Raw genomic sequence first — 72089 nt, 5'->3', positions numbered from 1 at the left:
AAGAGAAATAGTTTCACAAGTTGTCATCTCTCCCTGTATTTGTGTTAAACTTTAAATTTAAGATTAGATTATCTCTTACATATATTTTTTTTAAAGATAAGTGTAGGAAAATGTTTGCTGTGCCAGTTAAAACCATGTCTACAATGTAAAAGTGAGTGCATCTCTGGATTCGAATAGTTACATAAAAACACAAGAGAAACAATGGAGAAGGAATGGCATTCCTGGAATGCAGTCCAGATGTATATGGGCTGGGTAAGGCTAGATAAAGTTTTAGAATAAACTCTGCAGTAATAATCACTTAAGACAAAAGGTCTCTAAAGCTCTAATTGCTGATGTAATCCTCAGGTCTTAAGGCGAGACATCTGAAATTTGGATCAGAAATGAGTGCTATGTGATTTTGCTGACAGGTAGTGAAAAAAAAATTGTGGTTACTGAATAGGGAAGTATGAAAATGAATATTCCCCAAATTTTGCATTAGGGGTGAGAAGCTGCTAGAAAGGAAGCAAAGTTCCCACTGGGCTCCTTGGGGACCAGGATTGCCCCAGATTTACATTTAACATCTGTTTGATGAAGGCAGACTGATGTAGGATCCAGTAGCAAGGAGAGAAATGAGAATAAAGGCACAAAGCAAAGCAAAACTATGGCACTAGACTTTGCCATTCACTACAGTGCCTTTTTCTTTACCTATATGATAAAACGCACAACCGAGGTAGTTTTCCCCTCACAACCCATTGCTTGCAGAGGAGAGGTAGAAAGACAGCGAAAACATTCAGTGTGCCCGCTCTGATTCTTGGGGTACTTTCATTCTGGATCTGTTTTTTGCTGACTCTGCAGCAGCACAACAGCTCCACAGGATGGGTGTTAAAGGCGGGTGGATAAACTTGAAAATCCAAAGCACCACCATTGACTGAAACAGTGGCATGTAGTAAGGCAGGGCTTTCACACTGGACACCAGAACGTGCACCTACCCACTCAACAGTCCCACGGTCATTGCCGTTTGTAAGCCATTAGCCTGAAGGGTCTCTAGTTCTATTGCAATAAAAAACCACTATTCTACAATGTTGTGAACTCAGGTAAAATCAGGCCTAATGTACAACCTCCTCATGCCTCCGGAAGCCCCAGCTACACCATATCCTATTGTCAATATTTCCTCCCCCCATAACATCCCACTGAATATCAGATGGAGAGATCTGCTGGATATTTGGCTCCTACCTACTGCTGGAAAGCCAGAAAGGAACTAGAGCTAGCAACAGAAATCTTACTCAGAGTCATGTAAAGAGAACACTTCCTTACAGGAATATTAGCATTCGCTACAGCCTTGATGAGATGTTATAGTAATTGGAGCTCTTTGGAGAAAAAAAAAAGTGCATTGTACATATTTATGCAGACAAAAATTTATACACCAAACAATGAGAACGTTAGGTGTTACAGGAAGGACAAACTCACTCATGTGAGTGCCCATATGCACTTCTTCAACTTGGATTTTTCTAGCTTGAAGCTTTCTGACACTTGCTAGCTTATCTTCATTAGGAAATATCTCTTCTTCTAAATACAACCAAGTTGAAAAAGAAGAAAAACATTGCAGTTTTTACTAGAAACACTCAAGCCCTTACGTGTTGTGTTTTTCTTTTAAGATGAGGTGAAACTCTAAAGCTTCTGAAAGGAAGTTAGTTTAACCTCAGCATCAGAAAGCTTTGTTTGCAATTTAACGTGCTGGTATTAGCTGAATTGCAAGAGCACTGGAGCTCCTACAGCCTAATGACTCAAAAGAGACTGAGGATGCCAGACTCCTGAAAGCCTCTGTTCTCCATCTCAGCTGTGTTATTTCAAAGTCATCCAAGACTGCTGTAGAGCCAGGAAAGGACCCCAAATCTCCCACATCACCTTTGTCTCGCTACCAGATGAAATATTACACCTGATGCTGTAACACTCGCTGGTCCTAATGAAAGCGTGAGTCTGCAGCAGGCAAAAAACCTGAAGATTTGCCCCTCATGTGACACTGTCCATGTTTTCTCCTAGTGGGGTACACGGCTACTCATTGTTTATTTTTGCATCTTACCAGAATTTGGATTAATAGCATCCCGGCCATGCAAAGGCCAGCAGCTGCACAGATTGTTTATGGTTTTTGGTTTTTTAATTGATGTTTTCAGACAGCAAGTGGACACGTATTCATTTCCAGTGCATGTTAACCCTAGATTTAAATCCATGTGTCTAGAAGGCAAAGATGGAAATGCTTTTCCAGAGCCCGCACATTAATAACCTTGCTATACCGCTCACAGGAGTGATTATTTATTAATTTTCAATCCAACCCTTTAGCAATGAATACGAAATTGACTGGTGTGGATGTAGCACTGATTTGCTAGTGCTTCAACAGTTTGCTAGATAATCCAGAGAGGTTTTCTTTTTCCCTAGAAGTAACGACCTTTCATACTACTTTTACACATGTTTCTCTTTACTGTACATAATTTTCAATTCTTCATCCACACAGAAATGTGTCAGACAAGCCCATGCTGTTGGGAGATGTTGGGTACATCATGGAGGTATCTTACTAATTGAATTTCTGGGCATGAATGTAGAAGCTACACATTACACTAAGTGTCCCTTTAATATCTTCATTGGAAAGCTCTGCAACAGCTCTTTACCCTGCTCGGACAAAATATATAACTTAACAATTTACTGCTAACGGGTATGCTTGACATCCCCCTCCACTTAACCCCGAATCACAGGAACCACAGTCTAAGGTAAGAGGGCAATTCAGTCCCGGTCCTCAACCAGTCTTAATAGCTCCTTTTTGCAGCAAGCGCTGCCAAATGTGGTCAAGCACATACCTGGGCGGTGGTTTAGAAGTGCAGTTGGCTGTCTGCAAAGCACTAAGTTGGGCTCACTGGATTTTTTAAATTTTTCAAATGCTGCAGAAAGGACTCAGGGGACAAGGGAAAAAAAATAAGAGGAAGGGGGAGAAAGTTAAAAGGTGTCTGTGGAAGAAACTTCAGGACCTGGGTGTATCCTATTCAATATGTTTGAATATCCTATTCAATATCCTATTCAATAAGTTTGATGGTGAGATGTTGTCACACTCACACCCATGTACCTTGACTGAGGAAGAGCCCTGGGATTTGGCCCTGTTAGATTATATTTCCAGGAAAGATTTTAGAGCAAGCATTAAACTAGAAATGTCAGGAAATGTAGCATCTGGTGCAGGACTAGGGAGTATTTTAAAGAAATGGAATGTCAAAATAAATGTCTTTGTGTCTCTATCTTCCTTAAGCAGAAACTACTGAGAAGCTCTGCCTTACCAGCTCTCACGGCGCAAGTTACTGCTCAGTAAATTTATAAGTTTGCTGCTTTTGCTGTCTTTATACACTATCAGTCCAACTCCAGCTGATTCTGGACTGAGATTAGATACAGCCCTGCTTTCCATCTGTGCTGATAAAATGAGAGAAAATGAAATCATTTCTCCAAGCCTGTAAATCCGTTTCGCTTGCTGTTTATCAAGAGTTGGCCAGGGCAATGATGGAGGCAAAATCCCCAAGGTCACTCCAGCACACACTGTGCCTCCTTCTCCTGAAGGAATTCTCTTGCTGTCTCCTGAATTAGCTCATGTGGAAACAGAAAGAGAGGAAAAGACAAAAAAAAGAAAAAAAAAAAATCATGTCAAACTGCTTTATGTTCCCTTCTGAAAAAAACATGCATGTTCAAACAGGCTCTGCAAAAGTATTTGCCTTGCTCACTCTGAACAATGGGGAAGAAGCTCCTGTGTGCAGGGAGAAACATCTCTCGCATTTGGATGGCAGGCTTCTCTTCTAAACCAGGAGGAATCCAGGGGGGATTAAGACCTGCAGGATTTTGTAGGGGTTCATACTTAATGCTTACAAGCAAACTACACCTCCTAATGAGAACTACTACGCAAGACATGGACCCACTAGACTATATGTCCTGTTACACAACCATGGAAGTTATTGTAACATTTCTGCAAAGCAGATCACCTCCCAGGTATCCTGTCTTCCATGGAAATTCGATAATCCAGGATACTGAGATGCAATTATCCAAATCTCTACTGATACAGTCTCCCAACAGACTCCCATCTATTTAAAATTCTGTTTCGTATTCCATGAGATTTGTTTTCAGCTCCTAGTGACAACAGACTTTCTTGTGAAGTCTATCTGGGTCAAGTTTTCAATCTGTTTTTATGAACAAAATTTACTTGGGAACATTTTGATGTGATGAATGTGAACTTAAGTATCTATCAATAAAAGTCAATTCATTCTTCACTATCAATATGGATTCAGTTTTGCTTGCAAGTCTCACTAAAAGCTGAATCATAGTGAATCTTGAAGATACATGTACAGAAAAAAAAAGCAAGTTTGCAGAAACCTGGCACCAAAACGCTTAAATCTTCAGAGTTTGTGAATTCAGAGAGGCAAAGCCAGAGCTGGAGTTTTGTAATCTCTCAAGCCAACCAATAGAGGAGATAAGCACTGAAGACAGCACAGAGAAATGCGGAAGAGAAATGGAGGTGCCCAGGTCATCAGCTTTGAAAACCAAGCTATATAATACGATGGATTTTGATTGCTTCCCTGGTCACATGTCTTTGTTAAATCAGATGCCTGCAGGGTCAGGAATGCTGTCAATAAATAGGTCGGAAAGCGTGAACTTCTACTGTAAGAGCCTGCAGGGTTTGCTGGCTGACCAGCACCAATGCTGAGTAAGCAAAATGCTGCAGACGATGTGTTTTGCTGTCTTGATCCCCAGAATAGCTGTGGCAGCAGCAGCTCTCCCGGCTTGTCAGAGCTCTGCGGTGTTTGCTTGCTCCCAGCCACAGCGCTGCCGCCCCGGAGGAAGCGCACACATTTCCTAACTTGGCTCCTCAAGAAAACTCATACCTGTGGCTTGGCCAGCAGAAGAGGACCATGAGGGAGATAGCCAGTATCTAGAGAAATCATCTCTGCTTGATGTTCTCTGCATGTTGACATAAAAGGTTTTAACAGCGTAAGGACAATAATAAGGATAATAGGACAGCTCCCTCTATGTGTGGTTGAGGGCTATTCTGGAGAAACGCAAAGTGATCCGTGTGCGGGCAGATAAACTGCAGCTGCACGCTCTGCAGACACCATCACAGATGGAGGTTAGCAACCTACTGGTGCCTCTTTCAGTTCTGCAAGGAGAAGAAGAAAAAAAAAAACAAACCTGTAAACTGGAGGAATCACTGTGAAAAAGGAGAAAATAAACACCGAGGATGGAAAGATAATTATAAAAGTATGTTGCACTCATTCACAGCAGTGAAGTTTTCTCATCTGTTAAAAAACACAAAGTAAATGTTCACTTCAGAAAACCACATGGGAAACACCAACAAAGGCTGCTATAACACCGTGTCCTTCCTTTATTTGCAGTAGCATAAAGACCTTTTATCAGACTTTCTAATCTTGCTTAGCATTTAACAGGACACTGTGCTGGGATATCCACTCTGCTATTTACTATTTAATTAATTTGACAGAAGGCCAAAAATACTGAAGGCAAAACAGTGTATCAATATTTACTGTACCGATTCACTGGCATTAAAATACTGTAAAAACATAACTGCACAGACACTGTTTGTCTTGGCCAATAAAATATTTTGAAGGTTCATGTTCAAAATGTAGGTTTGGAGTAAAATTATCACTGAAAGGTATTGATCAAGCTGTTATATTCCTAGCTTTCTCTGATATATTTTGAACAACTTCATTAACTGTGGGATATTAATGATCAAGACAAGGTTAGAAAAACAAAGGCTGACATTGATGACTAAATAAATATTGCCATTAACACAGTAGAATTTGGAATTTCTATTGGCCAAAGCTGGACATTTTACTAGAAGTATGAAGGGAAAGGTGGAAATGCAGCACTGATTTTTAATATGTCAGAATCTTACCAAATTGTTTCCGTGCAATCCCTTCTTTTCTCTAGATGAACAGAAAATACTAGACCTGATGAGTGAAAGACCACATCGGAGTCTTGCAAAAGGCAAGTGATGCATCCAAATGATAGGGAGTTTGTGAAGAAACTGTGTTGAGAATCTGCATGCTAAATGCTTTTGCTTTACAAGCCACTGAAAAACTCCTCCTTTAATCCAGGTTTGTATCAGGAGCACATCAGTCTGGGTTTCATTGATAAGCAAGTATTACCAATTAACTGCCCAACAGGAGCTCTGTATTGACAGCCTGTCCCCAGACTGAAGAGCGTCAGTATAAAAAATAGCTCCATGGTGAGGGGTACTTTAAGGAAACTGTGAGATCCAAGAAAAAGAGATTGGCTTAGGAATGACCCTTACAGAAAAGATTCTTAGAATAATCCAGCAAGAAAGTCCTTAGCTAAAGTTTTTATGTACAGAAGTGGCCATGATCCTTCTCTAGTATGGTGTAAGTCCGTTCAGTTTCTCTTCAGTATGACTGAAGGCATGATAAGTCCATCTGCACACCACAGCGTCTCTCTCTCTCTCTTCCTTTTCTGTACACTGACTGGTCTACAGCGACATGGGCAGCCCCAGTGCTTGAGCAGAGGAGCCTCCAGCGTAAGTGGAAAGATGTCCTTCATCAGGATGGCCAAAGCTCAGGGAGGCTTGCAAGAAAAATTGACTTAACTCAAGATGGAGGAGGGTCACTGGTGAGTGCTAGGAGAAATGTCCACAAGCTTGAGAAACAAATGTGTGAAGGAGGAGATGATCAGCACACAGGGTATATAATTACTAATCCACCTTTCTTAATCAGACAAGTATCAGGACTACATCTCAGACATATGTTTTCTTTAAAAAAAAAAATAAGAAAGAGATATGGTGTCTCTAAAAAAGAGATACTGCTATTGCCCATATCAGAGGTGAGCCATTAGACGTTGGTCCACATGTCTGTGATGGCCTAATTTTGACAGTCAGCCTCTGCTTTTGTGGCAAGTGCACATCAATGTTTTCCTTGGTTCACGTCTATAAATTTAGGCAGTTAAGCAGGACCTAAATCAGGTCAAGAGAACTACAGTTCCCCACTGCCCTGGCTGGAAACCAGGATCTCCAGACAGGCAGCTGTAGAGAGCAGGGGAGAGAGCTTGTTTAGCACATTCCTGAAGGGCACTGACTATCTACAGCCATTTTCAAGTGGTTCTCCTCAAGTCGACCCAAGAATGTGCTGATGGGCTGTACAGGTAGGGCTGACCTCGCTGAGAGGGTGCAGGACCTTCAGTACACTGCAGGGAATTTAACATGACCCTGCAGTCCCTTGGAGAGCTGTAGAGAGAAATGTCTGCAGACCAGTGCACCCTTGCACTTCGTTATTAGCTTAGCCCGCTTCTACTCCCTGTCAAGAATAAATCTTGTGCAATCACATAAAATAAAAGGAGAAGAGAGGGATGCTGGAGTGCCATCAAGAAGCCAGCACTCACACCAGGTGGGGAGGTTGTGCTTTTAGTCTTCCAGAGCCTCTGGCCTGAGCTGGAGCAACAGGTCGCTCCTTGGATGGATCACTGAGGCTGAGAGAGGAAATTAGCTGGTTGAGAAACTGCTTTTCATAGAAGATCCAACATCCTCCAGGATGGAGCACTTGGAAAAACTTTGCATGAATTAGCAAGCAAATGTGAGGCTGGAACAAGTAAAGAGGGACAAAACTTGTCAGTTTGTCATTCATGCAATAATCCTTTCAAATGTGAAATTTACGGAAATTGTGAATTTTGGCTTTGTTTTTGGAAGGGAAGAAGGAAGAGGAATATTTTACTTTATTTCTGCTGTATTTGTATTTTTCCAAACTGGAGAAGCAACTCTTTTATTTATGATTATTTTTTATCTTTAACAATATTTTCTGAATGTCGTATGGCAATTTCAGGATCCTCTATGAGTGCCACACTGACATACAGCATCTGAAGAGCCCAGTAGGCTATTTGCTTCACTAATGGGGAGAATACATAAATTCAATGCTCATTACATATTCAGAACAGCCACCAATGCCAGTTTTAATTCTTCATGGATTTGAAACCTGTCTGGAATACAAATCAAATCATAACTCTATCTTTTGTGAAATGGTCTACATTTTTTGCCATCAACCTCCAACTTGTTCCAATCCTGGGTGTCTTACAAAAAATTTCATTCCAAAAAGTCCATTAGAATCTCAAGATCTAGTGTTATGAAAGGATAAAGAACTGCTCAAATTACCAAAAAAAAAAGCTCTATATAGAGTAGTCTGCCTTTTGATTCCTTGAGAAGGGAAAACTAAATTCACCCCAATTACATATACATATGTTACTACAAAAAAACCACTGAAATATTCGTGACAGCTTGGTCTAGATGCCAGTCATCTTATAGCCCTATGAGGAAAATGCAAATAGTTAAGAGTGTAAGTTATTGCATTTATGGTGACAGAATAGGAACCCAAATCAAGAACTGGAGCTCTACAGAGCATAAGAAATGGCACCTTGATTGTCACCCAACAAAGCATCTTTGTTTGAGGGTTAGTGATCTCACTGGTTGGGCTCAGAAACGAGTCCAAGTTTTCAGATTTAAAACTGACACAGAAAAGCACATAGTTTCTGATCTGCGAAGTCAGACAGAGAAGCTGTTATCTGAAATAGTGCACAGCGTCTGAGTAATCTGCCAGACTTAACACATCCTGCCTCAGGAGTCCAGGTGGGAAACTTTACTATAAGAAACAAAGTGAAATGTAAAAAATACCTGCTAATAGTTCAACTAGTGCGTCATCAACACTCCACAAATAAAACTGTTAAACTACATGTATCTCCACCGGTGTAACTGCTATGCCAGCTGGAAAGAGTCTGTTGGGATAGGTTTAGGGACATAGGACTTCCATCACCTGTCCTAATTAGAGCCAGACCAAAAGAGGGAACAATTTTTCTTCATTAAATAAAACAAGAAGCTAGAGTGGGTCAGGGAAGAAACCGTGAGCCCCTGCTGGGTGCAATATACTTACATGAAGACCATATCACACAGGAGGAGCAACCAACATCCAGGCACTGGCCTGGAACAGATAAGCAAGCAATTCAGGGAGAAAAACACATCCCATCTCCCCAGGAGGACATTGCTCCAAGATCAGAAGGATCCAAGTTGTCTCCTCTTTAGACACTCCAAAGCTTTTCTGGCAGATTCTCCCTCCTGTCAGCTGTGCCAGGCTCAACCACTTATCACAAGCTGGAGGGGGATGTTTCCCCACATTTATATTTGACAGGAGAATTTCCAGCTCAAAATGATGGAGTTGTTGCAGAGGCAGCGCAACATCCTCCCAGATGGCCTCATAAAAGAGAGAGAGCATGATCTTGTCTCGCTAACTCAGAATTGCCGAGTCGGCAGAGCTAAAGATCAGGTTTTGAAAATAAAAGGTTGCATTGCATCAAGTGCTGCACTCCTCGGGACAATAGACAGCCTTAATCCAACACCATGCAAATCAACAAGTTTTTCCAATTATGTGAACAGCAGCAAGATCAAAGTTTGAGGACACCATCTAAAGCCAGGGAAGATAATAGGAATCTTTCTAATCACTGGGACGGGCTTTACATCAGTCACTAAATGACTAAGACATGGATCTACACCTGGAAAGAAGAAATCTTAAAAGGAATAAAAGCGTGGTGTTGCTGGCAGATGATTTTACACTAGTTTAATTTTCAGATTTCCTAGGTGCATGAGCAGTGAGGTCTTCTGCAAAGATTTTGAAAGCAATCAACAGAGTCAGGTGAAGTTTTGGCTTTCACAGACACCTCTTTGCAAAGGTTTATTGATACCAAAGCCAGCTCAAGTCTGCTCCCATCAACTGGTAGCAGAACCTGATGCTAAACCACACAGAGTTTGCTGGGAGGACAAATATTGGTGGCCTGCCATGCAACAGACAGACAGAAGCTGAGCTCCTGTCAGAGTGAGTGTTGACCACGGGGAACTGGCACATGTCATCTTTTGAGGCCAGTTGAAAAGGATGGAGAAATGCAAATAACCTAAGTGCCGCTTTCCAGCCAGCTGCAGTTCCGACAAACCAGGTATCTCTCGCTGCTGCATCAGCTCTTGTGAGAGGCCAATGCCGAGCCGGCCTTTGCGCTACACAATTGTATAAATCTTTGCTGTTTAGTGACAAGGCTGTGTGAATTTTTGCCCAAATAGAAAACAAAAAAAAAAAACAAAAAAAAACAAACCCGGAAAAACCCCATCCAGACAACACCTCTTTCCTCTCTCATTGCTTCCCTTTGCCACTGAAAAGCATGACCCACTGGGAGATGATAAGGGTTCAGCTTCCCCTCCATTAAAAATTGACAGTTGGAAATCAAATCCAGATGAATCTAATAGAAAAATAAGACCCTTCTTTTAACTGATGCTGATTACCCATTGGAACCTCTTAGCTTGGGCTCAGTATGTAGCAGTAGACTTGTAATACACATTCCTCTGGCTACTATCTGAGTTGGGAAGGGTCTAGGAAAAGGTTTGAAAAAAAAATTTATTGATGATGGATCCAGATTCACAGAAATGTGTTTTCAGAAGTGAAGCTGGTCTTCCAGCCACGGCTGGATTTCAACCTTCAGCTGTTTCACACAGCCTTTATGGCAAAAGGCTTGATCTGTGAAGTTCAGCCTAATTTCCTCTTGGACAAAGACACTCTGAAGTCACAGCTCATATCCCTGTGGCTGACATTTCATCTTGTAGAGGGGCATTTCAAACCACAAGGATGCTAATATCATATGTTGCTAGAGATATCTGTATTTCCCACTAACTGAAAAAAGATTTATAACTTGGTTTTGTGTTTTTATATTCTGGTGAGTTTATTGGGAACTTAATTAATTGAAATATCCTATATCAGCCATAAGCTACTTACTGAACTGATGCCTATTGTCAAAGGAAGATTTTTTCTCAACTGTACTTCATGCACAGAAGTTGCTTCTTGCCCTTGCATAGGAACCTCCCTACACTGAGGCAGATGCAACATGAGTAATAGGCTCATCATGACTAATAAGTTCACCCCAGTTACAGCACATCAGTCAAATCAAGTATTGCTTTTCACCAGACATGACACATCATGATGTGTAAGGCTGGGAATTTTGAAAGATAATGTTAGTGATAGACTGCACCCTGATGCAACATCTCAAAATGCAATTTTAACTGTCTCTGGGGTAACCATGGGGAATTTCTGCTGGGAAGCCTTGGGCCAGGATCTCTGCTAACTCCTCTGAGTGAGCATCAGGTGTTCGTAAGGGTATTGATCTGCAGTGTCCATGTCATCTTGTTACACAGGGGATGTTTTTAGAAGGTCAGTCAGACAGGTTGGTTTCCAAGATTATTGGGATTAAAGTTTGAGATGGAATCATGCCTTAGGTAAAATGCTTACAAAGATCAAACCTTTGAACAGCTTTTAAATAGGATTAAGAGGTGAATAAAACAGGAAAGAGCAAAAGTAAGCACAAAGCAAGAGGGTCAGTCATCATGGCTCTGAGGCAGGGGCTCCTCAGTGGCTGTTTCAGCAAGGATGGCCAGTGAACACTGAGAAATAAGGGTACCGGTCTGATGTCATGAGAGGTGGGTGCGTCTAACTGAAGTTTACAGCAAGACTTGTACCACTGCTTTAGAAAGAAGGTTTGGAAGAAATTGGAATTTTTTAAAAAAAACAAGAATCTATTAGTTATGAAAACAAGAACCAGTAAATTTCTGCCATAGCCATGACCCCATTCCCTCACTTCTCTCACCCCCCACCCCAAAACTTGTCATTCCAGGTTAAAAAAAATCCAAAACTTTTCCTTTAAACTTCATTGCCCAAGCAGTGGTCTCGTCCTTGAGTTTCAACACAGAGTCCTGCAAAGGAGCTGTAAAGTAAGAATCTGAAGCTTTATCATGAGAGCATTGATGTCTCTTAGATAACTTCAAGACTCCCAAGTTCCACGTGAAAACCTCATCTCTTTGGCATTTCTAGATACTAAAGCCCAAACCGTAGCATTTTGACTGGCACTGGTAGGCAGTCACTGGTTTGCTGTTAATCACTACCTAGAGGTGTCCATGAATATCACTGTAGCTTGTGGTATTCATGAAATGTGCAGAGTGAGAAATACGTAGGCTGAAGGGAACATTTTCTTCTGACCTTTGCAAATTTAAATGGTGATGTGGTGGTCGCACTGTCGGTCAATGTGGTTTAGGGATCCTTTCTTCATTATTTCTGCTGTAAGGCTAACTGGTGTAGAAGTTAATGGCAAGAAACTCTCCTAAGCTGCAGTTAAGTGTGACATAATGAGGACATCAATTAACTTAGGGCAAGAGTTTATGATTAACCATGAAAATCGGTAGCATTCAGCGGTGCATAACAGCAGAGGGAAGACAGTCTTCCAGAGCATTATTTCACTAAAAGGTCATAACCTTGCAGCAATTTCTTAAGTGTCCTGACCGAAAAAAAAAATGTAAATTTTCAGTAAAGCTTTTATTTTAGGTGTTACTGCCCTCATAATATCAGAATAGGCCATTACCTTTTCATGTATGTATATATCACTGTGTAGATGTGACTCTGCCTTCTAAACCCCAACTGAAGCGGCAGAAGAGATGTTACATATTATAAACCGCGACTGCTAGCTGATATTACTGCATAGTCTGGAGAAAAATATGCATTCCATTCTGATATTTACCAAGAGGAGTAGAAAAATTATCTGCTGATTCACGTATTTATAAACCATCTCACGATCTTAGAAAGGGGGTCAGGGAGAAATCTTGATAGGAAAAAGACATTTATGGATAGCTATGTTTCACCCTGGATAAGAATTTGCAAGATGGTGAGGTAGCAGAAAAGGCAGTTCTATTGAGAGCTGTTTTCCTTCAGCAGAGACCTTGCGGGCATGAGGCAGAGAAAAATCAGGCTGCTTCTGTGTAGCTCTGATCTGGCCTCGCCTGGCCACAAATGATAAAGACTAGCAGACCATCAGTATACAGCCCAGTCAGTATTCTGGGTAACTAATGCTGAGAAGGATAGTGACAGGCTGGAGGGTGTTCAAGGGAGAGCAGTAAGAGTATTACAAGGTGAGAGGAATTGAATTATACGGAGAGATTATAAGAAAAATGAAATATTGCTCTAAGCCAGGTCTGTGCCTAGAGCAAAGCTTTACACGTATAGAGCTGCACTGATTTATATTAGCAAAGGTTTTATCTTCCAATACCCTTATTCACTTTGCACAGAACATTTTGGTCCTTGGGTGGTTATAAGGGAGTCAAAGGGAGTTTATTTAAGGCCTAAAATTAAGGAATGTTGTTTTTCTACCAAAAGGTTCAGTGCCCTGAGTAAGAGCTGTTCATGCTAAAGGCTGAGCAAGGGATCCCACTTGGACCAGATTTGTACGATACAAGTGTCAACCCAGCAGCAGAAACATAGCTAAACCCCTCGATAATGTCAAAAGCAAGAAAATCCATAGCAGAATAGGAGAGAATATCAAAGTGCGAGGGAAAATGAGGTCTGCAGCACTCGCAGTTACAGATATTCATAGTTCCCCCCTCCAACCCTTAGCAGATTGTTTGTTACGGAGCTAAGAGGTCAATAGACTGCGTATAACAATAGCTTATCTCTAGAGCCTCTCTAATCTACTGCGGAGCTTCTGATCAAATAATGCTCACACTTACAGAGTCTAATAACCATTTCAGAGCTCATTTCTAAAACTCCACGGAACATTTTACAAATGGAAGTGTACCATAACTTTGCATTGCAGAAGGCATCTCAGTTGCTCTGAAAAAAAGTCCACCATGAAGGAAACAAGTGTAGCTCAACATCTAAATAAACCAGACAAGCAGTAACAGCCAGAAAAATGCATGAAATTCCACTTGCAGCAGCTGCCAGAAAAATAAACTAAATAAAAGCAGGCTTACTTCACCCATTAAATCCATCAACCCCTAGGAGATCCATTAACAAACCTACTCTCAACACCCCAAGGGTCCCACTCCCCAGGATGCTATGCGCTGTGGCCAGAACTGCCCTACCCAGCAAACGGTAACATGCAGAGGTGTCTCCCTTTGCTTGTTCTGTGGGAATCAAGTCTTTCCACAATTAACATATTTTTTTTTCCTCCCTGTGCTCTGGCCAAACGTCATCTACACTGCATCTTTTCCGCACACTTCATCAGAGGCTGTGCCACCCCTCCCTCTGCGCTCACACCCAGACCTCGCGAGCAGGGAGCTTGAGCACAAGGTGTCAGACCTGGCGAGGGAGCAGTGCTGGCAGCCTGCTCTGCTCCGTTTGGCTCACAGGAGAGAAAGTCTCCGTCAGTTTGTAGCCCTTTTACAGGAATCCTTCGGGCTACAGTCCCCCAGGAGACATGAACATTAGAAGTACCTGCGAAATGAGTCCCACGCTGTCTGGTGGGACTGGTGTAGTACTTGCTGTGAACATAATTTTCCACAACTCTGGGACATTTTGGGGTAGGATAACCCATAATGAGCTGATGCTGACACACAAGGTGCCAGACACTGTTGCACCCAGGTGAAGTCCCTGTTCTTTGCTATTCTGAAGGACAATGTCATGTGGGACCACTTCAGCACAATGTAACACCACTGCCTATTGAGCTTCCTCAAGCCTATGCCAGGTAGTAATCTCCAGTTCATAGAGAATACCCTCTCTTTGTGCCCATGGTCTCCTGTTGTCATCTAAAAAGGCATTGCAGAACATGGGGGACATGATTGAGAATGCCTCTTAAAGTTTTTCATTATGTTCTGTTTAAGAATTGTTGATTCCTGGTTGCTATCATATTTTCACTAGGTATCTAGAGATATATACATAAATCAACGCAATGTTTCCCATGGTACAGGCAAATCAAACCAGCAATTATTTTCTCATTTCATTTTTAACCACTAAACTCCTGTTTTTTCTGTAGATAATGATGAATATGGTTCTGACACCAGAGGTCCACACGCTCCTGCTATACTCATTCAGCACAGAGCACAAATAAGTTACTTGTTAATATATGAACTGTCATGTAAGAAGCCACAATTATGCATGATTCACCCCTACAAGCTATGTAAATCTGTGGTGCGTATATATGATAACAAACGAGTGTTACTTGATGGGAAAACACAGGTGCCAAGAACTCTCTGTACTGCGGATGTCAGATACGGCATCAGTGTTAACACCTCCACTAACCCTTACCTTCAGGTAGACGCATTTCCAAAGGCTTATCAAGCATCCTCTATCACTCCAGTCTGTCAAAGCGCTGGCAGCAAGCCAGACCAGATCCCGACCATGCAGCATTGTTTAGAGGGAAGGTACGAGAGCAGAGAAAGCACGTGCCTCCTTCCATAGACCAAAATACGTGCTGCATCCAGCCTCCCTGTTTTCAGTTTTATATGGTCAAAATTTGGACCTATGCCTATTTTTGCTGTATCAGTTATAACTGATCAGTTATATATATCAGTGGTAACAAACCATAAGGAGTTGCGTCGTTCGCTCACAGAGCAGCAGGCTCATGAGTCCCGCTGGAGATGGCCATCGGCAGGGAAGGTTGGAAACAGAGCACGTAATGAGACATCACAACAAATGTATTGCCTGATGGAGCTGTTTGTAAAGCTTTGGGTTGCTATTTCACCCATGGAGGGCATCTGCATGGACATCAGGTAAAGGTACACACTGGGGAATGATTACCTTTTCTTAACAGTTTTGTCCTCTAAGCAAACATCAGGCCATTAACTCGCTCTGTCTGTAATCCCAAAAACTTTCATTTTAGTGCATTTAAGCGTGACTGCGCCCTCTGTGTGACACAAGGAAAGTAGGGTTTTATCACATGCAGACCTTTGTCAAGGAGCATCATTACAAACACAAAAAGCAGAAGCACGACACAGAAAAGTTTTCTGTCATGCACTCTCACCTCCCATTTCAGCTCCCCTCCTGACACACAATTTAGTCTGATTTGTACAAAACTATTTAATTCATAAAATCTTCCAGCATAACTAATAGATCATTATACCTGTTAGCATTTTCTTTCCTCTTGTTCACCTTCAGCAGAAATTCTCATCAGACTAACCTTGGCCACTGATTCTGTCCTTGGCTAAGCAACCTGGGGTGGAGGAGTTGTTTCTCCTCTCCTCTTCCATTCCGACCACAAGTGCCAGGTCCTCAAGCATATTTTCAGCATCAGCTCTGCAGCCCTGAGAGAAGCTAACAGGTCAATGCCTTGAGCAGCTCCCTTCCCACGTGTGCTCAGCCTGCTTTCCATGTCACGATGCCAGTGAAAAACTGCGTAGGTGACCCTGGATTATGGACAGAGCAAGAATGCAAAATTATACTCTTCACTCCAGAGAATAAATACAGAAACCCATCAGTTGTAGGGCACATCCTGACCACTTCAAGGTAAAATTAAATGTTACAGTGAAGAACTTCATATCAGCACAGTTTTTAACATTTTACATCCCTGATGAAGCAGCTATTAAAAAGAGTATATTGTATTATTTGGTTCTGACTTATTAATGTTATAAATTATAGTGTAGACCACCCTGTAATCAAGTGCTTGTGAACCCTGTGTGTAACACCTTGACAGTGAGCAAGTTGGTAGGTAACAGAAGCAGTTTCCTTCTGTAGATAAAAATGTAGACGCTTGAAACACAAGCCAGCATAGTCCAAGGGTCAGAGTGAAAAAACCTGCTTTTGCTCACAGGTTTTGAATTCTTCTTCATGCCATTGTGTTAGTTATGGTATTGGATAACATCTTTGGTGTTTTCTTAGCCCCCAGTGGACAGTAACACACAAACCCCAGCTCCACACACAATTGGAATAATCTGTGCGTTTTGGAAACAAAGGGCTCCATTGAATTCCCGTTAGCATGTGTAAATAGGAACGGGCAGGGTGCTGCTTCGGACAGGGGACACATTTTGATATGTGTCCTTGATTCTCACCCACATAAAGAAAAAAAAAGACCACTTCATTTCTCCTGCTGCTTACTACAATACTTCATGTTGTAAAGGCTGAAAAAAAATCACTGATTTCTTTCCTTTGAAACAAACAGAGTGCTTCTAATTCGTCCTCCCAGTAGGGGAAGAAACTGGTGGGCAGCACGCACGAAACACTGATTAGGCTGAGAGTGCAAAGATATAGCAAGAAACTGGATATAATCATGCTAGCCACATCATGTTTATTGTGAGGTGCTATTCACAGAGCTTCTTATCTTCTGAAAACTTTAATTGTCTGGAAACGACTTAGAAGTTAGAGTGTGTCCAGGTGATACCCTGACAGGTCAGGTGTGTCTCTCAGGTATTTCTGTATTGTCGGTAACCGTAATAAGCAGACACCACAGCGTGCCGTAACTCAGTTTGATCTTTTCTCTCTCCCTCTCACCCTGCACGACCAGCTGTGCAGGGCTGCTGAAGCAGGTTTCCCTCTGACTGCTCCTGGTGCACTTCCTTGGCACTCGATTTACAGATGAATGATGAGTATATATGGCCACATTCACACAAAGGGAAAGTAGATCTTTTGCTTTCTTTCTGCTGTACAAGTTTAGCAGGGCAATCGCTTGTCAACCACACTCCACTGCTGTTCATGTCCCTGAGGTGCAGTTTCGATACAGGGAAACACAATGTACTGTGCTCTGTACCCTGGGGAATAGCATGTGCACCAAGAAGCTATCTCTTCATCTCTGTATTCTTAGTGCCTCCACTTGCAGTTTCAGAGTTGCTCACAAATTCTTTAAGATGTTTCTCCCTGCAGAACATGCTTAGTTATTAACAGCATCTCAGATTTACAGATTTGCAACTAAGACTCAAAAAAGAATGGTGTTTCAAAGACCCCTAGGTTTCTACACTGCATTATCTAGTTTACTTTTGAAAACACTGAAGATGCAGATCTCAACAACTTGCCCAAGGTCAAACTAGGAGTCAGTGGGAGAGCAGAGACCTGAACTGCAGCTTCTGAAAAATCTTGAAGAGAGGACTGTCGATCCTTCCGTAATATGTGCATGAGATGCCTAATCAAGCAGGCTGAGGAACCCCAAATACTCCAGGCTGCAGAAACCAGAGCACTGAGGCCAAGGTAAACCCTTCTCAAGGTGGTTTCAGTGAGTCCCTCAAGTGGCTAGCCCTCATATGCTGTACATTTGCTCTTCCACAAGATGTCCCTTAAATGATGTCTAGCTGAAGTAGTCTTTTTCAACTGGTTTAGGAACAGTCATAACAAGACAGTTGCGCTTGGCGTGCTGCTCCCACTCATGCCCGTGGTGAATGTGCATGGGGAGAGCTCTTGTTCTGCAAGCAGCAAGCGGGCATGAGGTGACAGTTATCTCCTGGAGACAGAAAAAAATACTAGGAAGACCAATGACCACAACTGTTATTGCCATGACCTGGTTATGAATCACAACCAGCTTCTCCTAAAAGCAGCAGCGCTCAAACAGGGAAACCTGCTATCCATCCCCTGAAGAAGGCAGTGAGGAACATCCATTTCAGAGCCTGTGGTCCACAGGGATTGTGGAGCCAGCAGCAGAGAGCAGTATGGCATCATCTCCAAAAGACAAACAGCTGTCGGAGACACAGCTAGCAACTAAGCCAAGTGGGCCAGACAAGAAGAGATCCAAAAGATGTCCAGGGTCCTGACCTCCTTTCTGAACTGGTGAGGACGTTTTCCTTTTTGTTTTTCGTGGTAGGATGGGCACATGGTAGAAAATTCTTTGGGGTTATTGCCTCTTCCTTGCCTGTTTTTCCTCTCAAGCCCGGATTACTGTTTTTGTTTGGAGGGCTTGCTAACAAGCTGAGGTTTTCATCTTAGTAGGTCTTCTAATAGTACAGGACATTCCCCTGGATTTGTGATTTCAATGCAGAGTTTTCTTTAGGGAGTGAGGAATTTTTTTATTAGAACCAGCCAGCCTACAGAACTGAACTGTGCCTAAAAATAGAAGGCAGTGCTTTTTTTTAGCTGTTAAAAATAGAGATGTATAGAAATGGTCATGTATAAGCTGCTTTTTACAAGAAGGCAGAGGTGCTCTGAATGGAAACATTTGCTATCTGCCATCTAGTTGAGAAATGTAACATTTCACAGCGCCATGAGCTGCTGCTTATGAAGAACAGAGAATAGAGTAACCCTGGATGGTCTGAAATACACGTATTTCCAAGGAAAGAAGAAGACATTTGGTCTTGGGAAGCATAAACATATACAGGTCTTCAAAGACGGGGAGGTGCAATGGGGTGAACGAAGCAGGATCATCCCATGTGGATACTGAGCTCATCTAATTCTCCTGCTGGTGGAACCTGTCTCAGCCCTTGCTCTGAGCACTGTGGAAAATTTGATTCCTTTCAGTTTTGCTGAAAAGAATTACCAAGCCCCCTCTTTTCCCCTACAGAATCCCTCCATGCCCAACCACACCACTCAGTCTGAGCACTGAGCAGCAAATGCAGGTCTTTGTAGGGAGAAATGCTCCCAGAGATTCTTTCAAAAGCAAACAAAACTTGCATCCATTTGGAAAGCTGCATCCTCTGCTAAGCCTCATCTTTGAGGGTGATCCAGTGGGGTGAGGAACATATAGAGACAGATGGATTTTGTCTGCTGTGCTCTTCTTATTCCATGTTCCTCACAGTTAATTTGTGGTCATATTAATCTGCCATATTATAGCTGAGATGTTCAAAGCTGTTAAAGTGATTTGGATAAAAAGTTACCAATAACTGGAACTGGAATTTGGCATCCAGATCTGTTAAAAGGGAAAAAAAGCTCAGCCTTAGAGGTCTATATGTCATTTGAAATCTGCTGCATTCATAGTTCTGTTCAGTTTTAATAGGTTATTTCAAATGCAAAGACCCCTGCACCCTTATTTTAAAAGGATATTTGCACTAACTGCCCCATAAAGACTCAAGGTAGATTTCACATGGCATGGCCCAGACAGTAAGAAACACTGTAATATGCTACCCTAACACATCTAAATGAGTAACTGCTTATTTGTCTTTTTTTTTCTCTCTGAGCATTATAAATGGTTCACCAAGTTCTTAAGATACATTAACCATCACCTCCCCAGCCTCCCACCACCGCATAAATCCCACCCTGGAGAACCAGCTGTGTCTCGAAAATCTTAGGTCAAGCGTTCACGACATTTTACGAGATGTCGGTACCATGTGTGTCAAATTCAGTCCTCGATTACCTCCAGTTTAGAGACACTCATATTTCCACCAAAGGATCTGACACTCCTTGATTTAATGGCTGGGGCAGTTAAGTTTTTATTGCTGTATAGATGTCCTTTCAGCTACAGCTATGTGAAGCAGCCACAACTCAGTTCAATCCTCTCTAATACCAGGAAAAGAAAGTGGCCAACAGCCGCTTAATGTCAGTGGTCTTGTGGAGCTCAGCGTGCTGCTTGACCTCCTGGTCCATGAGGACTAAGATGCAGAATAAGAGCTCCCTTCCAAGAGAAAGTAAAAAAGGAGCTTAAAAAAACACCATGGGATTTAGAAAACAGGGCATGTCTTCTGTCTGCTTTGATTCTCTCTCCCTTGCAAGACTATTCCTTGTAGAGATAAAAGGAGATACAGATGCACAAACAAAAAAAAAATGGACCTGGATCGAAGATATACCCAACAGAGGCAGCAGTTTTTTATATGTTTATCAATTATGCAGAGGAAAGATTTTGACTAGGACCTCTGATGTGCAGGTCAGCACAGGTTTCAGGAGTTGGACTGAACGGCTGTGGATGGATTTGCTCAAGCAGGAGGTCCCATCCTTTGGGTTCCTACTCCCTTAACTACTTGTAATTTGTTTTACTAGCCATGCTAAAACGCATGTCTGAACAAGTGCCAGTGCTGCCTATGCTATGCGGAGCTAGGGTCTTCTTGCTGTTCTGAAGTGCAATGTAAACTCTTGCTGATTTCCAGAGAAATTTAGCTCTTACACTGTTTATGCATAGATGCACCTTATATTTATAACCTCATACATGTTCCAAAAACAAAGCTGAGGCTATGTTTTGTTTTACACACCATAGGTAGATTTGACAGTGAATCATTACATGAATTATGTTCCTTTTGAAATGGCAGTGGTGCTCTGAAATAAAATAAATAATAAGCAATACTAAAGAATAAATTTGTGAAGAAAAGTGTGTATTTCCATCATGGGCCGTAGCTCCAAATTGAATACTTCTCTCTTAACTCTGAAACTATAAGCTGAAAGGCTTTACCTGGAGTTTATGGCCACTGAATTAGCAGCAGCTCCTGAGTAGAAAGAGAACGAAGTGCTATAAGAGAAGCCATGGGTAGATGGGAACTCTGTTACTTAGTCCTCTGATATAAAGTGTTTGCCCCTGAAAACTTAGAAGCTGGAGAAGCTTCCCCCAGTCCCCTAAATGGTGCCTTTGTCTCTACCACATGCGTAATCGATGGTAAGCAAACCATTCATGCCAAACTCAAAGCTGCTTCATGCACAACGACCACATTAGAGGAGTTGCAGGCCATGGAAAGACCAGAACTGATTTAGGCATCAATTATGGACGAGAAACTTCTTCAGTATAAATAAACTTGCTGGTTCACCACTGTACATAGAAACCTCTAAATAAAATAATTGATTATTCAGAGGCAGAATTCTTGCAGTTTGTCTCAAGGACATATTTTCTGTTTAAGTACATACACACACACGTACGACCATGAACACACACTTGGTGAAACCCCCAAATCTCAACCAAACAGAAACCATACCTTAATGTATTGATAGACTCTTATTTCTTTAAAGTCTCTCATCCAAATAAGCAGTTTATCCGGGTTCCCTCTGAAGCCCCCTACCATATCTGCAACCTTGGATGCCCAACTAAATTGCACAATCCCTTCAGGAATTTTCATGAAGGGCAAAACCGGAATTCTCCGTTGAATGTAAATATTTTGCTTATTTGTTCAGCTTCCGGACACATATACACATACAGAGATACACGCACGAGTGTATAAATATACAGCTTTGAAGGTGACCTATTTTCCAGCTGCAAAATACTGTTGCTATCAGAGGTTTTTGCCAGCTAGGAAAGGATACGAACCAGAGAGGTGCAGAGCAAACTGCAGTGTCTGCATTATTTAGAGGCTCAGCATGCCAGGTTCACAGGTGTTCAAACTACCCAGGAACCACTTGGCCCACTGTTACGGAAAATATGATTTTAGAGATTGAAATCAGCCAGCAAGAAAAGGTGTTTAACCAACTAGCTACTGCAGGACAAAGTAAAAGTAAAGGTTTTCTTTATATTTCTTTTTATTATTTTTTATTATTTTTCCCCCCAGGCACCTGCAATACTGTTTGCCTGACATCCTTGGGAACTGCTGGCAGTGGAGGAATTTATTAGCGAGAAAATTCCCAAAGTATCTGTAGGAAATATTATTCACAGTTACAACATTTCAGAGAGAAAATTACTTGGAGGAGGGAAAGGGACTAAAATTCAGGTTCTACGGATGAACTGACTCTCTGAAAGAGAGAAAAGGAGAAAACAGGCAGGGGATCTTGTTCCTTTCCAACGTCCTGCCTGAAAACTGTGGATCAAATTGGCAGAGTAGCAGCATCTGCCCAAAGCGTGGTTTCCACCAGATCTCCACTCTGGATCGGGTCTAGGGGGAGAGCAGGGTTCTTCAGCAGAGACTGAAGCCCTCAGCAGGATCACACCCACAACTGGTTGGCCAGGGAACATGCGAGTACCAAGGTGCATTTCTTCTCTAAACATCTGAGACCTGCCTGACTTGCCTGGGAGGTACCAGGGCCATGCAAGGCCAGTGCGCTCTGTCTTCCTTGCCACTTTCCAGCAGATAAAAATAAAGCAACTGGCTCTCCTGAGCTAGAAGTCACAGCAAAGAAGAAGTCACCATGCAAAGCTGTGCTCAGCTACCTCTTTCTGCCCTTACCAGCCTATTATTATCATCCAGAGAGAGAAATATAATCGTAAATATATTTCTGAATATGCAGAGGCATCTAAAAAAATCTCTTTTCTCTCTCTGTTCCTTCAGTTCCAACTCACTGCTAAATATTCCCCCAGAAGTATAGGATAGAAGTGTATAAAATTGCCTCACTGACTCTGAAATCAAAATCCAATTTCTAAAGGAAATTAGGACCTGACTGCCAAAAAAATGTAGGTACCTGAAGATGCAGTTAAGAATATTCCTAAGCATTCAGACATGATCAAGTCCTGTAATCCATTGATTTAAAGAGACTTCATGCTCCTGAATCACCTTTGAGAACTGGAAGGCTGCGTTACTTAGACACTGCAAAATATGGCCGTATATTTCTGCCCACATTTCCTACTTTGCAGAAATCAAATTATTTTCTTTCCTCTAAATATATATTTATAAATACACATGCACACACTGTAGTTCTGCACTAATTGGTATTTGCAATGTAAGCACTGGCCTTTCCTTCCTTTTCGTCAATGAAAGTAAACACGGTCAAAGCCTGCCAGTATTTAATGATGAAAATGCACTGTGTCTCTACAGCCTTAATGTCATTGGAATGAACTTGAAGATAGGTTTACAACAAAAATAATTTTAAAATTATTTCAAAACAAATTCAGGGAAAAAAAATACATATTTTTCTTTTCTTTCCTTAGCATTTTTATCCAATCTAAGGAAAAAAAAATGTATAAACAAAGATGTTTTAAAATGACATAGTCAGGGGCAAAATAAATGCATAGAGATTTTATCCAGCACTTCTAAGGATCTTGGAAGTGCTACAGCTACACTGTAGTTTCTTTGTTAAGGCTCTGTATACATTTATACAAAAGAAAGATGAAAGGGGGGAGAGAGTGGTTGATATGGGTTGTGAGAAGTTGGTGGAATTGGATGGCAAGGGGTCAGGTTACAGACAATGTAAGCTAAAATGCATCAAAGGGTACGAAGCAAAGGACTAGATCAAAGTCTAAGAAGCCAAGTACAAGAATAAAAGAGTGATAATTGTAGGCAGCAAGAGAAAGCACTGGAACAGAAATGTGATAATGGTATGACCTCATGACTCAGTCGTCTTTTTTTTTTTTCTCCAAGTCACCAGTTTCCTCGCACTGGGTGCACAGGCTGGAGAGGGCAGGAGTGCATGCGGCAATACGGGGCTGTGAGAGGGAGAAGAGAGAAGAATTCTGGGGTTGATGACCTTCCTGGGCTGCAGGGGAAAAAAATGTGTTTCATTCATAAGTTTTCCATAGGATCACGGGGCTGTCCTCATAGGCGCTGCTGTGAAATGGGGAGCGTAAAGCTGGAGAGGGTACCAGGGAGGCTGGAAATTTGAAGGTCAGATCCTGCTCTCCTGCAGCTCAGCAGAACAAGCCAGACACCAGTAGGAGAGGGCCAATTTTAAACTCACAATTAAGTATTTTACATAAATTATTGCACACTGATGCCTCTCTGTTTTGTGGCTGAGAAAGGTGTCATCATGGCTGGGAAAGGTGTCATCATTCACAGAGCTCCTAAATTATACTTATCTTCAGCTGTAGATTTGTTCTGAGGAAGACATTTGCATTAGATAACACGTTTTGATAGGAATTGCGTGCATTTTATTGCCAAGAGGAAACTTCCCCTTCATATCTAACGAGGTCCCTCAGGCCTCACTGTTGCATAACATGGAGTGCAAGTCCCTACACACCCAGAACAGTCTAGCAGACCAGAGGATCTCTCAGCCTGGCTTGCCGGACTGATGATGTGGAGTCTTCTCATCTCTCACCATGCCCCAGTAGGAATCGATGGCATCACTTCAGCCGACAGCATCAAGGCCAAGGTTTGTTCCATGATCCCTGGAAGGACACATTTCCCCATTCACGAAGGTTTTAGTTTAGGACTGGGTAATGGCCATCATCATCTGTCATGACCAGCCCATACTGACATATTTCCTGGTGTCTTTGAAGGCTGAGGCCAAGGCTGCACAGGGTAAAAACTCCTTTTGTGAACTTATCACTGCACTTTGCTCCATGCTTGATCTATGGGAGTGGGTAACAAATAAGGACAGTCATCACAGGCAAGTCTCCTTCTACTGACCACAGGGCTGAATTGGTGCCAAGACTCTACCCTGCTCCAGCAACTTTGGAAAAAGCAAACAATTGACACCAGAGAACAGCAGCTTCTCTGTTGCCTCCTTCAGCAATGCAGACACCTATTTCTATTTTATCTGGAAGGGACCATTGTCTTGCCTCCCTCCAGCCGTTTTTCTTGCAGGCTGACTTCACTTCTCCAGTAAAGCCTCAAGACATCTGTCTTCTCTTAAGTGGATGAGGAAATCAAAGTAAACTGCTTATTGGTCTCTCAGAGCTCCATTTGCTGCATGAGACATGTATACCATTTATCTCTTCACTCATTCCTTTCAATGCAGCCCACTCAGAGTCATTTGGCAATGTATTTGTTTATTTTTCTGACTTAGTGGTTGAGCTCAATCTCAGGACAATGTTATGGGATAGAGGAATCTGTCAGAGGGTCCTGGATTAGTGTATTTTGAAGAAGCAAAATATCTTTAGGAAATTCAGTGAATGTTAAAGTCTTTCCTTGCTGGGACACAGGTTCATGTCCAAGATTTTCTTCCTTGAAAAAATAAGATATTGAGGCATGAATGAGACAAAGAGGCAGACAGCTCCTTCTCTGCCTCACTGAAATGTCTCTAAGCCTGACTTATCCCATCTTGGAGTGGCATTGCTTTCCTAATGAGTGCTCAGGCAACTATGGGGTTTTCATGGAAATGTCCACATCTGTCTCATAGACATGCTTAACCATAACTCTTCTTGAATCTGTTGAACTGTCCTTTAGCTTATACCTGAGTGAAACAGCTTAGGAGACCTTCCAGACAAAGATCTATACTTTCTCCAGGTTTGAGTCAAAAATCTTTGGCTGCCCTGGGCTGGACTCTTGAGAGACACTGAAGACAATTAGCATGTTGATTGACTTGAATCAGAAAGATTCTTGCTTTCCAAAGCAATTTTATTTCTCTGTGTATTTAATTTCTTGGATTTTCAGGTTACCTAGAATACAAAATCTGTGTGACGCATCTGTGAAATGTTGTTCTTGAGGTCAGACGCCATTCAATATTTCCAATGTTTACAGGTCCCTATGTATTGTCCCCAGGAGCTGGGCTGACAGAGTTACTGGAGGAAAAACTCAGGCATTTTGAGGAGATGAGAGGGTATGGGAGAACAGAAAGGAGAGTGACAGCTTCAGATTCAATGTGTTTGTCACAAAGCATGTGAGAAATTTGACAGGATAGTGGAAGTTCTCAGTGTTACATCTCCTCTGGCTCCCTACAAGCTTTGGTGTTCAGGTTGATGGGTGAGATTCTGCTGATGCTCCTGAAGAGCAGGTCATATTTGGAGCCTGTTTTGGTCATCATCTGACCTGACTATACCTGTGGGGCAGTAGCAGCAGATTTTTAGCCAGAACTCCAGTGGGCCAGAGCTGCTGACTAGTGGTCATGGCTGAATGCCAAGCTCCCTTGCAGATACGCTGACGCTGACACACACCAGAGGTAGCTGTGAAGTGTGGCGTGCTATGTGTTGCTCTCTGCCCTCACTAAACTCTCCTGCCCTATACTGATAAAACAGCTCAGGAAACACTGCCAGGGCTGATCATGGTTCAGTCGTGTCAGACTTGGTACAACTAATGTGAGTCATGGAAGATAAAGAGAGTAAACAAGTAGGAACTTTTGCCTTGAAACTTGCTTAATCCCATCAACGGTTCAAAATTTAACATAAAGAAACTTCAATCATAAGGACTAAAATGTCTTCTAAAGCTTGAAAGAGACATTGGCCGCTGGCCTACCCACTCTTGGGCGGCCACATTGGCATCACCAAGACCCAGATCCACCAAAAATTCATCCCATTGCTCACTGAATCACCAGTGGTCCTCCTCTGAAGACTTGGGATCATGCAAGAGTCTGGAGGAAGCCACATGGAGGGTAAAAGCAAGTGTGGTCTGTACAATTACATGGAAATTGGCTTGCACATTCATAGACAACTAGCCAGCAGGAAGAATAGAGTAAAACTCGTTTAGAATATTTTTGGTTTAGGTGAATTTACATTGTGAATTCTGACCTTTTTAGCTGTATTAGAAACAAAAAACTTTGCTCCCAGTGGTCTTCGTAAACCATTATCTACATAATGTGTACGTGCCAACTCACAAACCCAAAGGGTGTGGAAGGAATAGTGGTTCGGGTATATTTAAAGAAATCTGAAGGTATGCATGAGAAGCTTGTCTGAAAGGTTGCATTTTATTAGGCGACTGCTTGTTTTGAGACACCTGTAGAGGCTCTGCACCCGAAATTGATGTCATACAGTGTCTTGTGGTTGTCTGCCCCGGAAATGTGGGTAAAAGGAACTTCCCTAAAACCAGTTCCTGTTTTTCTTTTCCATTTCCATTCTTTTTAGGGTTCTGCAAAACAAGTGACTTGCAATGACTCATATCTCGATGAAGTGGCAAATTCAGACAGGAATTTTCCAGAGTGCTCTTAATTTCAGTGTCCCTTGACTTGTATTTAACCATACCAATTACATTCCAAAATATCAATAGTTATCAATCCCTGACCCTAGGAGACAATAGAGGAGCACAGGATGACCCAGTAGCCACTGTGTAACTGCCACCCCATATCTGGCCAGGGGTCATAACACATAAAGAAGTTGACACTCCTCTTCACTCAAAAAGATGAAGCAAGCAAGGCTTACAGCTATAAGAGTACGGTCAAAAGGACAAGGAAGTCTTACGTTCTTTCACACGAGAGCTGTCAGTTTTCTAAAGAAGGGGAAGGTGAAGATTCCTATGACCTAAACCAGCCTGGTCAGTTTACTTAACCAGGAAGCCCCCATATTTTGTTGCATCCCACAGTTTTGACATTAATCTGGAAATTTTGTACTCCTTTTTACCTAGTTTTTTTCCCATTGACACCCTGGGCATTGCATAAGAAATTGTAAAAGACATCTTAAATGTTTCTTACTCGAGGGTGCAAAGGGAGGAGAGCAGCCAGTAATGGGTGTTGGGTGTGCAAAGGAGTGTGAAGCATTTCTAAGTTCTTCCAAAGGCCCCAAAGAGAAAATTGCCTTATATGTAAATCACACCAACTGTTGTCTCTTTAACGGATAATCACAAAAGGGTTCCAATTTGCTACCTGTAGATTCACTAAGCAAGAGTGTCTAAACTCATCAGATAGTTTGGCCAAAGTGTTCAATGAAACTTCTGTTGCAAGAAAATCATCAGGCAGTCAGATAAGACAATGATGGGGAAAGTTTTCTTGACTGAAGTGGAGCTGGAGGCTTTTTTGCTTTTGCATGTCAAGAATGAATCTTTCCTGTTCAGGTTGCATTAATGGCTCATCCTTGTGACACTGAGTTTTAGACCCTAGCTCAGTCCAAGGTCACGATTTTTACCATTTTGCAAAATGGTAGAAAGCACAAATTCCACAATGGCTTGTGACTACGAGTTAAGTTCAATACAGCTGGCAGCTTCTCTTAGGCAGATCCGCAGCAGAACTGACCTCATTGCCTAAATGAATCACTTGTCCCCCAGGGGCAGGAATGTTTCTTCCAGGACAGGATCAAATCTGCTTTCTTACAAAAGCACTATCAGTCCCAAGCCGGGAATTAGAAGCTGCCTGAGCCACACACCTGTCTTGTAGATAGTTCCTAGGCCTGCCAGGCATTTACCATTCAAAAAATATACATTCTTCATCAACTTGAGCTGAACTTTGGCAAATGGTGTAGGGGGGAGAAAGGAGAGGAAAGGAGGAGCAGAGGGACGGAAGGCGTGCAGCTGGAAGTTTTTGTTCAACCTTTGACAGAAATAAATATCCAAGTCTGTCCATTCTGGCTCTAGTGCATTTGTTAAATGTGCCAGGGTTAGAATTGTTACCCCATAACAGTCTTCTAATGATTGGTTTCAAAAATAATAATTGTTTTCTTATTAACAAGGTTATCCCAGTGTCTTTAAGTGGAAGAAGCAAGAAGTACTCTGGAGGCAGAAAAATGTGAAATGGTCCCAAACGCAGGTAGTCTCCATCCTGCCCCAAGTGTCCCATGGGTGTCAAAGAAGAAAGCCTGTTCCCACCAGGTTTGTGAAGGGACACATGCCCTCATCATCCCTGAAATACTTCCCTACCATGTCAGGTCAGTAGTCAGGGAGTAAGCGGGACATTTAGACCTGACAGCAAGGCAAACATGCATGTAAGCCGAGCATATTCAGACTTCTAATGGTCAAGGTTACGCTCCAAAGTGAGGTTGTGGCACGCTGCCCGAACTGGCACTGGCACATCAGACCAGATGTGGTGGGGCCCTTGGTCTGTGCTGATCACCAGAATTTCACTGGGGACAGGAGTGGGTGAGAAGCGTGGAAAGATGAGAGCTTGGGAGAGCCTGACATATCACAACACTTCAGGATGTTTTCAGCTGTAGATATAAGAAGGAACTATTCACATATTTGTAGCTAAACATGGGCTTTATTTAGATGTTTATGCTTTGTCTATGCTGAATAAAGGCATAAATAAGAGTCACCTATTCCTGTGGCTATGGCTAAGGGAGGCTGCATCCAAGACTTAAATATTTTTGCATGCCTGATCCATACCTCCCGTGTGCTAAGAAGCCTTTAAGCTCTTTTTAGCTGATGAGACATGAGCAGGTGGTCCAATTGTGAACAAAATGTCAGAATCCCTTCCCAGGTACAAAACCCCACTTAGAGAGACAGTCAAGCTATGCTGATAAACGTCAACTAGCCCCAGGCACCACCAACCCCCAAATCTCTGCTTTCAGTGCTAACATTAACTCTAATTATGTTCATCCTAAATCTGCTTCCAGTCTGTTTTCATTACCTTCATTCATGTTACTTTACTATCGCTTGTCCCTGCTTGCTGGTCTGATCTATGATCAGATCTATTAGCAGAACCGATGCCGTGTATTTGTACTCCTCACCAGCTTGCGTGTGGTTCTCCTTGGTCTGCAATGTAGCTGGTACGCTTCAGATGCAAAGTTCTTATACTGGAAAACAGCTTTGTGACTGTTTTCAGAGTAGTGCCAAAAGCCTGATCCTCTTTCACTGAGATCAGCAATCAGAATAAACATAAATCCTGATATGCCATTGGTGGGAAGTTGTCCTTTACACTACACAAACAATAGCCTGCATGTTAGGCAAGACATGGAAAGGAGGTAACTTTGTTGGATTTCCAGGAGCTCTGGTGGTTTTGAGGTCTGCGTAAAAGCAAGTTTGTTTTTATGAAGATGCTCATTCTCCAGCTAACTGATCTTTCTAGCATCTAGAGAGAACAGTGATGTACACATACCTGTGGGATGGCAACTCTGCCTCTCTGCAGCGTGGTCGCACACAAAGCAGTGGGATAGCGAAGGCCTTTTCTGATTTCCCTGTTTCAATTCTTGTACGGTGGATGGTTACGTTAAGGAACATGGCATCCCAAGGGCCTGGATTTTCAGACGTACTGAGCACCCAAGGTTCTCACTGTTCACAGTGGAATGTGTAGGTGCTCTGTGCTTCTGAAAACAACATTTACAATTTGGATCAACATTTTATATCTGCATGAATGAAAACTCTGAAGATTATCTCAGTGTTTCTGGAAGGGGTCTGGGTACTTACAGCTTCCCTTGTGCCCACAGAGGGTTGCAGGCTCAGCTCTGAAAGCAGATGAAGGGCCAATGTCATCCCTAGGATAAGTGCACCATTCCAAGCGTAGCTGCCAAAAGGACGCATCTACATCAGAGAAACGTACTCCCTTCTCCAGAGTTCTGTCAGATTCCGCAAATGATTGTAATAAGTTGTGAGACCTTGAATGGAAGGTGCTACTGAACCATAGATCATTATCTCTGGGTGGATTTTATAGGCATTTCTACAGTACTTATGGAATAGATAAGGGAAATAATATTTTGAACACATTCTCAAATGTATGTGTCATTTCTGTGTGCTCTCACCCAGTTGGCAGAAGAGACAGATTTTTAAAGGATACTTAATGAGGTGATAGTATCCCAACATAACATGCAAGTTTGTTTACTGAATTTGTATGTAGAGTTTTTACTGATATAGAATAACTCTCAAGCATTTTTATATTTAATAAATAAATTTCTAATATTTACCATCCTTTTAGCTATTTGGTCCCCGTTCAACCCATTCAGTAAGACTAGGGATTAGCCACCCTTCACAACGGTTTCTTTTCTTCCATTTCTCAATTTTTATACTGACATTTAAGTAAAACATTACAATACCCTTTCAGAAGCAAGACTACTGCCCATGGTACTGGGCAACAACATAGGCTTTCACCATGTTCTTTGCTTTATAAAATCAGTAGAAGGATTATCAGCATCACTGAAGAAAACACCTTTCAACTGGCAAAGTAGAAAAGAGTAAAGTTCCTGAAAAACTAGACAAGACTCAGTAATTCCCCTCTTTTCCATGAGAACAGAAATGAAATTAAAGCCCTCCTTGATCTGCGCAACTGAAAGAAAAGGGAAAGGAACTGCACTCCAGGTTACTTGCAGAACAGTAATTCCTAAAATTTCTAGTGAGGAATTGAATAATTACAAAACCCCCTTTTGAACATGATAGAGTAAGATGTTCCTCAGACAAAGTGTGTCTTTCCTGGAACAAACGCAGGTGACTACCTCCTTTAAATCCAAGGGCATGAGACACTGCCCATGTAAGGAGCAGTTATTTGGAGAGGTATGTAATATAAACACTGGATGTGACTCAAAGGGCCTATTAGCATGCCAAGGTTTCTTCTTCAGTGTCTGCACCCTCTACAGAGATTAATAATCTTCGGATGTTTGAGCAGCAGGTTAAATAACTACTGTACTTCTACTTTATTTATGTGTGTTTTATTATTTGTGGTATCCATCTAAGTTATGGGGTTTGGGGCTTTTTTTAGCTCTTCTACAGAAATAGGAACATGTCCTTCATGAATGCTAAGTCAAGTCAATGCTTGTTGGGATAAGGGAGGCAACCATTTAGGAGAAAGAAGTATTTTAAATTCCTACCTTCTTCAGTCACTTTCTGAGCTTCACACAAGCATTCTCCTCCTGCTGTTCTACTGTTTCACTTGGGCAACAAGTGAATGCAAGAAATACCTCTCACACTCAACCCTGAATGGCTGCACATTGCCACTGATGTGTGGAGATGCCCATTCTGTAAAGCTTAGCACTTTTCTGGGGTGGACCCTCAGAAAGTCAGCAAAGAGGAGTGTCATTCAGGGTTACTTTTGTGAGAGGATTAATGCCTTAATCAAATGACTTGCTCAGAAGAAAAATTAGCAGATGCTGTGGCGTTTCAAGTGTCCTTCAAAACACCAGTAAAAATTCTTTATGCTCACTAAGATCAGATACATGTGTGACGGTCCCTATTCAACCCGTGTTTGCCGTTTGCATATTTCTGTGTAAATGTGTGTCTTACAATTAGCTTGAGGATGTGCTTACAGTTGCTTTTACAAGTCCTCATTCTTGACAGTTTTACGGATGTTTGCACTAAGTAGCTTTTAGTGGCATACTGGTGAAACTAGGCACCTTGTTTTCCTTTCTTAAAGGCCCTTGGTTCTAATACCTACAAAGACTAATCCATTTGCCTCAGCTAATCCAGTCTAAAAGTACTCCAGTGCACTTGAAAGGATGTCCTGTGAGCAAAACATCTCACCTTGAGAATGGGGAAAAACTTGTTTTGGAGGTTGCTTCCCTCTGAAGCAGCAACTCCAATTGGCTAATCTATTTAGCAAAATTAATTAGAGGGCCATGGATTGAGTTTCATGGCAGACTAAAGCCCAGCTTTCTCAAAGAAAGGAATTCATTGTTGAACCTTTGATGGTCTAAAGGAGGAGAGATGCATTCATATGTTTTGGGTAACTCCCTCATCATTACTAAGATAAAATAAAAAGGCTTTAAGGTTTCTTTCACCAATCGCCCCACAAGTTGTCAATTATATAGGATTACTAGTATCCCATAGACCTGAGCTACCAACAGCTATTTTATTCACTTGTGTAATGCATTTTATGGTAACAACAAAAGAGCCCTTCAGGCTATTTTGTGGTCCATACAGATTTTGAAGGAGGGGGAGCTCTTATTTTTGTTTGTGTTTAGAGTGGGGGTGATGGGCAAAAAGGAGTTTGTCCCATCAAGAGATTAGCGTGAAAGAATGAGATGAAATGTTTCGGTCTTGTTCAGTTCTAGTCTAATCAAGCCTACTCTCAAATTAATGAGCTCTTACCGGGGGGAACATCTCTCGATGCTGGAAGGCAGCAGTAAAGATATGCACTTCTATTTCAAAAAAAATGTAAAGCAATATCCTTTTGGCTTCAGATAAAACAGTGAAAAAAAGCATTTTTCATCTTTTAAGGTTTGATTTAATGCTACACTAACTCGCTGGCTTTATGTTTATTGGAGGCATTTTTCTAGAGAGCTGAACAAATTGCCAATAATTTGAGGGTTAGTATTCTGGTCTATTTTGGCTCATAGTGAATGAAAAGCATAGGACAAGGAAATCTAGCAAGGGAAAATAAATTCCGGTTATTTTCTGAAAAGGCTTCCTAAACCCTCTTTAGATCACACCAATCTTTCCTAAGTTCCATCTTCTAATAGCCCTTCCTTGTTCTTTCCCAAAGTTGTTCTGCATTGCTCTGGCTAGCTATGGGAGAGTCATTTAGCTCTGGAGTGATGGTTTATCCATGAAGGGAGAAATCTTTCCTTAAAACGTGGTGTGTATCAATGGCTCACAAGACGATAGTTTGAGGGCCTCCTCCCAGGCTGGGATAAAGCACAGGCAGAGGTTTGAAGTGCCTGAGGGCTGTAGATCCTGGTGTTGTGGAACAACACTGCATGGGAGAGGTTTCTGTGTGCCAACAGATTCAGGTCACTTTGAGGTATTCCATACTGCTTGGAGCAAAATCCATACATTTTATATAATAACACCCACATGCAGTTTTATACTACTGAAAGCTAAGACTGGCAGATCTCACACTTGCACAATAGGAAACGCCCATTGAAGTCTCATGTGCAATTATCATTTGCCCTTTTTCATGCCCATTATAGCACTTTTATGAATTACATCAACACATGCTATATTTCTCACTTCATTTAGCACAAAGGGTGGCTGGGGCTCACTGAACCTGTGTGTGGTTTGTATTGTCTTTTAACCTCATAATTTCAAAAGTGTTTTCGGGTCTTATCTACTGTTCTTTATATCTATGCATTGTACTGAACCAAGGTACGTTCACATATTCTTTGAGTTCCCAATTACATTGCTACTATAGTTTGAGAATATTCTGCAAGCATCAATTAATCTTTACAACACCCCTGTGAGATAAGACCCAGAAGGTTTAAGCCCAAACTCGTCAGATTTTCTAATGTGAGTCACGTAAGGGCTGATTAGCTAAATATCCTGTACTTTGATAGGACAAAAGTAGAAATGTCTCATTGTTCCAGATCTAGGTGAGATTCTCTTTGTTTTGGGTTGGTTTTTGTTGGGGTTTTTTTTTTACAGGCTGGATTCTTCTGTGTATCGGAGGAATTTAGGAAAGGAGGAATTCACCATAAGTGAAGTCTTATGGAAAGTTTCTTCTAAGTTATTTATCTAGCAACACTTCGGAGCTCCCAGGCAGACTCCAGGAGAAAATCAATTACTCTGATCAGGGATTCAGGTGCCTCAACATCACCATCATCTGTGCTCTTCATCAAGGTCCCTGCCTCCTTTACTGTCTGCATTCCAGCTCCTGGGATGTGTGAGGCAAGGGCCTGACTAGCAACAGCCTCCTTCAGCACAAACCATGATTCATTTCCTCAGTATCATTCTCAAATAGTGCTAGAGGCCAAAATGCCAGACGCTACGATTCAGTTCTTCTAATGTACGCTAACAAAATACCCTTGGATTATTTTTTTTAAAGAAGAAAAATGAAAAATACAAGGTTTCCCACTGGTGGAAACCTGCTGGGTTTCACCTACCTGACCAGCAAGACTGGACTTAGAGAGAAAAAAGTCATATCTCGACTGTTTGAGCTGAGAGGAGCCTATACCAGTATGTATGAAGCATTTTCCTCTGTGGGTGAGCCCTGGTGAAGGATGAGGCAAAAGAGTTGTTGGACAGTCTGCAAGGTGGCAGATAGAAGTGGGAAAACTGGCCTCCAAATTTGGAATGCAATGTAACGGCATCCCAAAGGCCTATTGATCCCTCCAGTCTTTATCCTCTGTGGCTGCTGCTGCATCCCAGCCTGCCTCTTGCTTCTCTCAGGTACCTACCAGCATCTTCATTTTGTCTTCAGTGCTAGAGGGTAAGATGAGACAGTGAGATAAAAAATCCTTGTTTCTTATCCCATATTGAATGGTCTTCCTCAGCCTCGAAGAACACTTGCAAATGCATGAGCTGATTGCTGAATGTTGGTAGGATGTTGGTCTCTTCTCCCAAATAACTTGTGATAAGACAAGAGTAAATGGCCTCAAGTTGTGGCAGGGGAGGTTTAGGTTGGATATTGGGAAACACTTCTTTACTGAAACAGTGATCAGGCACTGGAACAGAATGCCAAAGGAAGTGGTGCAGTCACCATCTCTGGAGGTGTCCAAAGAATGTGTAGATGCGGCACTCCAGGGCATGGTTTAGTGGACATGGTGGTGTTGGGTTGATGGTTGAACTTGGTGATCTTGGAGATCTCTTCCAACTTTAAGATTCTATGATTCTATGATTCTACTAGTGGTCAGAAAACAGAAATTTTTGTTAGCAAATGGTAACGCAGCAGGCCACAGTTGTATATTAAACATGTGGGTTTACACTTGTAATGAGCTGTAAAGATGGAATTAAACAAAGAAATCTGTATGACAAAGTCACATAGCTTTTATCCAGAAAGGATTGTTATGCTTAACCAGCCTGGCTTCCTGCACATCAAGGTTTACAAAGTACAGCCTGAAAGCTCAAGGTGAGTTGTCTTCATCATGAGCTGCAGAGCAGGGACTGATTACAGGCAAGGCATGTTGGTGCAAACCAGAATTTAAGTTTATAAAATGCAAATAGAAGTGCAGCAAGACAGATCCAGTGTCAGAAAGGGCTGGGAACACGAGGTCTGCAGGCCAGCACGGAGGTGCAAACTTTTTTGGGATGTGGCAAATCAAAATGTCTTTCAGCTAAAAGCCTCACCAAAATGCAGCAGTGTTCTTTTCAAATAAAACTTCCCCTTATTTATCTACCTCAGCCACATAAGCTTTTAATTAGACCGTATGCATGCCTTCATACACAGCTCCCTGAAACTGGAAAACTCCAGGAAAGCTTTTCCAAAATGAAAGCCATATCAAGTTGCCCTTGTTCACAGCATGCCCTTCTCTAGAGAAAGAAGCAAAATTAAGAGTTCAAAGCAGATGACAAAGACCAACACACCTGAAATGGCTTAAGACCTTATTATTATTGCTATTATTATTCTTACTACTATGTCTTACAGTAGTCAAATGCAATTCAGCTCAGAGACTCCAGTGTCCAAAAAGGAAAATCCAGCTGGAAGTAGTCACATCTTTCTCCTTATCTACCTTCTCTTGAGATGCCATCTGACACATTTTCATGCTTGCTTTCACGACAAACGTGAATCATGCATACACAACAGTGTCACTCAGAGTAGCAAAACATTTCTGGCTCAGCTCATCCTGTGCCTTTTCACGAGGCTGTCTATCACTCCACACAGTTGGCAATGATGTGTGGACTACCACAGATCTGTTTCTGATCATATCTTCCAGTTATACTGCAAATGAGAACTCCTAATATGGGGCTATCAGCAGACAAATTGCTTAAGCCTGACAATGCCACATGAAGATGCGTAAACAACTGGAATCTGCTCCATTTAGGCAATGCACAATGCTTGCATTGTGTGCCCAAAACCAAGAACTGGAAGGATTGTTTCTGGATTTTTAAGCCGGTCTGTTGCCAAAGCAGAATGGGAAAGCAACAAAAAAGGGAATGTTTTAATGCATCCACTGATACCCCTTCAAACTGGAGCAGGATCACAGAAAATTCCAGTACTTGGAAAAATCAGATGGAATCCTTGGAATTCTTGCTGTGAAGTAGTTTTGGGAAGACTGGTAGGACTGAGAACAAACGGTAAACAGAAAAACACGTCACCCCTCAGAGTCTGGGTTTATTGGCACAACCAAATGAAGGTGCAGCTAGAAAGCTGGTTGTGCTATGAACATCACCTTTCCTCCAGCTACCAAACAGGAGCAGAAAGGGCTGCAGTGCAGACTGGCAGTCCCAGCTTCAGCCTCTTTGTTCTTGGCTCTCTCTCCTGTAGCACTGATACTTCCCTGGACATAGTATTTTTGCTAGTTTAAATGTGTAGACGTCTCTATTATTTTTCTTTTGTCCCTATTCATCAGACAAAGAAAATTGGCTCAATCCTGGGCGACAAGCTGTGGAGTTTCATCCTCTCTCTTGTCCAAATTATTTAGGAGAGCACTAGAGGTAGAAGAAGGGGGCACGCATTGAAGGAATCTGTTGTAAGCTGCTGATATCCAGCTCCAAGGACTGAGAAAGGCATACTAACTTCAAGTCATCTAGATGTCACTAACAGAAACTTCATTTCATGCAAGTTGGCCATGATATCCAGACTTCTCTTTCACCACAGAGCCCTCATTTGTGTGCTATCTTTCCCTATGTTGTTGCTATTTTCTCTACTACAAATGAGGGAAAAAACTGAAAGTGTGAAGACGACTATTCCACACTTACCTGCAGAGGAGAATTGGAGGTTGAGATACTTTCAAGACAAGTTCTCCTTTTTTAGCTCCAGACGGAGATTACCTGTTTTATTATATTTTAAGAAGACTGATATCATTCAGTAAGCATAGCACTGTAAAAAAGAGAGGCATCCACAGCTGTAGGATGTAGAGCCTGAAGGACCTGGCAAGACCCCAAAGAAAAGTACCTTTAAGGGATAAAAATGTCCTTAGTTAATAAGGATTATTATTTGGGCCTATCTTGTCTGTTTGTTGTTTTTGGTGGTTTTTTTTTTTATGGCAACAGGATAAAAGTCTTCAGTTACATCAGCTTGGAAGCTAATCCACATCTCTGATTTATAAACTCTACTTGCTACAATGTAGTTTGTGCAATCTCAGCTATGAAATTAAGTACTGTATCTTTCTCAAAAAAATTTGCCATCTTTGATTAAACATGCCCCACTTTTGCTTCCTCTAAGAGGTTACTCCCCAAGAGAAAGTAAAAAATAAGCCTTTACCTCACGTACTGACTGGTATTTATTACTTCTTCCCAGTGGAGGAACCCTTGGAGGTCCACACACCAGTGTGGTCACACCAGTTTTCTGTACATGGAAGAAGGCAACTGGCTTGGAGCAAGATCTCAGAGGAATCAGCAGTTATTTATTCTACATATTCACCCAAAACTAGCATAAGAGTCTCTCCAGGAAACCGTAGTCTGTGGTTTCATAAAGACGGTGATCAACCAGGTGACACCTGGTCTGCTCTCCTTGGGACTTTCTCCTGCTATGGCTCTCCATAAGTATGCTGCTTCTGACAGGGTTCACTTGGGGACATTTTGCTTGCGAGCCACCATTCCTTACTTGTTACATAGCATAGAGTAAATTCTTACAAAGAAATGGGAACAAAAGCATTAATTGTAGTTAGGAATCACACAGATTGTGACCCCGGGAGGAAATGTCACACCTTCAATGTACATTTTTACTTTTGTAAAATTTAGAAAGTCTTGTGGATGTACCTGGCAATAGGGCAGTTCCTTGCTGATTGATTATACACACAATTTTCACACAGCAAACCTGAAGAGAAAACATGTTGAAGTCAAGAGAAAGAAATGGACCAATGTGTTCTCTGAAATTTCAACCACCAGATCTTGAATCTGGGAGAGGAAAGCTTTCCATAGAATATGGACTGTAGCATTTGAAACAAAAAAAAGTAAGTGAGGTTAGAACCCAAAAGACTGCAGGACTCAGAGAAATAAATGAGTTGCTTGGTGAATCAACACATTGTTTTCTTTTTGGGGATCTTTTTCACCACTGATAATTTTGCTCCTGAACAAAATGAAGCAGGGAATTGAAATTTCATTGCACAGACATTTGAGGATTCCAGCAATTATATAATTCCCTTTCAGAATAAAATTTATTTTCTTTCACATGAAAAACTTTTACTTTGATAGAAATTAAAAGTTGTGTTTCACTCATGGCTGTTCTCTAATTTAAATAATATATAATACAGCATTTATTTTTAAAAACAAATGACACAATTTCACAAGTAAATAATATATCTGCCATTTTTTTTTCAAGTATGGAGCTAATTCAGGATGTTTCAACATTATTGGGAATTTTTCATCACTTTTTCTGAAATGAAATTTCCCCAAAAGCAACATGAGCTCACAAACTACTTTTTTATTATTATTATTTTGGTGCTACTGCATTTTACTGATGGGGAAAAAAAACCTCTTTTCCATCAAAGTTTTTTTTCCGATGAATACTACTCTTGAGTCAAGTAGGAGCGTGTCTGAAAACCTTTCAGATGGAAGATTTATTATCCATCATTGGGGGGAAAAAAAAGGTATTCAGGGCCCAATTCTGATACAAGCTGGTTTGTGCAAGTATACTGAGCTCCACCAGTGAAAATGAAGCCTTTTCAATGTACTTTGCACTCCTAAAGAAGAGAGGTACCCAGTAAAAAGGGTCAAAAATGTCAGAATGCGTATGTGCATGTGCACACACATGTGTGTATGAACACAGCCTCTCTGTTACTGCTCCTAGCACTCAAGAAAAGCTTTCTAGATCGTTTTGGAAATATATCTGTTCAATGTGATAGCCCGTAGCCATATGATTTTCAGATGGTTTTATTGGCTTCCACTTCTTTAATGTTATTTTTAATACAGCTTTTTTTTTTTATCTTGTGAGAGATTTTTATAATCCTATGACCAGATATATCAACTAAATTTTTATACTAATGAATAAGACCACATTGCCAAGAATATCAGCATGTAGCTTGCCTGTCACGAAGAGCTTCCCTGCAGGACTGGTATTCGGCTTTAAAAAAATATTCATTTTATGGAAGCATGACAATTTGTGGATTAAAGAAGCACCCAAGCCAGCAAAAGGGTTAAGGAAGTTGTGGTAGAAGTAAACCAGCATATTTCTTGAGTACAATTACTTATCCTCGCTGCAACCTCTTTTATTTTTAGGAAGACGGTAAATAGAAAGATGCCTGTGCTGCCAACCTTCAGAAACCCACTCAACCCAAGGTTGTCTGAAAATGTTAGCCTGATGATGCAGCTTTACAGACAAACACATTGTGATCTGTATCAAAATATTGCAAAGGTGTAGCTGATCTGCCACAAAGAAAGCCAGCCCTAACAGATGTGAAGCACAATAAGCTAGGATGATTCAGTCTATTCCTATAAACAAGATGCAATGGAAAGAGGTTGCGTAATTAACTTGTTGCCCTAATAAACAATATTTAATATGCCATCTCTTTAAAATTAAACTGCTGTCAAAAGCAGCATTTTTATTTCTCATTTTAATTTTGTTCAAAGAAAATAAAGTCCTGTCTGCGGTTTTGCCCTAGGCAATGACAGTAACTGTTCCAAATGTGGGGTTTTGTCGCCTGATTTACAACTCTATGGAATGACCAAGATCATATTGCTGCTTGAGTGACCCGGATACGACTGAGAAACACCCAGCACTCATCTGGAGCGGGGAACAGCGACAACCTAGCACTCTCCTTGGGCCACCTGGATCCTGTCAAGGGCAGGCATAAATCAAGGCAACCTTCCCATGCCAGAGGATTGTCCAGGCTGAGACTAGGTCAGATCCGCTCCTTCAAGCAAGCTAAAACTAAACTGTGAAAAATCGTGGCATTATTATTTGCCTTGCAGTAGCTGCTAGAGCCATTTCACCATGCACGCAGAGGAAGTCACAGTCCAGAAGAGTCAAACCTGTCCTCTTCCCTGTGCTTTGCACTCATCTGCACTGCGTCCAAATTTCTTGGACAAGTTTGGCCTTCAGCACAGGCTTGGCCTGCACTTCAGATACAATATTTACACTACCACGGATGACAAGAAATTTGCCCATTTTCACACCACAAACTGGTGGCAAAGGTAAAGATAGCACAGGGCTCCAGAGGAGTCAGTTATCAGGCTCCACCCTGGACCCAAAGGCCTACATGGAGAACAGTGTTGCCAGTTAGATAGATTTAAGCTTTTCAGATGAGATTGAGTTGAATCGAGAGGAAGATTTCTGCAGGTGGTGGAATTTCAGAGTAGCACCTCTCAACATGGAGGAAAGCTTCTAATTCAGGAACCACTTGACAATTACATATTTTTTAGTCTTCCCTGGCCTATGCAAGATAGACTTTAATAAATACTCATACGACATATACATATTTCATTTAGAGTAGTAAATATTTACTCTTTTAGGGGTCCAGAGCTAAGCAGCACTGGATAATTGAAGTTATTCCTGTATGTACTAGCAGTCTTCACCTACCTCAATGCTACCACATGTTTATTTCTGCTTTGACATGCAAGACCACCCTTCCATATTTATCCTCCATTGCGGCCATCGTATGAGTGGAGAATGCCAATCACTCCGAACGGTGTAGAGCTTGTGGTAGGGCTCATGTTGTAGTGACAGCCATCCTCTGCAGACGAGAAAAATATTCCCTATAGATGGTCTCTAAAAAAGGTAGATTTTGTGGTAGGTAGAATTATGTTTGGCATTTTTTGTATTCAAATGGACAAAATTGTGGTTGAATTTGTACATTAAAACAGCAAAGTGCAAAGTAGGAGCAAAAGCTAAAACTAATGAAAATAAAGAAGACATAATTGCCATTAACACATTTTCTCTCTTCACTGTTGGTAGAAAAGGCTAAGAATTACCCATAAAAATCCATTTTAAAAACCTATCCCCTGCTGTGGAATCCTGCTTTATTTTTTAATGGCTCCTATGCGGTCCTTATCATCAGAGTATAAACCATTTCACTTCTGAAACATCATAAAATTTCTGCCATTAAAGCACTGGTAATTAAAGCTCGTTTGAGATGGAATGGCCACAGAGTTTGTAAGCAGCATGAGAAAATTTCTAAAGCCGTCTTTTACAAAGAGCTTTGATCAGAAACTCTTTCCAGATATGGGCAGCTGAAAAGTTATAGAGACAATCTCAAGGCAATCTTAATTCATGTAACATTGATTTACTTAGGAGCTCACAGCTCAGAATGGGCTTTGATGGCAATAGCTTATCTCCTTGAATCTGATAAACTCTGAGGACAGATGTATTGCTACAATTAACATAAAGTATATACTGCAGAAAGCAAGGAGGAAAAATAACTCTGCTAAGAAAACAGGCACTCCTTAATGCCACCTCTTACACTGTTCACTCCGTAGCCAGGCTCCACAGTAACTTTAGGACTCACAAATAAGCTTCAAGGAAAGAAATGTATACTGGGAGGCTCCCCATCATGTCTGAGCTCTTTCCAGAGGTGATTTTTACAGCCTAATTAACATCTGTCATCAGTCTCTTCCTTCGTCTCTTCTTGGGGAAGAAAGCTGTGCTGTGGCCTCGTGTTTCATGAGGCCAGGGGCAAACTTGAATCATTAGATTGGATTTCTGAATTGCTGGTTCAGTGTGATTTTGCCGTGCATTTGTATTTTAAAAGTCCAGGCATTTGGAAAAGAAATTGAGGACACCTGTGATGAGAATGCATTCCTGCAGAGGTTCATCCCACTCTTTCAGACCCTCCTGAAGAACGCTCCCTGTTGTCCTGCAGAGATAGGTCTGGTAGAGAAGGTGTCCCATGGTATGGGAGTTGTCACTTTCCATTTTTGTATATTGAGCATCCCAGGCACAGGCTATTGGTCTTGGATTTGGACTCAGGGAGAAGGTGAAGGAAAAGTGAGGCTGGGAACTACACTAAGACCGTAACAACAATGTTACCAAGGCAAAGTAATGCAAGGACGGCAGTCCTATCTGTGTAAGTCTTCCATAAGATAGCATGAAACACTATCAGAAATGCTAATGTCTTCTCTAACACCAAAATTCTTTTAAAACTCTTCTTAGAGCAGTTAGCAATGGTCAGAAATAGCTTCTTGGAGCAGCTATCCTGCAAAACCATGTAAACACAATCAAAACACAAGTTACCACTCTCTCTAGCTAGCTTGACGAAAATAACATGAGGGTGAAAAGAAAAGCGTTTCCAAGTGACCAGTCGAAGGTTGCTTGTGCCATGCCATGTCATGGGGAATGACACAGCAGGAGAAGAAGTGCTGCTTCTCATCACCTGATAAAATGGGTGTTATTTGCAAGGAAGTGTCTACTCAAAGAATGAAGGTGGGAAAAGAGAACATGAAATAACACAGTAATTCCATAAAATTTCCCAGATGCCTACCTTGGCATTGGCCCAGTGCCAGTCAGCAGTTGAGGGGTGTTTAGCAAAGCTCTTTGAAACCTGGACTTTCCTTTTGAAGCCAGGGGTATTACAAACTTCTGATTTTTCTTTTCATACCTTACCAGAAAAAATAAGAACACAAAAAGTTGAAATTTCCTATGAAATGGAAATCCTGAGTGATTTTGCTCTGATAGCATCAGAACATCCTATTGCAAAGATTTGTTTCAACATGCCTACAATCTTCACAAAGTCACAATGCTTCACTTCCATGGAATTGTTTAGAGTTTTGTAAAAACACAAATTCAATGGGAATTTCTCAGTGAAAATTACAATCTTTTTTTTTTCATTAAAATGGTGGGTTTTGGTAAGTTCCCCCTCGCCATAGCTTTCCTTCATTGAATAAGTATACTCTGCTGGAATATTTCCACAATCTCAAGTCCATTTCCAGTTAAGCCTATGCAGAGAAGTTTTGCAAGCACTTACATGTTTGCAGGAACCACGCCATGGACATATCATTACAGTTCCAAGTTGTTTAATCTTTTGTCTAAATATAAATAGATGAGTGAATATCAGTAATTTCCTCTGTCCCTCTAGCTGTAGAGAGTTTATCTGCGCATGAGAAGGCTTTAGGATTAGGGCCAGTCACTGGGGGCTATTTCTAGGCTATCTGTTCAGGAAGGCTCATGAGCTGTTCGAAGATAACACCCCGTTCATATTTGGCCTGATCAGCCGTGCTCCAAAGGGCATCCCACATCAAACCACAACACTGATTTAAAGAAACAACAGCTTAGCTGTTCTGTGCCTTGCTACTTCTGGTGCAAAATGGGAATTTTCCCACGAGGCTAAAGTGACTAACAGGGCCTCTTTTCTTCCATTTGGCTGCTTGGGCCAACCTTCCATTTCTTTCATTCCCTGCTGATTCGGGACCTGCTGGTGAGCAGAAGTCACCTTTTCCCCATTGACCTAAGTAGCCTAGTAAAGCTGGAAGCTGTGGCTGGCTTTCTTCAGGACAGATCTCCTGGAATTTCATGCCATTTACAGGAGCTTTTGCTCCTATTGGCCACGGTTACTGCTCTTATCTTTTCCCATAAGTGTTATCAATGTTTTTCTTTTCATCAACAATGTCTTCTTTTTCTCCCTCTTGATCTCTGGAGGGTCACTTGCCTGGCAAATATTCAGCAAAAGGATGAGCATTCACCCTGATGAACTTGGATCCACATTTCTTCCCAGTCCCACCACTCTCCTCATATGACCCCGGTTTCTACTTTCCCTGTCCAAGTCCTATAGTTAAAAAACCCCATCACAGTGGCTAGCTGACATAACCAGATAAAGACAACACAACTCATAAGGAAAACTTGGAAGGGGAGCCCTAAAGTTTGGATTGCACTACACAGGGAGTTAAACATTGTCAAAATAAAATACACCCCCTCCAAAAAAAACAAAAAACATTCCTATTAAATCTCGTTACCCCCGTAAGGATTAAAACCTGTGCTTAAGCTGGGCAACTCTCCTACTTGATAATGCCGTAATTTAAAAGTCTGCTGAGCTACAGCTATTTGCAGTTGTTAGACTGAAACGTCCTTTCATCTCTGCAATTTCATTCAGTCCCCTAGCATTGTGGGGACGCAGGCGAACCACTATAAATAACCCAGCCTTTTCATGTCAGCTGGTACAAATACCAGCCACTTCGAACAATCTGACCTTTCTTGGGGATTCTGACCAATCTGCAGTGGAAGACGGCTAATATCTTTCAGGATTTTCCATGGTTAAGGTATATATAAAAACTGCTAGCTGTTTGTGTGCACTCCAAATGCTTTCTAGCTTGTTTAATCTGGCTGTGACACTTTGTTCTGTGGTTAAAAAATGAAAGTAACGTCCTAGTTAATGATTTTTTATGAAACCCATTATTCTCACAGCTGTTTTTAAACACCACAAAAGGCAAATCAATCTAACACACCTACAAGACTAATATTTTAATAAACTAACAGAGACAGTGGTCTAAAGCCATGGTATTTTTCCTCTGAACTCTTGTTTTCAAATGAAACCCTGTGAGGTTACCTTGGCATTCCTTTGCATGAAGAAAGCAAAACCTAAAAAGTAAATTGCTGTTGATGTCTCCCAAAGTTCTTCAGCTTTAAATGGAAAAAAAAATAGAAAATGGCTTCAGCTTCATGATTAGCAAAAGCTGATGAAGGATGTTACTGTAGAAGGTATTAAACGATTATGAGATTTCCTTTCCTTCCACACACCTGTTAAATGGAATGTGATAATGCCTCTCTCTTATTAATATCTTATGAGAAAAGTCAGAAGGGACGTATCTTTGATCAAGAGATATCCATTTTACAGTTACTGCTGTAGTTGAGTTTGGAATATAGGACGAATCTTTCCTCTGTCAGAAACTGAAGATATTGACCATATTCTTAGTCATTGTAACCAGAAAGCTAATGAGAAAAGGTTATAAAACATGGAAAAACAATCTAGACTGTGGCTTGCTTCCTCACCTCGCTAGAAGCTGTGCCGAAATTTCAAGAGGGTTTTTCTTGTCTGGCATCCCCCCATTCATTCACACTGTAGCTGAGAGGTTCTCTCCCAGCCCCTCATTTATAGGAAGCATAGCAAAAAGGATCTCAGTTCTCACCCACTGGGAGAAACATCTTAGGGAAGTAAACATTGGAAAAAAAAATTAACCGTTTGTAGAGCGAAGCACTATCTGACAGGAGCAAGAGAGGCTGCATCTAGCTCACCAGACTTGTTATGTTTCTTAAGCCGCTTTGCAATCCCTCATGAGCATAGTGCATCTCAACTATAGATGTTCGTTTGTGTCAACATAACAAATTTCAAAAATATATACAGAAAGCAGAAATGTATCTTGGTCTAAAATAAATTTTAGACTTTTACCATACCCTTTCTTAGGGTTTCCTCTCTTCCATTCAGCCCTTTTGCATCTTAAAGACAAGGTCCCTGTTGTTATAGTTAGCCGAGAACCTCTGTACCTAATAGAAGATGCTCAAGAGTGCAGAGCACAGATCCTCATTCTGTAGGGTCAGTATACCTGGTCTGGAGCTGCAGCATGAATTCCCTACTATGTCTTTATATAAGCTCTTAAGTTGCCAACACAAGTAAGCAAAGCAGTGTGATGGTGAAAGAGTATTTGCCCACTTGCTGTTGCAGAGTAAAGCCAGAGATACTGATTTTTGCCATGTTATGAAAGTGTGTGCAAAAACATATTGCCTTCAAATAAGTAGATGCTGATGTGAAATTTGAGAAGCCCTTCACTGATTTGAAAATGCAATAGATTTGAAGGACACCAATGAGGAATGGTGGGGAAGGACCGACGGGAAGGGGATCACTCCCTGCGTTGCTTTCTCTGCTCCTCAAATTGAGCAGGCAAGTCCTCCCACAGCTTCTGGGAAAAACTCTGAGAGAGCCTCAACTCTCCACTGCACTGGGCAGTCCACAGCCAACACAGCCACTTCTTTCGTAGCCCAGCTCTTCCCATCGGAGCTGAACTTGCTCGCAGCTATGTGTTGTGCTGGAGCGAGTGGCTGTGATTTCACATTTGCCCCTTTGCAGTGAATAGACAAAGCTTTCAGGCGCATTTCTCAGGGACCGCACTGTCACTGCAGCTCATGCCAGGAGCTGTAGCTGGGAGCACGGCATGACCCCATGACCGGCATTAGCGGTGCTCACTCTATTAAAGGCAGCCCTCAGAAAAGGAAAGAGTTACTGAATGTCAATTAAAATGCTTCAGTGATTTAAGCGGGCAACTTCCATACACCGCTTTGTAACGCTACACCCCTCCGTCTCCAGTTAAGGGCACTGCTCTTCCAGCAGCCCCTAGTAGGTGAATTTATGCAACAGCATTGGCAGTGACCTTAAAGAGGGATCATTAAACTATTCTCCGCGCCTGAAATTCGTAACTCTATCTGCTTCCTTTGCGGGAGAGGATGAGACAAGGTGAGGAGGGAAGGAGCAGCTTGTTGACCACCCAGAACAAAAGAAGAACCTGAAATTACTCTGTTAGCCTAGATTCTTCTTGGTGCACATGCTGGAAGAAAAGTGAGAGAAAAAGTTTAAAAAAGCAGGATATCTGATACCTGCAGTAGACAGGAGTTTGCTGGTATCTAACAGCAGAGCTAGAAGGATCGTACTCCCTGACGGAGCGGGCAGCGCTCTGAAGGCTGGCACGGGTCCGGGCACCAGCGATGCTCCTCCGCTGCCGCTGCCAGGGAGGACAACGGGGCCCTTGTTCTCACCGGAGCCACTGTTGTCCCCGGGCTCTAGGGGCCATGGCTCCGTGTGCAAGCGCTGTCCCAGCAGCCCGCTGCCAGAGGCACCACCAGCGCCTGGCACCCTGACACGTGGCAAAAGGCTGGGAGGTGACATCCCGGCAGCAAGCACCACGCCAGTGGACATTTCAGCAGCTGTGCCTGTTAACTTATGGGAAAGGATGACTTTTGTCACTTGTCTCATCTCAGACATGCTGCAAAGTTCAGCTGAAAGCTTTTAATGGACCCTTGGTGCTGAGCCTGCAGATACAGAGAGATAGAGAGCATAATAAACTTTCAAAATATGATCTAACTGCATATCACATCAAATGTGTATCTTAACTGTATCCAGTGGAGCTGAATGGAAACAAACACACCATTTCAAACCAGACCACACACAGCAAGATAATGCACATGACTAATTTTGATGACTGATTTCATATAAATAATGCACCAAGATTAGTAGATGCACTGTAATATCCCCTCATTCCACTCCTTTAATTAACTTTTCATTGAGACTCCAACGGCAAGTGGCTGATTAATAAAGTGTTCACTTTTTACTACTTAGATTAAAAGTACATCCTGTCCTTACCTAAAATGGTGAGAAACTGCATGAAACGTAGGGAATAGCCTGCTTAATGCCATTCAGAATAATGCCGGTATTATAGCTCTTAGCTGGGTGGCAAAGGAAGAAATAACAGGTGTAGATAAGGAGTGGGAAGAGTACAGTACTATGGTCACTACACGTTGTAAATTGCTATGGGAACCAAACAGTTTTGTTCTAGATCAGTTTTGCCACCTACAAGAATGGGGAATAAGACGTAGATAACCCTACAGCTGAGCTCTGTTCTTCTGATGTCTGGCAATGTTTAAATGAACTCATGAAGGAAGCGTTGAGTAGCGAAAGACAAATGACCTTTTCCATCTGGGAAAGGCCTTAAAATCTCTAAAGCTGCAATGCCTGTGTTTATCAGAAGAGAAAGAAGGGAATATGCAGGTGAGGAAGAGAGAAGCTAAATCCATGCTATCTGAATTCAAAGAGGATGGCAGAATTTAAAAGAGCTGGTGACCTTCAGGAAATTGATCCTGGTGCTGATGGATCACTCTATATAGGACGCAGACTAATAGGTCAGCTGCTGCCTCTTCACTGTAGGAAAGGTGCAATTTCCTACCCCTCAAAGACAGAAACTTAAAAGGCTCCAAATGAGGCAATTTTAACACTTATTACACCATCCCCAGAGATTTTCAAACTATTTTTCAAGTGAGGCAGTCAGGTAGGGCAGATAAGCCCTCGCATCCTGTCATTACTGATGGAAAAACTGATACACAAAGATGTGACATGACTTGTCCCAAAAAACCTCCCTAAGAGGGACTCTCATCGCTTGCTTCTCAGGTATGTGATTAACCACCAACAACCTTTCCCTTTTAACAAGTTTCACACTGGAACTGTGCGAACCACAGATTTCATGTATTTTATAACACTAAGCCGTCAATTAGTCCAGGTTTACTCAAAACTGTGCCCAGGGTCTCTTTATAGGTCTATAAACCTGAGAGGACCTATTTGTGATCTTGGGCTGAGATTCAAGTTTTAAAGGAAAAGTGAAACTGGGGCAATTTTTTTCATTACTTCAATTTTCATACTTAGTTCTCATATACTGTGTTTGAATGTGCCTGAAGGGCTTGCATGGAACGTAATTTGCAGATTTCCAAGGCCTTTTTCTCTTTCAGCCTTGATCTCAGATTTTTACTTTACTAAGGCAGCCCCTCCATATAGCATTTGTAATACTAACATCTCAGGTATTATTTGGATTGGACTTGAGCATCAAAGGCATGCTTACGAGATCCATCTGTAACGGGTATTGCTCCTCTGTCCCACCATGGTGTAGGAGAGCAAAATCCTACAACAGCAGTATCAAAGCTGGACAGAGGAAGCTAATAACAGCAAACAGAGTAAGAAAAAATAAATAATAAAAGGATTATCCACTGCATGGAAAGCTTCCCAAGGTTCAGTACAACTGTGGGAAAGAATTCATAATCCCAGGTTTCATTCAGATGATTTCTGGGAACAAAGGCACCTGTATTAAAACCAGTGTTGTTGATTTTGGCAAACAGTGATCAAATAGCATATAAAATAACAGAAAAGATGGTACAAATCTGATTATCCCTGGGCATATCCCCGGTGCTTCACACATCCTCTCTACCATTCCCACATACATTTTGGCATGACCTGGTATCCTTTGTCTTGCATCACATCTTTTTTGACTGTGTGAAAGCTGAAATCTGAAAACATCCTTTGGATGGTAATGGGGTGAGTATGAGACAGCTGGCTTCACAGGGGCAGCCCTCCTACCTACCAAGTCTCGCCACATTCCCCTGTCCCCTGGATCTTCTTGGAACCTACTCTGAGAAAAATTCAGTAATACATTTAGCTAATTTTAAACTAAAAACCAACCAGAAGACAATCAGAGTTAACAGTACTCATTTAAATTTGAAGTTCTTCTGTATATAGAAAAAGTCCCTGGCCGGATTTCTCAGCAGCTGGAAATGCACGTAACTCCTCCCAGACCATAGGCAGATTCATCATAGTTAAGCACCTTCCCCACCACTTCTTTCTAAAGGCATCAAGAAAAGTAAGATGGGAAAATGAATAAATACTGGAATCAATCAATAAAGTGTTAGAGAGATAAGAATAGGTGGACATAATAATAGCTAGTAAGGAGAAATGGGGGACTGGAGCAGGATCTTTGCAGGTCAAGGTGTGGAGCAACTGGGGGCAGTCGCTGTAGGGACATCTCTTCTGAAAATAAAAATGTAGCACCTTAGCATGCCCCTAAGACCCAAAGCATTTCACAAGCAGAAAGAAGTGCTACCAGCTGTAAGTGTCATTCACTACTGAACTGCAGCATGGAGTGAAAAACAGCATCTATTCAATAGCTGTTTGGGACAGAAAGCAAAAAACAACACGGCCATTGAAACGACGGGAGGAATTTCTGGTAGGCAGAGCATAATTAGCCAACTTGGCCTGTGGCCAGGACATGGAGGTTAGTCATCTCCTTTCGTGAAAAGTGCCCTCAGATCTTCAATGACTAAGAGCATTCAGGACCTTGGGTTTATGTCTAATCCAGAAGATGGATAACAATGCTAAAGAGGAAACATCAGAGGCGAGTATGATCATAAACAGGGAGGATATGCAAGACATCTTCCAGACAGAGAGGGGAAAATGGAGCTCTAGGCACTGGCCAAAACAAACACAAGTCACCATGAGTGGATGGGGGTCATTCCAGGCTACTATGTGGATTACATCAGGAACTGACATTGCCCTCCTCATGGCTTCCCAAAGCTTGACTTTAACACTTGAATGTCACTGGCAGAACAAGACAAAAATTCTGCACCCATGGTCAAAGAAAGCCAAGAAGGAAACTCAGAGAGATAGAAATTAGGAGTCTGATTTCACTTGGGGGAACAATTAAGAATTCTTTATCAAGGATGAACTAATGGATCTTTATTTTTAGAGGAGAGCTTTGGGGAATTTTAAGAGTTTCCCGCACTTAGCTCCCTATTTAAATAATAAATAAATATCTATCTGGGTTCTGGAGAAGGTTCAAGACAGCAGTTCATCCAGTTGCAGCTAGACCACAAAAAAAAAAAAAAAAAGTGGTTTTCAAAATTGAAACAGCGAGAATAACTAGTATTCCTGGAGCCAATTCTGATGTTCTGCGTCTTTTCAGAAAACATACAAGTAAATAATTTCACCTAGTGTTGTTTTTGGGGTCTGTCCTGATAAGACAAGAGAGTACCCCAAAACATACATTTCTGAAACTACAGGATTGATCAGTAACACATCATTCAGCAAGAAAGTCTGCAACGGCGAAAAGTAAATCCTGCAAAAATAATCCTGATGGATTTTCAGCCATCGACAGACTGAACAAGCCTGGATACAAATGCACTTACATTGAAGTTTGTCTATGGCTCACATTCGAGCTGAAAGAAAGGCTGAAAACCAAATCTGCTGCTTTTCATCTGCTTCAAACTCTAACTAAAATGCAGACCCACAAAGCTAGCCCTGATTATTTACTTTAAAAACATTATGCACTTTGTTTTAAGTACAACCTTTAACTCTGTCTGCAAGCTATTTATAGGGGTTGCATATTTCTCCATCCATTTCACGCACACACTGCAGCAAAAGGTCATCCATAAGTATGTATCCGAAGTGGAAAACAGTGAAGAGGCATGCTAATCAGACTCTCTCCCAACCGCTTGCTGTTCAAAGAGCAGAGTGGGGCTAGATACTAATGTTTTTGACCCTTCAGAAGCTTAGCAGCCAATTAGCTTGCTAAAGGCTGTGATGAACTGCACTCATTTATTGTGCATCCACACGTTCAACTGTCATGTTTAACAAGCAGCAGGACCACCTACAGCTGCCCAGCAAGGTCCTTTGCACACTTAACTCCGACGCTGCATATGTAGTCACTAGAGAGGAAAAAGATGTAAAAAGCACAGCTTGGGATGACTTCCACAAACAAAGCAATGTCATTTGCAAAACTGTAAGATTCCAGTCAATTCCATCATTTTCCGAAGTTTTCCTTCAATTCTCAGCAATGGCTCCAGAACTTCAGTTTTCTTTGCTGTGTCAAAGGCAGGTCTTGCGTTTCCATCCAGAGCACCATAGTCATAGCGGTACAGGTAATCCCTGGAAAACCCAAGGTGATCCTTGACATCTTCATTGGAAAGATCATTACTAAAATGCCAGACCACATCTGAAGATGTTCTCACATTTGTTTGACATGTCTAGCTCATGCTTTCCTCTGCCCTACCATAGCATGCCTGTCCAATACTGGAGCCCATCACATCAGAACACTTAATTCCCATCCATAACTCACAAATTGGCAGTGCAGAGCTGTTGTTTTTCTTCTTAGATATCACAGCAAGCTAGTCAGGGTTCACAAAGCAAAGTCTAGGTAGATAAATGCAGAGACAGATTATCAGAGACTCCTTCTATCCCTCAGTGTCCTTCAATCAATGCAACACTTGAAGATCAGCAGGGCTGATAGCACAGCAACCAAATGGTACAGTTTTGAACACCTTTTATCTGAGAAATAACTGCACGTACTTAGTCAGCTACTTGTGAAGGGCATTTATTGGTCTGGTACCAAATCACCAACAAACTTAACATATTCTCAAGTCACCTATGTCCCACAAATGAAGTATGAGGAAGCTGAATCCTAACAGACTCAAACACATGCTTAAATATAAGGAAGTGTCTCACTGAACTGTGGCTGTGTTGAAATTCATATTACTAGCTAAGGTGTCAAGCAGAATCATTTATTAGTTTCTTCTCTCTCTCTCTCTTTTTTTTTTTTTTTTGTACTGGAGTCTTCAAGTTGTGTTTCATACCAACTAACTAGTCTTTTTTACTAAAGAGAGAAAATAGATGAGAAAGACAATGGTGACTACGAAATTGGAGAGAGATGCTGATGTCTTATTTTTAAAGCCTCTAATTTTTCAAAAAGTGCTCTATTTTAGACCTTGGCACCAGGGATTATGCAAAAATAAGGCATTGTGTTCAGCTACTTTGAACTAAAGGTTTCTTTTAAAATTTCCAGTAAGCCAAACTTAATGGCAGGTCAGGGATGTTTGTTTCACGAATTAAAAGGAAAGTTTCCCCTTTTAAGTTGCAAATCAGAGATGGGGAATGTTGCTTTTTTCTCAATATATACAAGTTATACTGTTGTAGTCTCAAAGCTTCATATGTTTTTTATGCTTCTCCGTTGAGCTGCCATGATCTGCCCAACAACACTTCTATCCCCTGTCAATTTGAGGGCTACATCTAAGACTCAGCCATAATTTATCAGGATCAGATGGCAGACAGTCCTGAATGCATCTCCTGAGAGCTGGGACACTTCTCACCCGTCATGGAGCAGAAACAATTATCTAAAGCTACCCATCTGCTCTAGGGCCATTTTGTCAAATATGATACTTCAGGGGGTGACACCTACCTGTCATACTGATTTTTTGGATGTTGACACAGTGGCTGGAGAGAACATCTGTTGCTGTTACTCTGCTGCAATCTCATTTAGACTCTCCAGAAGCAAAGATGAAAACATGTTTCAGTGCCTCCCTCCTGCCTGCTCCACCTGAAAAACCCTCTGTGTCTCATCTGAGCAGCTGAACAGCTGTGACCAGATGACACCTTATCCTCCTCTCTCTTTGAAACATCAGTTTAATTCCCAGCTGCCCTCACTGAATCCTCACCGACAGTGGTGTTCCTCTGGGTACCTAGCTGCGTGTATGGCCATTTTCCCATCCTTTCTTATAGATATCTCAGCACCCAAATCAGGGGGCAATTACACCATGTGCTTTGTAGCTTATGGAAACTGTGGAGAAAAAAAAAAAAAAAAACCACTGGCTGCAAATCACAGAGTGAAGCTCCATGGCTGGGTGTCCCACCGAAGAGGAGTGTGCTGAGATGTTCGGAGAGGGTAAGTTCGTTAGTTGCTCAGTTAGAGTAGCGAACTGCCAGCCATGGGTTGCAGGCTGCTGTACCCCCTGCTATGGCTGCGTGCCTCCTGCAAATTATTTAGAGCAATGCATATTGTTCCTTATCTCTAGGATTTGACCATTATTTGGGTTTGGGGGCTTTTGGGTGCTTTTTATACTCTTCCTACCTTATTTCAGTTGTGCAAGCAAAAAAACAGTTCCCTTACCAAGCAGCTTCAGTGCATGTGGGTGAGCTGAGAAATGGCACAGAAGACCAGGCTCCACCACTGCATGATGCTGCTGTAGAAGAGACACAGGCAAGGTCAAGGAGGAGAGTTAGGCTGGGTAATGTAGAGAGGACAGTCTATTTGCTGCTCACAATTAACCTGTGGGAAGCTGGCAGGGTCAGTTTTCACTCTGGATCGAAGCCTAAATGACTTTTTTTTTGGGTTGCAGGAGTGAAAACTCAAACCAGAACAGCAGCCCTGTTGGGCTTCAGGCTTAGACACGGTATCAGCTACCCTTTTCCAAAGCTGACAGCAATTAGAGGAGAATGGCAGATGTTTTCTCCCAACAGCCTCTTGCTTTAATGAGCACCTCCTCTGCATCTAAGACGTAGCTGCACCTCTAGACTGGAGACTCTCCGTGTCATGCGCAAAGCTCCCATACAGTGTCACTCAGTAAATAACACAGACAGCAGCATAATCATAGCTACCTATGGGATAGACGTTTTCTCAGTATGACAGCTTCCAGAAGTTCAAAGCTTTGCATGAACAGAATACACGAAGGCTGTGTGTTAACTAATCAGTTTCCGTCTCTATATGATCATTTTCTAAATTGCCATAAAAGTGGCACCAAGAGCATAGAAGATGACACTCTTCTGTCTGGGTGCTGTAATCACACTGAATGCATCTGAGCAGACTGCATAGCAAATGGGCACTGGAGATTCGAAATACCTCAGTTTTCATCATCAAACATCTCAAGCTAGTTCCTGTTTCCTTCTCAGTCAGCTCTCCTGACTCCATCAGTCTATTGATGCAACACTGAGTGATATGTGGCAGCATGTTACTCTCAGTGGAGATGAATTATTTCTTTTTTAAGGCTCCCACAACCCCTATCCCCTCTGGGTCTCTCAGTTGGTAAAGTAGCATGTCAAAAACTAATGGGAAGGTGTGAGACATGACATGACTTTATGGGAAGAAAATTCGGGCCAAGGGAGATGGAGTTTGGATTTTGACAGCAGACTTTGTTTGTTTCTTCCCCCTAACAATATGTTTCTATTTTTAAATCTGAATGCATTGCTGTGATTCATAATGTAATTGCTACAGGAAATCAGGAGAGACTGCACCTGTGTTGGACCATGACAGAGCACAAAGTGATGTTGGTTCCTCCCCATACTGACTAATCCCCTTTGTCTGCTGTGCACGAGCACCGTTACCTGCCCAAAACCCCTTCAGCCCTCAAATTTCCATTTACAGCTGTCTCCAGAGTGTCGCAAGAAAAGATGATGGATGGGCAGAATTTTATTTCCATTAGAATGAAGCCAACTGAATATTTCCATCTGCTTTATTAAAAATACTAGTTCTCGCTTTGCTTAATCGTGAAAAATGCAACATGTTTCTGCAGCTGAGTTTGCATTTTATCGAGGAAATAGATGCCTGAGGTGGAATGATTTTCTGTGGGAACAAAGCAAGGTGCAACTTAGCACCTTCCCTCCCATAGGCAGAGGGCATCCAGCTTGAGAGAGAGATACTGATAGCCCCACAACTAATATCTCCCCAAAGGGGTCGTACTTCTAGTTTTTGGCAAGGTCACCTCTGAAGTCCAACAACAAAGGCAGGCAGAGAGATAACTCAAACTGGAGACCTCCGTGCCATCTAAGCCTTGCCATCAGGCTCGCTCCTCCGCTCCCTGACCATGTGCAAGCCCCGCGGAACATCTCTCTCTCTCCTTGATGGGTTTCTGTAATTCCTGCTGTTGACACACTGCTCATGATTCATAGTTGGCATCGGTTACAGAAGACCGCTGGAAGAGAGCACTGAAGTGTTTGGATTCAATGGGATGGAGTGGTACAGAAGGAAACACATTAGAAGCACAGGAGCTTGGCATCTAACATAGGGGGCTGAGGGTGTCAGATTTGGGTGAACAATTGCTCTATCACAGTGCCTTTACAACTAAAACTCTGTCCAAAGAATAGAGTTTGTTCAAGGTTTTTCTTTTCTTGCATTGCTTTTCCTATTTCCCTCTTGTTTTCCCAGAAATAGAACATGACATTTATTTTTATGGACAGCATGATCTTATGGCTATTCCCCTGCGATGGGGTAATCTGAACACAATTATGTTCTGTTGACAAAAAGTGATAAAAGTGTATTGTGTCAACACTCTGAACTAACAGATTTGTCATCTGCTCTACACTCAGATAATAGAAGCAGAATTAGAAAATGCTCTGACAGACTCCATCCTCTTCTACGGTTAGGTAAGCCCTAGCTCTGTGCTTGGTTGCTGTACCCCAGCATTCTCCCTCTTCCAGCAAAATCTACCTGGCTGTGTTTTAAATTAAACTGTAAATTTTTCTTTGATTGACTTCTTTTGACAGCTTATATGTTTTGAAATAATTTGACCTAGACTTCTCCATTTCACTTCAGTTCTACTACTCTATTTTTCCCATGGCTTATAGAAAACCCAGCACTTTTGTGTAGCATTTTTTGCCATGCAGATTTCCTTCTAGACAATGTATTTTACAGTAGTATTTGTGTTACATCCTCACTCCAGCTGACTTCTTCATGAGTTCATGGACAGCAATCTACCTGGACTGTTGTTCTACTGGGACAGGCACCCACATTTGCCCAATATGTAAGGCCAGCCCTAAGCACATGCAATTTTCAGCAGAAAGACATGCATACATCATAACATAAAACACCATCCCATCCTAAGTCTGCACTTCCAACTCTTAGTTTGTTGGATGACAGTTACTGCTTAAGAGCTAAAAGAATTATTATATTATTCAAGCAAAACAGTGAAAGCTTTTTCATGGCCAAAAAAAAAAAAAAGCAAAATCAATTTCTAAAATTTCTGTAAAACATTTTATTTTGCAGCTGTGACTCTTGCACTGTTAAATGCCATTAACAGCGTTTCCAGTCAAAAAGGGCACGTGCAATGTGTATTAAGGCTTTCCAAAAATAGGAATCAATAGCCACCAGGTGCAATGAGTGGAATGAGTCAAAGCTGACAGCATCTGGTCACCTGGCTAATGCCTGTCTGAAAACATCGTGAAGGTTGGTCTCCTCATCAGAACAGAAGAGATGATAGTGCCATGAAGATGCTCTTAGCTTATATGTCTGGTCCTTCCTCAACTCATTCCTCCAGCTTCCAGGTTAAAGACTGTTAAAGACTGGGACTCCTAAAAAATCAGCTCTTTTAGGACCACAAACATCATAGTAATCCAAAGCCTGCTCTAATTTGCGGTGCACACTGGACTCCCTCTCTCCTCCAGTCTGTCCACTGCAGCCCACTTTGCTCCTCAGCTTCTGCAGTGCCTCAGCGCATCCAGCCACACAGGGCTTGCCCCTCTGTAAGCAGCATTTTGCACAGGTGTTTCCTTTGGTTTGATACATTTGTTATTTAAACAGAAAAATGCAGTTGATTTTGACAGGAGGGTGAAATCAACTGAGTATGTGCACATGGAGCACTATTGTTTATTCCCCTGATCCAGCTCCCACCAGTGGGATTTTATACTGTGGGGTTGGAATCAAGGCATTTACATCCTGAAAGGAGAACAATGTTCTGGAATAGTGGTTTAAGGTAGTTCTGATACCCATAGCCACCTTTAAAGGATATTGAGCTGGTCATTGCGATGGAAACTTGGAACTATTTGCAATTTAATTCACAACCCAAATTTCCCAGAAGAAGCCACAGCTCATTACCACACCTACAGAACCACTCCTGAAAGAGAGCACAGATCTGACTCCTGTTCTTCCTCCTTCTCTCTGACTGACAGCCAGACATGGTGCTCAACAAAAGGGCGCTGCTGTGAGAAAACAATTAAGAAAAAAAAACAGATGCTGAAGTTCTTTTCAGAATTGACTTAAAGCCGTAAATATATTGCGTAATGAACAAGTTTGGATAAAATGAAGCAATATCACTACAAACAACATATTTTTGCTTACCCACCAGGTTGATACTCTCTGTGTTACCACACCTAAGGTTTATCAAGTAAATCTCCCTGAATAAATGAATATTTATCTTGTTTTATCAGTAAGTGACTATCCATCCTAATGTATTTGACCATAGCAAAACAAGCTGCATATACCTAATGGGATTTATTTTACCAAAATCACTTGGTCCTAACTATAATAATTGCCTAAGTTTATGCTCAAGATATTTTTTTTTTTTTTTACAATTTTGTCATAACTTTAACACTAATCTGAATCCAAAGTATCTTAGAATCCAAGATACTCAGCTTGTAGCATTTGAGTTTTCCACTGGAGTCAATGAGGCCATTTTAAGAATTCACATGCTTAAAATTAGGCATATGCTTAAGTGCTTTGCCTTTGGGATAAAGAGCACATTTGGGACTCTTTGGTACATAGTTCTGATAAAATCCATCAATCTTGCTTAGATGATTAAAACAAAAGCATCTTTCTCAGAACTTCCAACAGATGTTTTCATAAATTTTAACATACTTCTTTTCCCTGTCTCATTCTTTTCCAGCACAAGTATTCCCTTAAAAGCTGAATGAGGAAATCTGTAAACTTAATGGAGGAAATTTATTTGGATAGAAAGACATCTAAAGAAGTATAACAGTCCTTGCAATGATCTCTGGCCAAATTCTGCCCCCATTAGCTTTCTTTATGCTTTTCCCCACTGCCAGATGTATCCTTGCAAATGAGATCTTCCAAAGTAACTATTGTCTTCTCTGAATCCTATAAAATCCTTTCTAATAGTCTCTGAGTAGAGTGTTTAACAAATCAAGTGAGTGTATAGCTGCTCGCTCTGTATGTCTGAAGTGTATTCTCCCTTCCACCCGCCCCATTTCATTCTGTTGACAACATGTATTTTGTCAACCTCTTACTGCAAATCATTCAGTCAATGAAACTGAAAGACATTTCAGCACATTTTTATCAACAGAATGTAATTTTGTGCAAATCATGCTGTCAACAGGAAAGAATGCCAAAAGAAAAGTGAAAGAACCCAAACTCATTTTGTCCAAAAAAATAAATTACAGTTTGCTTTTATTTTTTGCATGTAGACAAAATGGAAATAGCAAAACTTCCCCATCTGTGGACAAAATTAAGATTGATCTCTTAATTTAAGAGACCAAATGGTATTTGGTAGAAAAATACCAACACTATGAAGGACAGCTGAGATGCTGAGTCACAAGAATTTTTCCAGAAGCATACACCTTTCACTGTTTTCGTTGTATCAGTGAAATGCCACCTGAGATATTCAATCCCTTGTAGCCAAATATTCGGTGATGGGCTCAAGTACAGGAAAGCAGGCTGAGCTAAAGAAAAACACAGATGCTATTTCATTTTCCAGTTGATGAATGGCTTGGGTTACTCTGCAGGTGCATGTCCAGTGTTGTCTGGACCGTGATCTCTGGTCACTGATGCTCCTCAGGACTTTCTGCCATAGCGGCCCCTTTCTATTTTTCTCTGTTGTGATGCTTTCATCCTTTTGTTGCTTCAGTTTTGCTCTTTGAATTCTCTTCAGTATTTTGATACTATTATTCTATGGACTGGAGTTATTTCTTAATATGGTAAAAAACAACAATAACCTTCCTGAGTTTTTTGGAAAATTTCACTATGTTTTTAAATCACCTTATCCCTTCCAATTCTTCAGCGAATTGTTCAAATAAGGCCTTGGAGAACTGACAGTCCCGAAGAGTTTGTATGGGGCTGGAGGAGCAGAGTCGGTGGCTGTTATCCAGCATTTTAGAAATCAGAACGAGACTTACCACATGCCATTTTGGTACACACTGTAGGGGATAACAGATCATTTTCTCCATCAGTCCCCAGTCTTTACTGGGGAAAGTGATGATCCAGCCAAATTCCCTGAGTCCTGCTCATCCACAAAAAAAAAAGGGACGCACAGAGAGAAGGTACGCATTGTGCAGCGTTAAAAATGTAACGGCTTTGAGACACTGGCCAACACACTGACACCGAAAGCTGGCAGCAAATATGTCAGAGGGATCACGAAGTTGGCATGAAAGGCTTCAGCTAATACAAGAGATTATTTTCAGGGCCTTATTGTGTGCCAAACACAACAGAAAGCTGGCCTCAGAGAGCAGCACTTCTGCTGCAGCCGCAGGGGGTGGCAGCCGAGCGGAGCAGGCGCTCGGGGAAGAACCAGGCCGGGGTTTTTATCTGGGACAGCACTCGGGCTCTGCAGGGACCAGCTACTTTCTGGCTGTATGTCACTTCTGTGTCTCCTAGCTAGCCTCTATTTGCAGTGATCTGCCTGAAGTGCCTACAGGCTGGGTCACCTTTCTGATTTTTGCCCCCGTTTTGATGTAGTATTAGGAGGGGGACTCGGTGCATCCCTTTGGCTGCACCAGGTTGCCCCAGTGAATTCCAGATTTTTGACAACATCAAGGACCTTCTATGACTAGTCTAATGTTTAATCCTTACCTGCCTTCCTATACAGGGCAGCTCCAATGGCAAGAAAGTATTCATTAAAAGCATAGTGTCACTTTAAAAGCGGTAGATAGATTCAGTGGGAAGAAGTACCCTGTGGACTGAAAAAAATATTCCGTACTACTTTGCTGTGCACTTCGCATGGTATCTTCTTGCCATTCTGGTTGTGCTGACAGTGCTGCATATTGAAAGAAGGATTCATATCTGTGAGGCATAGCGAGCAAATACTGCAAAGCATTTACTTGGTCTGGATCAACAGGAATTTTCTTCCTTTTCAAACCTGTTGTGTCAAAGCCTTTCTGTCTACGTGGATGAGGGCAATGGCTGTATCTTCACCCTGCCATCCTTGTCCACTGGCACTAAATACCCTCACCCTGATCGGTTCTGCTAGCATGTGACTCAGGGCTTTTTCATAAGTGTGGACAGAGAGAGACTGAAACTTGTGCATCCTCCTTTCCCCAACACTTTGTACCGCGGCAGTCAGAGTCAAGGTCTTGCTAATTAACCCGGTTTTCCTTTATATGTTGATTTCAGCTTGCGCAAAATTCTTGGTCCTGTCCTAGTCATAAGTCAAAGCTTGATAGTAAGGACTGAGCTGCTGGTTTGGAGATGTACCGATCTGTCAATGTAAACATGCCATTGGAGGAAAAGCAGCTTAATGTTGTTACATGTAATAGCAACAGCCTCCCACACCGCTGTGGAGGTGCTGCTGTTGATACACCAGATCATGGCCAGGAAGGGGCAGTAAACAGTGCTCGTGCAGAGCTGTAGAGAGGTGTGTAGGAGGACAGTCAGGGTCAACTGTTGAGGACTTTAGCTCCCAAAACTTCTGAAAAAAAAATGGCTATTTGTACTGAAAAGCTGAACTCCTGGTAATAGAAACCTGGAAACCTGGCCATTTACTGGCAATCTCTTGCAGAAGCACAGAAGAGTTCAGATTGGAAGGAACGTCAGGAGATTTCTGATCCAGCCTCCTGCTCAGAGCAGGAACAACAATGAATTCAGCCCAAGTTGCCCAAGGCTTTGTTCAGCCCAGCCCTCTAAATGTAGGCTCTCTTGGAGCGAGTAGACAGGTCTCATGGTGACTTTTTTAAAAAAAAAACAAACCCTCTTTTGTTAGTTGGAACCCCCTCGATTTCAATTTATCACCGTTATCTCTCATGCTCCCCTGGTTAACCTCCTCTCTCTCAATTAGGGCTGATTTCCTTGCATACATGTTATGTGATAGAAGCTTTCAGTAATGGGAATCAATCAGCATGCCCCAGTAATTCTAAGAGCACTACAGGGAAACAAAAATACAACTTTCAGCAGAGGTATCTGTTATGCAGCTAATGAATGTGTAGTGGCATTATGGGGGAGTGTGGCCGCGTGAATCCAAAGTGATTTACCGCATTCTGCTGTACATCAGGAATCTGAAAACCCTTTAAATGTCTAACATTTAAAAATGTGTATCTCTTCCAACATGTGAACCTAGAAAAGGTTCACAGATTTCAATGTTGGCACTTTTCATTTCTTTTTTTTTTGTCATAACAAAATCAGTTCTGCTAATCACCATTCATGATATGGAACTTATTTCATTTGAACGGCAGTTCAGAGGAAAACATTTACTGGTTTATTCCTGTACCAAATTATCTGCAACTGAATTCAAAGATGGACTTCAAACCGCATCCTTTGCTAAAACTGGAGTTCCCTGATGCTAGCAGTTGGATCCAAACCTGATGTCGCATCAGTCTTGGCAATCTACAAAAAAACCAGCAACTTTCAACCCCAAAACCACCTGTATGCTAAATTATTTCTTAAAAAAAACAAATCTGGAGCAGGTATCTGCAAGGGTAGGGAAATCAGCAGAGCCTGCCCTCTCTGCTTTGCTCAAACAGCTGGCATTCCAGGAAAGATGCCAATAAAGAAAGGACTCTGGGGTGATTTTTGCCAAGTTGAGTTTTTAATTTGTGTAGTTACATGACTGAATGCAACATAGATCTCTAAGGTTCAAAAATGAGAAAAGAAAATGGAAGTTCAACAAAATCCTACAAGATTTAGTTGGGGTTCTTTGACTCCTTCTTCCCCTTGCTTGAACACCTCTAAGCCAAGCTGGAGAGCTAAGTGGCAACCAAAGTATCTTGCCCTGAAGGGCATCAATAGGGGCTGATAACATTCCCAGATCATTTGGAGCCAAATGAAAATCCTGGGACTTGGCTTCACCATGTGAAAAGATAAGCCCTGCAAAACTAAGGGGAGTGAGGGCAGCGGAAAGGGATGGAGCCTTCCAGCTCAGCAGCCACGCTGGGTTACGTGTTAGAACAGGGCCAGTGAAAGGTACGTCGACCACACCGGGCTGCCCAATTTTCTTGTCACCTCCATTTCATGCTTTCCTCGTAGTGCTTTTATCCATTGACACAAATCACTGCCAGTGCACTCTGCACTGTCCAGGACACCTTGTGCATATGATCATTTTGGGGAGCGCCTCCCTGTATTACACCTGCTTTCAAAAGACAGCGGTCAACCTGTGCCCTGCCAAGAGCACTGCCAGTCCTCCTACAGAGCAGGTGTAGCCAGCAAGCTCCCAGGCACAGCTATTTTAACGAGCAGGAGCTAGGTTTTCCTCCCTTGTCTCACCCAGGGCTTCTCAAAGGCTCTCGCTTCGCATCTGAATTCAACTTGCTTCGAATGCGTCCAACAGATTCACACCTGTTTGTGGAGCAAGCCAAGAACATTTTGAAATTACCTGGCCTATAATTTTGGCCACCCTTTCCCTGCTGTGCATTTCCCTGATATATAGAATGAACTCATTCACTCCGGCTATTTGGATACACACCTCTCTTTTCCAAAATTGCCTGGTCTATTTTAGCATAGCTTTCAAGAACATCTCTTAGTACAGAGAGTCATTGAGAAGTACAGCACCACTAAAGCACCCGACAACCAGCTGCGTTGCTCCAAAACTGATTTATTGAAAGGGATTTGTGGAAAAAGGGATTTAACATTCCTACTCTTCCAATATAAATGACAGTGCAAAGCTGATCTGCTTTCCAGTTTGTTTGACTTACTCGTTTTCTGTGGCACGTCTCCCTGCAGGAATTTATTAAAATGCACTGACAATTACAGTATGGAAAGAGATATTGTGGTTGGTTGCTTGCAACCAGGGCTGACAGTGCTGTGTGCTTGCTCTGTGGCCTCTGGAATTGAGGATTCCTCCACCCAGGAACTGAGTTGCCCAGGTGAAAGGTGGCCTCAGCCCTCTCTTCCTCTCCCCAGCAGCCTGGGGCTACAAACACACTCGGCTAGGTCAGCTGCCTGCACCGCCGATTGCTAACCACTGCCATCAAAACATGAGGAACAACACTTGTCTCAGGGGTAGAGGATTAATTAATTCGCATGAACAGCAGCATTTTGGAGATGCTTCACTCTGCCTAATTGCCAGGGACTGTAATAGGACTCAAGTGCATCTTATTCTCTACACAGGCGATGCTGCACAGACAAAACCATCTCCAGGCCCTCCGACTGCTGCATTATTACTGTGGCAAAAGCTTGTCTGACGGCGAGAGCCCTTTGAAGATGACTGCTGAATCAGCTCCCAGATATCAAAGGTTTGTTCCAGCTACCGCAACGCGCAACAGATTTCTGCCGCAGCATCTGTGGGTTAATCTCTCCTTAACAGTAAGGGTAGGAGCAGAAATCTCAAGACCCTAATAGTGAAAGGGAATTTTTGTGAAACTCATCACCATGTGTCCAGGCAAGATCCTGTTCCTCAGAAAAATCTGAAGATGGAGATGTGAGAGTAATTCTTTCTGGAGCTGCTCCTCAGGCTCAGCCTGCTTTATCATTCAAGAAATCAGTTGAAAGAGACTGAGAGAGGCTGGAGAAGAGACACCTCAGAGCAAAACTAAAAGTCAAATGTGAGAAAAGAAAGGCAGGATGAAATGTCAGAGTTTCTGTGGGAAGCACACAGGAAAGAGCAGGCGCTACCTGCTGCGACTGTTTTGAGACATCAGGTTGTCTCCACCCACACTGCAAGCCAGCGAGCCTCAAACAGAGGCCAAAAAAAATGCACCTGTCTTCTTCACATCTCTGGGAGCATCACTTCTGCCTTTTAAATGCCCCAGCCACCCAACCTGCATCCGCTGCCTGTCTCTGTGTAAAAGTCCAAGCGTGCTGAACAAAATAACCCTCCCAAAGTGGCACCACGAAGGAAACTTCAAAGACCTGCTGAAGCCAGTGAGGAATCCACCTGTCAGAGGAAGGGAAAAAATTAAAAGATGGGGAAAAGGGGATTGCAGGAGCATATGGAGAGCTGTGACAGTGCGGGGAATTGGGGCTTAGGAAATGCCGCTGAAGTGGCACGGCGGTGGAAGGGCCTGCGAAGGCAGGGTGTTATGGGACAGGGTGTTGGAGCAGCAAAGCCGTGGTTGTCTGTAAGAGATCTGTAAGCCCACTGCAGTGCCAGAGCTCGTTCGGATACAGCAACACCCATCCCCATGCAGACGGGCTGCATCTGTCACGTACAAGCCCGCTCCCTTTGCACTCCGATGGCTTTCAGTCACACGGGTGAAATTTTGCAGCCTGAGAGCGTGGTGTTGTTCAATCATCACCCAAACGTGCCCGGCTTCCCTGGCAAACATGCCGTGAGTTACAGGCTGGGGACCTGTGCAAAGCTCCCCACGTGTGTCTGGCACCCCTGGTCCCTACCCCACTCTCCCTGTTCACCCAGCTCCTGCCACCGCTCCAGTGATGAGCGATCCACGGGGTTTTGCACAAAAGAAGGCCCTGCAGAAACACAGGTGTAGGACTGGAGTCTTATATGCAATGCAGTGAAACAAAATAAAGAAACAAAGGAAAGTCTGCAGCGCTTTCTCCATTCTTTCTGTCTTTCTCATTTCCTGTTGCTATGCCATTCCCCAGGCAAATACAAAAGAAACAGCTTCCTCAGCCGCAAAAATGAGATTATTCAAAGAGCCCCTCTGTCTTCTCATATTTATTGTGATAGGCAGTGTTGGAAGTGTTTGACAACAACTCAATTATTCGCCATGAATAGAAGCGGGATAGGCAGGCAATTATCCACTTTACCCATGTGAGAGACACCCATATTCAAAATCCACATTCAGAGAGATCCACATTATTTCCAAACCATTTTGCATATTTTTAATTACCAGCTTCAGTTTAGCTGGGTGGTTATGACTCCAATCAGTGCGCTTTGGAAGGGCTGAGCACTTGGTTTTAAGCCAGGCGTGCATTGTCTCGTTCACATCAGCACGCCAATGTGCAGTGTTTGGGCTGTTTGGGTTACATTTTAAAAAGCAGCCTCCAGGATGCTGCATATAATTAGAAAAACTGATTAAAACTTTTAATCAAAATACAAGAAATAAGAAAAATTCACGTAAATACAGATGTCAACAAGGTGGAAAAATCCTATTAAAAAAAAATTAAATTACATGAAAAGTATCTATCCTATGGCCTTTTCTTGAACATTTAACTTTTTTCCAGAACTTACTTTCAAAACAAAAAATATTGCTTTTTCTATGTAAATATTTTTTCTTAATATCTGAAATATTTCTACTTAATATTTTAAATATTTTGAGCAACCTGTACTGTTCTTTGTGGAGGAAATCTTTCTATGGTTTTGGTTTTGTTTCTTTACTGAGTGAGAACATTTCACAGCATCAGAGGAAGCTGAAAATCTAGTTTCTACCCCTCCGAAGTAAATACATGTCCTTCTGTATTATTTGCTCCCAAACATGATCTCTTATTGCAGTCAGATTGCAGTTAAAATGGGAACGGTTTTAAGTAATTTTTACCAGCTTTCAGATCAGTAATAGCATGTTTCTCAAGTGAAAAATGGTAAATTGCAGCTTAGGTGGTGGAACTGTTAACTTTTAAAATTTGAAATTGGACTTTTACATCCACTTTTGTGTGTGTTGTCAGAATATTGTGGCCATAGGAATCCACATTGCCTCATGTGAAGGTTTCTCATTTTCATAGCATCAGTATTGTTCTTAACAATTTCAGCTGCTGAAGGCATGGGATTAGATAGGATTCACATTTTTTTTAAGAAAACCTTAAAACATTGAATTAAGCAAGAAATATTAATTAGCATAATTTAAAGCCTTAGAACCAGAAGTTTAAAAAAGAAAAATCTATTATTTTAAGTGTTCTTGTAACTGCGGGAGAAACTTCACTCATTATTTTGAATGTACAACTTTGTAATGCCAGTGCTATAATTTTAATAAAGTTATTCCTAATTCCAGACTATTGTTTGAGGCTGTATACATACTAATCAGTTCAAGAAACTCTCAGTTTCCATCCTTGCTATGTACTTCTCCTCCTTTTCCATTTTATTTCATGCTCTTCATCAATATTCCTCAAAACATTGGGTATGAGCTGGACAAAGAGTACATCTTGCCTGGACCTCACCAAGGTCCCAGACCCAGGACATCTCCCACATTCTTGTAGGACCTCCCACATTTCTCAGCAGCAGCAGTCATGCTGAAAAACCACAATTCTTGGTTCCAAAGGCACCTTACAGAGCCCGCCTGCCTGAGGGGAGCTGCATCCAGGACCTCGGCAAAAATTGGGAACCCGTAGTAAAATTATCCAGGAGATCCTCATAAAAATCAAGCATATCTATTCCACTTTTTTTTTAATTCCTGTAGTAATATGTTCTCAAGGGCAAATTTACTGCCAAATGCGACATTGCCTTGTCTGTGCGTCACCACTTTGTGATTTCACTGTGTGTGGTTCAGGTTTTGCCGCACTGCAAGCTCTTTAAGGTAGGAGAGACAAAGCTGCCTTAAGTCCATGAGCCTTGGATCAGCTCTTAAAAGTTTCAGTGCCATGACTACTATTTAATTTTTGTATTTTCCTTCTTGTTCTCCCAGAACGTCAATAAGAAAACTTGTTCGGGGAAATTGGGGTCTGTATTTGCATATTTATGCAGTAACATTATGGGTAACATTGGCTCGTGCTATACAGTGTGTTTGTTTTCACTGTGCAGATTTCATCTGCTCAGGGGGTTCAGTTATTTGACCTATATTAATATTTAATGGTACAAATACTTAAAATAAAAGTGCAGGCACAGCCAAGGCTTTTGGTAAGTCCACTTTAAACAGCCACCCTTCATTAAAATCTGGCTCTGTCTGAAAGATTTTGATTTCTTGCAGGAATTGAAACGAAGAGCAGTACTTTTGATGACTGCTTCATGACTGTTTGAATATTGTTGTGGCTAATATTGTTGTACACCAAATCTGCTCTGTAAAGGACCTTTGTACAGGTCTTGATTTACTGAGCAGAAGAGATCTGCAGAAAAATGAAAGGGAAAAATCTCAGCTGGAATAATAGAATCGATCATTGCATCAAAGCAGTGTCTGTTTGTACTTTGCAGTCAGGCTAGACCGGTATTTTAGCATGGGCAGTTACTGACAATGTAATAAAATGTTGTCTTTCTCTTCCTTGTTTCCCCAAAAGAGTAACTTCTCAGGTTGTTCACTAAAGACTACAAAAAATATATATATTCCACTAACTCTGTCCTCTTCAAAACAAGCCTCTCCTGGGTTGCCTTAATCTCCTGAATTTCAACCAAAAAGCAATCTTTCCTGGCATGCCTGTAAAAGAAAATTTAGCCCATGAAAAGGGTGGGAGGCTTCTTGGCATTAGGATAAATTATCTGTATAGTACAGTTCAGTCTGTAGATTTTTTTTGCTATGAAGCAGCATGAAAGCAAGTGAATGGCTCGCTATGAATCAACCAGCTGCTTTTCAGTACCTCTTTCATTAATCCAGCGTATCTCAGCTTGCCTTTCACTCCTTGCACAGCGAAGAATATTCCTGAGTCTACCTTCCATGAACAAAATGCACACTTCTGCCTGGGGCTAGGGATGTGTCAAAAAGTGGAGGAAAAAACATAAACCAAGCCTCTAAAGAAAGAAAAACAATCTTTAGAAACACACTCAGCATAAACATATAAGAATCATGAACGTTGACGACATAAAGAAAAAAAAAGAACTTAGAGCAAATGTGCAATCAGCTTGGATATGATGCAGTTAAAAAGCACACAAAAGCTTTATACAAACTAATGAATTGATTTAGGGCTCCACTAGGTGATATACAATGACATATTATTTTTGTAACCTGTAGTTTGCTGTTCACATAGTAATTTCCACCTCCTACCCTGCCAAAGAGAAGAAACTTTTTCACCTTAAATCTTAGATGATGATGAGACCAAACAGCAGGAGAGGATGTATAAATGAAAGTAATTTACTGAAGAAGGCTTGACTGACATGAAAGGACAATAAAAGTTATGATAATGTTAGGGATATCAAAGTGAAAGCCAGGTGGGCAGGCAAGAATAGGCAAGTTCCCAAGTCAATCTGAAAGGCGTTCTTCAACACTGGGGAAAATCCAGCCATTTATTTTCCAGCTTATCACTCCGTGGGTCAAAAACTATGTATTAAATTTGGAGCACAAAGACCTGCCTTTGTCTAACAATTGTACTTATTGTAGAGATGGGCAGGGAGGAGGGGGAAGGGGAAGACTTTCAAAAGCTCAACACATACTTTAGAGAAGATGATTTGGGATTTTCTCTCTAAAAAAACAGACCATTTGAATCACACTCTCTTACTGTTCAGGGAGGTGTATATTAAAATGCTCTTCCTCAGTGTCCATTATTGCTTTTTACCAGAGCATAGTTTCCGCTGTTTCTCAGTTTGCAGGTGGTGGTCAACATTTCCACTGAGGAAACAGCCTGCCTCCATGGAATTGTTGCCATACGGGATTACAAGACCTGGATTTTCAGAACAACTTAAGAAATAAAGCTCTGAGAATTACCTAAAGATCTGAAAACTATCTCTGAAATTGTTAAGCTGCCTACTCAATGCTTAGAGAGTCCATGGCTTAACCCAGCAACCCAGTCAGTTTTCAGCTGAAGTGATGCAGCTTGGATAAGGCCCTTAGAGCTCCCTAAGTGGCTAAAATGCAGGAGATCCGTTCCCAAAATTGGAGTCCTGCCAGCTTGCAGAGGAGCCAAGCTACATGAGCAATGGGTGCTGGGAACAGAAAGGCTGACCGGTTGGGGTCCCACCACTAAGGTGGTTCCCTGAGGACTACCTTGCAACCCATCAGGAATTGAGTTGGTACAGGGACCACCAGCAGCCACCAGCCCAGAGATTTGGGTACCGGATTTGTATAGTGCTGACACCTAGTTATACACAGAAAGGTCTTGCTCTTTCTGAGGTGGGCTCAACAGATGTTTCAACATTTTATAAATAATAATAGAAAATAAGCAAACACTCCAAAAACCCATGGGCACTTCAGTTGTGTGAGGGATCCTACACTTCAGTAATATTCCTTTTCCTTCCTGTTGGATTCATTGATGGTTCTGTCCCCGTCTCTTATAACTGCCCTGCAAAAATATAAGAAAAAAAACAGACTGGGACGAAAGATTTCGACTTGAATCTCTTTCCATTTTACGTTTCCATCTCCCTAGATAAAAAACAGAAAGTAAATAACAGTCCCAGTAATTAACTCCTCTCCTTTTAAAGCATACAGTCAGGTGCTCCAACCACTTGACTGAGCCCTTCCAGCTTAACTCTGCCAAGTTGGAAGTAAAAAGAGTTTTTTTCAGATTTTGGGGGCGGGCGGGGGGTGGGGGGGTGCAAGACATTGTTCCCCAGGACAGAAAGGGCATGAAGGTTTCTATTCTGAACCTGCTATTTTTGGGAGCAGTCCAGTGAGTCAGCGGAGAGTCCCTCCGTGCGCTGACATGAAGGAAATCCCGGCTCTGGGTGTTGCTTCCAAATGTGCTCTAAGCTCAGCTGAGAACAATACCAGTGTGGTGCTTCCAGTGGGGCAGCTCAGCTCAGGCTGCTGCGATCGATGGATGGACAGATGGACGGATGGATAGATGGATGGGTGGGTGGATGGATGGATGGATGGATGGATGGATGGATGGATGGGTGTACAGCACAGCTGATGGAGTAGCGAGGTGCATAGCTGGACCAGGGGACATGGTCACATTGTCTAATTTAGCCTATTTTTGCTGGCAACCAGAGGTGCAGCATACAGGATCAAGACAATTTATGGATCCCCTAAAGACAGGGAATTGAGGTAGCCACCTCTGTTGAGCCAAGTCAGAGCACTGTTCAGCTGACTACAGCTGGTATAGTGGTTCCCAGTGGTACCAGTGCAGCTCCTCAGAACTGGGGAATTGCACCTCAAATCTCTATCCTCTCCCTTATTCAAAGGATATTGCCAAACCAAAAAAAAAAAAAAAAAAAATAGAGATTGAACTCAATGGTGAATTTTATATTAGCTGCTTTTATGGTATTTGAGACATGGCATTACTGACATCCTGGCTGTTGGATGTCCACTAGTGCTTGAGGAAACACAAAAGTCAGGTGTTAATCTTGGATTAAAGCTGATTTGATTTACTTTTATATTCCTTTTTTTTATTATTATTTTTTCAAGCCAGAACAACATGGAAGTTTTAAGCCAAGAGTTCTCCTTCTATGCAAACATTTGACATACTGAAAATTCAAAGTCTGTGAGTCATCCTGACAGCACATCCAATGTGTTAATCCATCAGTTTCCTTCTGAGTACCAGTAAGAAGGGGAAATATCATCATAACAAGAATGGTTTCACTTTCCAGCATCCACTTCCTCAAGAGGGTACTGGGTAACTAAAGCTAAGGCCAAGTTTGACAACAGGTTGGCAGAGTTCAAAGTCTCTGGCTTTGAGCATCTAATTTTGTCACTCAGACTGAGCTCCTTAACAACCATCTTTGAAGATGTTCATTTAGCTATTCTGAATTGCCCCCACAACAATACAGAAAAGCACCACAACAATGCTATTACATGATGAGCAGATCTGTGGCTCTTTTCACATTTATTCATTTCAATTTCTTCAGTCCTTGAACATTTTTAATGCCTTCTGGTTGTTAGGTAATATCCTACACTGTGCTGGTGAATGGGTCAGTTTTGTCCTGTCGTTTATTTTCAGCATCTCAATCAGCTGATCTCCGTCTTGAATAAAGACAGACAAGCTTTGGGGACCAGACTCACCCGTGAGGCAGCAGTTTCTGAAACCATTGGCTTCTCATCTGCAGCTCAACCAGGCTAGGGAAAAAAAAAAATACTTATCCATCCAGCTAACTTGAACCCTGAAAATCAAAACTGGGTTACTGGGAATGTTGGTGGGAAGTAGGAAAAGGTAAAACAGAGATACCTTGTTGAGGCTGTTTAATTGATAAGCAGGTTCCACCTGCATCCTTAGAGCTAAAAGGAGTTTATTCCTGGTTCTTCACCAACTGATGGAGCTCTTTACAGAGCAGTGTCTAGCAGTGATCAAGGTGATACTGTGTCTCCTTGGAGAGGCAGCCCTCTCCGAGGATCTGTTAGTGTCATGACTTGCCAATGATGTATTGCTCTAAAAATGGTGCCTGCTACAAAAGAACAGGTCCTGGAGCAGATTTAGCCCTAATTACAGGAAGGAAGGAACAGGAGAGGTATGC

At 41.9% G+C, this 72089-nt stretch overlaps 1 long non-coding RNA gene across 1 annotated transcript; it reads left to right on the top strand.

Moving 5' to 3' along the window:
- The first annotated feature begins 44887 nt into the window (after positions 1-44887).
- LOC147598833 (uncharacterized) lies at positions 44888-69413 on the top strand. The gene is made up of 3 exons (XR_015260225.1): positions 44888-44986; positions 53848-53962; positions 69287-69413. It is a non-coding gene; the product is annotated as an uncharacterized LOC147598833 (long non-coding RNA).
- Positions 69414-72089: the final 2676 nt, after the last annotated feature.

The sequence above is a fragment of the Chlamydotis macqueenii genome, chromosome 15 (genome assembly GCF_036417535.1).
Source record: "Chlamydotis macqueenii isolate bChlMac1 chromosome 15, bChlMac1.mat, whole genome shotgun sequence".
In the NCBI taxonomy this organism is placed as follows: domain Eukaryota; kingdom Metazoa; phylum Chordata; class Aves; order Otidiformes; family Otididae; genus Chlamydotis; species Chlamydotis macqueenii.
Note: the sequence above shows the minus strand (reverse complement) of the source record. Positions and strands in the feature narration are given on the sequence as shown.